The sequence below is a fragment of the Lycium barbarum genome, chromosome 7 (genome assembly GCF_019175385.1).
Source record: "Lycium barbarum isolate Lr01 chromosome 7, ASM1917538v2, whole genome shotgun sequence".
Classification (NCBI taxonomy): Eukaryota; Viridiplantae; Streptophyta; class Magnoliopsida; order Solanales; family Solanaceae; genus Lycium; species Lycium barbarum.
In genome coordinates, this window is record NC_083343.1 from 112456844 (window position 1) to 112528932 (window position 72089).

Here is a 72089-nt window from a genome sequence, read left to right on the forward strand (position 1 = left end):
CCTGCGGGCATGAAACGCAGCCCCCCGAAGAAAGGGGGTCAGTACGAAATATGTACTGAGTATGTAAAGCATGAGGTACAGTAATCCAAATCAGAACTGAAATAAAGAGTATGGAAAGCGGTTACAGAACCAGTATATCAAACCTGTTTTAAAAACAAAAGTAATGCAAGTAAAAATCATGCATAAAGCTCAGGAACGTGGTCGCCACTCCGACGCTGGCGCCACAACACATCATACTCCAGAAGGTTTCAAATCTCCGTACAATCCCCGAACATATCATATCATCATATCATATCACAACATCAGAACATATCATATGCCATATCACATCATAACGCCGTATATAAGCGGTACCCGGCCTTATGGCGAGGAACTCGGGAACCGTAACACATCATACTGTCGAATATACATGGTGCACACGATCACAAAACTGGCCCGCGATCCGGCGAACGATATCATAGTAGTAGGCACGAGCAGAGTAGTGCGGAAACCATATGCATATAAAAATAAATTTCAAAACTCAATGAACAAATATATTTACTGCATCCGAAGGCTGAGAAATCAGTTTCGGGTCAATCGGAGTTATTATACGAAAGTTACAAACTTTTGAAGTACAGAACTTTCTAAAAGCATTTCAGAAGCTCTTTTCGGAATTTTAAGTGACATTCATATTAGGGGAACTTTCAACCATTACTATGGAGCAAATCAAATGGAGCCTTTAAGATCATATGTATGTATCAAAATATATGTATCCAAAACTTTAGCCATATCAAATGTTTTTCGGACATCATTATGGATCACATAATCATACTAGGAAACTTGCGGATAACATTATGGATCAAATCAGATGGGGACTTTAAGACCATATTTTCATATCGAAATATTCATCAAAGGCCTTAGTCTTCTCGTTTTTCTTTCTTTCGAACAACATCTGGAACATAACAAATAGGATCTTTGAACATCATAAAATATGTATCCAGCCATATGGAATAGCTTATGGAGGTCAAAGATGTTAGCCATCCTAGTGGCTCTAAGAATAGGATTTTCTTTAGGAGCATATTTATACGTTATTTGTTCATTCCAAAAAAAAGTCATGCCAAAAGAAAGAAAGGTAGGCTTTACATACCTCAATCGCTCGCTAACCAAATCCCGACTCAAGTCTCGGGCTCTCCAATGTCTACAATAATATTATCAATTACCAAATATTAGCTACAAGTACTTAGAAATCCAATTTTATTTAATACTTGTCTACAAAAATTTCGGCAGCATCTCCCCTGTAAATTTAACGTCCCCGAGAATTTAACTCGGCCAAATTCATCAACAGCCAAACCAACAATATCAACAACCATACTAATAAACATCAAGAATCAATTTAAAGCGCATTCTAACATTAATGACTTTCTTCTCTACATAGCGTAGCATATTCAATTCAACTATGTCTTTTCAAGCCAATATCGCCACTTACATATTCATTTACTAGCTCAAGATTATTCAAACATAATTCAAGGACATTTCAAACAATCCCGCTATCACCATATTCCATTCGAAATCTCCACAAACGCGATAAGGTCACAACGTCATATTTTCTTCTTCCAATTTCATCAATAACAACAACAATTCATACTTTAGCAATTCCATTTCCATAATTACATAAAACTATAATAAAATCTCCTAATTTCCGACAACAACTTACAACCAATTTTCATGCCAATCTTGAACCATTATTCTTCCATTTACATCACAAGGCCACAACACACAAGTTTCATACTAAATAAATTTAATTCATCTTCCCTCACCAAAAGACACCACACGGCCACAACACACACACACATACGGCTCACACACCACACACAACATCTCCATATTTTCATTCAGTTCTACTCACTATAACATATATAAATCTCCCATAATATGTAAAAGAATAGGAATTCTTACCTCTTTCTTCAATTTTCCACTTGCCAAAAAAAGTACTTTCTTGCCTCAAAAATTATACCACGTTGAAGAGGGTCTTGAACTTAGTAGGAATACTAAAAAATTATGATTTTAGGATCAAATATTGGTGGGCTAATTTTTTTTCCTTTTCTCCTTGTGTTGGCCGAATGGCCTTTTCTTTTTGTGCTCTCAACTCTCTTTCTCTTGAACATTCTAGAGTGAAGACAAATAATGGCCCCTTTTACCTATTTATAACTTAGATTAAATTCTTTAAATGGGCCTTGGGCCACTCACCCTTTGGCCGGCCACCTATTGGCATTTTCAAGCCCAATGAATTATTTTTTTCTCTCTTCTTTTATTTCAAGCTCATTATTTCATGACAAATTTTTGTAACTCATGAAAACTGTTTTCCAAATTTCCAACTTTGCCCTTAGCCTTCCTCAATATCCCGCATCAATATATTTCAAGAACAACATATATATAAAATAAGATCAAAATATTTCTTCATCTCTCACTAGTCACAATTATTTCACATTATTCAAATGTGCGAAATTACGGGATATAACAGTGCACCACCGTCCATTCTTGAAATCGGGCAAGCAACCAAAGAACCTTCTCCAGGTACTTCAACATGCGCTCCTCTTTGGCTTCGAACACTCCGTGAACTTGATTTAACACCAGTGGGGAGCCACATTTTGCCTCAATAACTTCCACACTGAGTCCCTAGGCTAGCTCGAGACCTGCAATCAAAACTTTATACTCTGCTTCATTGTTAGTTAGAGGCACGCTATTGATTTCTTGCCTTAAAACATCTTATGTGGGGGTACGGAGTGCCACACCTAGCCCCATGCCTTTTATATTAGACGCCCCATACATGTACAGTGTCCAAACTCTGGATGCAGCCCCTTGAACTAAAAAGCTTCCTTCTGAGCTTGGGGGGCCACACCCGGACTAAAATCCACCACAAAGTTCGCCAGGACTTAGGACTTGATCGTAGTACGGGGCATGTGCTCAATATCAAACTCTATTAATTCAGTCGCCCACTTGCTCTTCAGCTATGGATTTGGTAGCATCCGAATCGTTCGGTGGCTAGAAATACCTTAGGACCCCGTAGAAGTGATCTTCAACCTCCTCGGGCCTCATATAGTTCTTGCTTTCTACCGGTGTTTGTTTATCTGCATCCGATACGGGACCTGGGTCCTGTAATTGCTATAGGACAGGTTTTGTTGAGACTTTCCACTGCTACGGGCTCTTTTATGGACAATATTTTCCTTTAAGCTGGTTGTTCCCCTCAAATCTGCTTGATCCCATCCGGAGTAGGAAATTTGAGCAATAGATGAAGCGTTAAGGAGACAACTTTCATATCATCGAGCCAGGGCCTCTCGAAAATAACGTTGTACTGCATATCACCTCCAATCACATAGAACTTCGTCAATTTTGTGACTCACTACTAAAAAACAGCAAAAAATCGACGGACAAAAAACCGACGAACTGCATCGGTTTGAAAAATTGACTCACTGTGTCGGTTTTTTGCATTTCTAATTTTTTAATTATTTTAATTAGAAAACTGACGGACGACATCGGTTTTTTTTTTGCAGAATTTTGAAAAAAATATTTTCGCCAAAAAAAACTGACGTCCCACGTCGGTTTTATTAAAAAAATATTAATAATTAATATAAAACCGACGGACAACGTCGGTTTTATTTTTAAAAATATTTTAAATAATTTGCAATTCATTTTGTTTTTTAAAAAAATAATAAACAATTTTTTTTAAGAAACCGACGAACAGGGTCGGTTCTTTTTTTTTTTGGGTCAAAATCTGGTCACCAGACGGACAGGGTCGGTTGTGTCCATCGATTTCTTTTTAACAAAATGGGCAGACGGGTTCATTTCCCATTTTCTCTCCTCTTCCCAAACAAAACTCCCCATTCCCTAAAACCCTACCCGCCGCCCCCCTCCCCTCCGCCCAGCCCCGCCACCTAGCCCTGCCGCCTGCGCAGCCCGCCCCCTCCTACCCCAGACCTGTTTTTAACTTAATAAATTGAGATTAGTTTCTTTTAAATTAGGGCTTTTAAATTCTTTCAATTTTAGTTTTATTTGTAGATTTTAGGCCTAATGTTAGTCTATTTAGCTTTGTTAAACATCATTTACAATGTTATTAATGTTGAATTTGTGAAAAACTGTAAACTTTATTTGACTAGTTTACTTGTCTTTTTTTTTTTTTTTTTTTTTTTTGCTTGAGATTGTGCTATATTTTATGTTATTTGTCAATGTATTTGTGTTAGCTTAGTTATCATTGTTTGTAATATTATTGATGTTGAATATGTGCAAAAATGTATACTTTAATTATTTGACTAGATTTTTTTTTATTTTTTTTTGTTGGATTATGCTTTTTGTTAGAATCCATAAGTTATTAGAATTGTTATTGATCATTCCAAATTAGAATTGATTGAGATTGTGTTTTTCAAAGATAGAATTGTTAAGTTATAGTATTTCTATAACCTTAATACTAAAATGTAGACTTTATTTCTTTAGATTTACTTTTCAATTTTTAGAATTGGTTGAGATTGTACTTTTCAAAGTTAGAATTATTAAGTTATAATATTTCTATAACCTCAAAACTAAAATGTAGATTTTATTTGACTAGATTTAATTTTCAATTTTTAGAATTAAAGTTAGAATTCATAAGTTATTAAAGTTAGAATTGTTATTGAGAATTCAAAGTTAGAATTGGATGGGATTGTGTTTTTCAAAGTTATATTAAAGTTAGAATTCATAAGTTATTAAAGTTAGAATTTTTATTGAGAATTCAAAGTTAGACTTGGTAGGTATTGTGCTTTCTTAAATTATTGATATTCAATTTGTGAAAAAATGTAAACTTTATTTGTCTAGTTTACTTTTCATATATATATATATGTATTTGCCTGCGATTGTGCTATTTTTTATCTTCACTGTCAATGTATTTGTGTTAGCTTAGTTAGAATTGGTTGGGATTGTGCTTTCTCAAGTTATGTTAAAGTTAGAATCCATAAATTATTAAAGTTAGAATTGTTATTGAGAATTCAAAGTTAGAAGTGGTTGGGATTGTGTTTTCTTAAGTTATATTTAAGTTAGAATTCTTAAGTTATAATATATTTCTATAACCTCAATAATTTGTGAGTATATTTTTGTAGATGGATCATATGTGGATGTATAATATGAATAATAGTAATCGTGTGGGTGTACATGATGAATTTGTTGAAGGTGTTGATGGGTTTATCACACATGCAATGTCAATTCACCCTTTTCAAAATGAAGGGGTGATTAGGTGTCCTTGTAATCATTGTCGATGTATGCAGTGTTTGAAACCGGAAGCGGTTAGGGTTCATTTATATAGTCGTGGGTTTAAGCAGAAATATTATGTTTGGACTGATCATGGAGAGACTGATGGGGTCAATGGTATATTTTATAATATGGTTGTTGGTGAAAGTAGTGTGTCGCAGGAATATAGTCATGTCCAATATGATAGAGTTAATGATGTGGTTTGTTGACACCCGATTTTGTCCCGTCTTTCCCCAAAATATCTATTTACGCTTCTCGTATTTTCAGCAACTTATGAAATAATTATTTATATTTTACTATAATTATTAACTTTTATTAGATTTTACCGGCGTTTCATTGTTCTATTACAATCACTAGCGGTCATTATTTGTATTACCATTATCACTATTATCCTTATTATTATTATTATTATTATTATTATTACCGGTATTATGATAATCCGCATTTTTATCATGTCAGCATTTTTACCATCTTATGCGCAGGCGTGGCATTTTATTCGCGCACAATTAAATAATGACTTTATTTACTGTTGATTTTTAAAATATTTCGCACGACCATTACGATGTCATATAACTTTATTATCTGAGCGCTAATTATTACATATTTTATATTAGGTAATATTTTAGTCCGTATTAATTCAGTCCATAATTAAATCCTAAGACTATCTGGGATAATGCCTAATTCGTGAAACCAACCCACATTCTAATTCACTAGTCAACCTACATTTTTATTCATCAGCCCCATTTTAATACCCAGCCCACATCTTTCAGCCCATTACTCCTTTTAATCTGACCCAGTCCATTTTTGAACTGACCCGGTCCAGCCCAGTGACCCGACCCGGGTCAGTAAGCAAAAGAGCCCCTAGGGTTCCTTCACCCTCACTCCGCCGCACCTCACCCCGTCTCTCTCTCTCTCCTCCTCCTCTCTCTCTCTCTCCCTCTCTCTTTCCCCTTCCTCCCATTTCCAGCCAAAATCCACCATACCTTTAACGATGGACAGTTTTGACCTCCTCTTTCCCGTGTAAAACTCGTCTATTTGCGAAATCCAACAGACCCATCATTTCCCGTTCAACACAAATAGCAAATCGCAGAGCGTCTTTTGTTTCTACAGGCCATGCGTGGCCATTTGAGGAAAAGATATTAATGCTCTGTACTCCCTCGTCAGTGTTTTCAACCGTTAACTAGTTGAGGCTTTTGTTGGTTTCCTCTCTCCCCTGCTTCGATCTGAAAACTTTTTAATGGTTTTCGTCGATTTGTGAGGTAAGTTTTGTTCTCTTATCAGCTGCTTTTCGTCTTGCAAGTACCCGTTTTTAATGGTTTTTGTCCCTTCTTCCTCAGTTTCCTGATTGATGACAGAAAAAGGGGACTCTCCAACATTCAGATTGAGCAGAAATTTGACTGGATTTGAATTTCTTGTTTTCAAATCCCGCCCAATTTTTAAAACCCTAGCAAACCCTAGATTTCCCCCTATAAATAATCCTATCAGGAGTCGTTGAAAGACAAGCTTGAGCAGCCATCAAATCCCTAGAAAATACAAGTCCTTAATCGCTCAAATTCCTCTTATAAAATACTAGCTTTTAATTTTATTGATAAGGTCTCAAAACACTAAATCTGTTCTGTTTTCTGCCTTGAGTATTTGTTCTGATCCGAGCGGACACGAACTCGGAGAATTCAAAGGGTTTCGAGGTATATCGGAAGCTCGAGCCTCACTTCGCTGCACCCGATGAAGGTCAGCATAATTCCCCTTTCTCTCTTTATTTTTTCTGCATTTTTTCCTCTCTTTTTTTTCTCTTGGTTTGTTATGTGTTAGTTTAGTTTACTGTTTGTGTTTATGTGTTAGTTCATTTAATTAAATGATGTTTTCCGTCTTAGTTTGTTTAATAGTTGAACCTGCTTAGTATATTAAGTTATAGCTAGGCTTATTGGTTCCTATATGTCACAATCAGTTCTGTTGTTAGTTAAATATATCTTGTGTGCTATCATGGCTTAATCCATTCTAGTTAAGCATAACTTCGTTATTAATCTAACATGTTTAGTCAAGCATGCCCTTAGGCTTATTTTAGTTAGTTGATACTGTACTCTGAGTCCTAGGATGTATGCAGAGGGGTTAAAGGACTTCCAAAAGATGTATCTTATGGCATAGGTAAACCTGTTTGGTGATTTGTGAAGTTTCGATGGATGCTTAGGGTCCTATACTGATAATATTGTTAGCAGCATGCCCTGTGATCATATTCATGACAAACTTGAGCCTGTTTTGTACCCTTAAGGACATTGTGTAAATTGAAGGGACATAGCATGATACCTTTTGCTTGACTTATGTGAAATAATCTGATGTATATGGTTCCCATGCTCATGATGAGAATACTTTGTATGTTGCTTGCTTATTCTGGATTCAAATGGGCAAAAATCTAGTTGAGGATGTTTAGTTTGAAACTGATGAACATGTTGATGAGATTTTCTTGTATATTCATGTTTAAAATTGTTCATGGTTGGGTATTGACCTGTTTGTCTGAGGGGGTGTCATTGTTCTTAACAAAATAAGAGTTTTGAAAGTTTAAGTGTTTGCATAGCCTTAGTAAGCATAAAAGGGAAAGCTATGTATGTTTAGCTGTTAAAATGGAACTTGGAAAGTTTAAATGCAAGGCTAATAAAATCTGAACCAAAGTAGTAAAATGTGATATGAGTATGATTCTTCTTTGTTCCCTGATGTCCAGTTCAGATTTCCTCTCCTTTCATCTTTGGTTTCAGTTCTGTTCCATGAGAAAAAAAATGATTAATATGCTCAGATTGGTTCATAGGCTGCATATTTACTCAACTCGTTTAGCATGGTCCTTTGGTGATTAGTAGCAGTCCAATATGGTTGTACACTCAGATTCAGTTGGGGTTTAGATAAATATGTAGGAATTTAACTCTCGAACTATAATGTTCAATGCTATTGTCAACCTATACTTTATTTTCGGTTTGTTTGAGGGTCTAGTTGACCTCTGATTTTCTTAGACTGTCCATCATTTGACGATTCCTTAATGGTATTAGTCCAAGCAGTGTTCGAATAGGGTTTGAGTTCATCACCTAGATCCTCCATTTGTTAGGATTGAACTTAAGCGGCATAGAACTATCCAATATAGTTTTGGGCATGGTTTCATTTATATTTGACCAAAAACTGTAGCGTATTGAGTTGAAGTGCCTCAGCCGTGATCTTTTAATGAACATTTTCTGTTTGCTTTCAACTGATTCGAACTTAGTATGGAATATGTCTCGACTTAATAAGGGATAATATGCTAATATGAGTATCTACAAGTCTGTGATATGTGATATTTCTCCTCTTTAAAAATACTGGTAATGATTGTTGAGGTTGTCTTTTATGATAAAAATGGTCCAGGACTAGCCTTTGAATATGTTGTCACGTCTGCTGATAAATATATACTCACGTCTCCCTGCTAATGCCATATTTTGTGTTGTATGATATCTGATAGTACTTATACCATCAGTCATTTCCACATTAGAAAAGTAGTATGATATTAAAGTAATACTCAAATACACATAGCACATATACAAGTCACTGATTTGTTTGTTTAAGTTTACATTGCATATGTTTAACATTGTTGATTGTATGCTAATCTTTCTTTCATTTCTTTGCATGAACCTCGCATACGAGTCCGAGGGACTCGTTCCTCTTCCGCATTCGATATTGGGCTGAAAGCCCAACGTAAAATTATCGAGTCATTCCGTGTCAACCAATCCGTAGCAAAAAAAAAAAAAAAGTTCCTGGGCCGAGCCCAACAGCAGCAGCCACATATGAAATTTACTGGGCCAAAAGCCCAATAGCAAACAGAATGCAGCAGCAGTCCAAAATGGGCTGAGCCCATTTAATTTATTTTATGCCTCTATTTTATATCTTGTGCAGTTAATTTGTATTATTTGACTAATCCTTTACTTTGTTTGTTTTTCTTAGCTTAGTTGAATTATAGGGAATTAGTATGATAGGCTTTAGAATGATGGGTAGTTGCTCTAAGGAAATTAACAGTTAATTCCGCAAGTTACATTTTCTTCTATTTATGATAAAATTATTTACAGCATCTATAATATTTTTTTATTATAATTGATTTTTTTAAAATAGTATGAACACATATTTTGAGTTAAAGGAATCATAATTTATTCTTACTATCTTAGAAAATAAAAAATAAAAAAGCATTAATATGCAAATATAAACTCAAACATATTTTATAAATAATTCTTCAAGTTTTAAGTCAATTACAATATTTTAAAATATAGTTAATAAAAAATAAAGAAAACTCACATTATTTATTTTTGTATTTTTTGTTCATATTCCTAAAATGCAAAAGCAATTAATACCTCGCCACTTGAATTATCTCAAATATTTATTAAAACGCTGTATAAATTCACTTTCTTCTACCTATATATTTTATGCAAATCTTATTTTAAATAACATTTTTTTAGTTGCTTTAGTAATATTTATAAGTTTTATTTTAAATGGCATTTGAAGTGTCCTTTTATGCAAGAATATGATATTTGGTACAAGCTTTATTCTAAATTGCGTTTTTTTTAGCCTTAGCAATATTTATAAGTATTATTTTAAATAGCACTATTATACTCTTTCTTTAACAACTTTATAAATCTTGTTTTAAAATAGCTTTTAAAGTCTTCTTTTATTATATTTTTCGTAAATCTTATTTTGACCAACATTATTTTTCCTTTAAAACTTTAGCAATATTTGTAAGCCATTTTTTAACCTTAATTAATTAACCTGAATTTAGCTGGTAAACCGTAGTTAACGGATTCTAGAGGATGCCTAACACCTTCCCTTTAGGATAATTAGAACCCTTACCTAGAATTGAAAATTGAGCAGACCATTAACGGAGGTTTAGTTTAACTTTACCTTAGTTAATAAATTAGGTGTCCTAATTCACCGTTAAACTAATTAGGTGGCGACTCCTTAAAAAATACCAAAATAGGAATCTCCAATATGTTGTACTCTAATCTAACCCGTTTAAATGGGGTATAACATGGTTAATGATGCTTTTGGCGTACAGTCTGGGTTTGAACCTGAGCAAAATTTTAAGGAACCTTCTAATGAAGAAGCAATGCGCTTCTATCAAGAATTAGAAGAGGCTAGTCGTCCACTTTGGCTAGGGAGTCAGCATTCTAAGTTGTATGTTGCAGTTAGAATGATTAACATCAAATCAGATTGGACTGTTGCTGAAGCTGCTATGGACTCAATGATTAAGCTTGTAGGGGAACTAGTTAGTCTGGAATTCGACATATCTAAGAGTTACTATGAAGCAAAGAGATTGATTTCCAAATTAGGATTGTCATATGATAGAATTCATTGTTGTCCAAACGGTTGTATGTTGTTCTATGAGCAAGATGCTGATTTAAATGAATGTAAAATATGTGGAAATGCGCGTTATAAGCGGACACCTAGTGGGAAGATAGTTCCAATTAAGGCGATGCATTATTTAGCTATTATACCTAGGTTAAAGAGGTTGTTTGCATCGCCGAGTTCTGCTTCTCACATGAGATCGTATTGGATGTGTTTAGATAGTGTTTGGTGTGTTTTATTATTACTTAGGGTGATTTTATGTGTTGTAGCTTTTTTAGAATTGATTTGGAGCATTTTAATGCTAGTTTTAAGCAGCTTTTCGTACGGGTTTTTGTGCAAGTGTGGCCGCAGAAAATGTAGCAATTGCATGCAGGAAATTTTCCAGAAAACCGACTCAGTCCGTTGGTTTTCTGGGAATTAATTCTTAAAATTTTTTAGAAAACCAACGCACTGTGTCGATTTTTTATTTAAAATAAAAAACATTAAATAAACTGCGTCGGTTTTTTCATAAAATTTATATTGTTTTTATTTAAGATAAAAAAATTAGAAATTAAAAAAACCGACTCAGTCCGTCGATTTTTTTAAATTTTTTTAAATTATTGGATAAAACCCGACTGACCACGTAAGCGACGCAGTCTGTCGCAAAAAACCAACGTGGTCCGTCGATTTTCAAAAAGTGAGGCTACGTAAATCGACGGACCATAAAGGGTCGGTTTCCCGTCGGTTTCATTGAAAAAACCGACACGGTCCATCAGTTTTCGTTGTCGGTTTTTGCCAATTTTTTAGTAGTGACTCTACCGGCTTCTACGGGCAGATCAATCTCGCCCTTGGTGGTCTCGCTGGACATATTGAACCCGGAGAGCGTCTTTACAGCCGGTATCATTTCTCATTTCTTCCACCACCTTCCAATGGAGGATATTAGTTGAACTCCTCGGATCTATCATGAACCGTTTGACTTGACAGTTACCAATAAGTACAATGATGACCAAAGCGTCATTGTGCGGTAGGGTGACGTGTGACGCGTCTTCATTGGAGAAAGTAATCATATCCTCATCTGGAAGTTCCCGAGTTCTTTTTTCTCATGTTACCGAAATCTTCATTTTTCTAGATCCAGTGAAGTTGGTTTCGACGATCATAGATCCGTAGAGATCATATTAATGACGTGTGAGGGAGAATTGGCCACATCATTCTCTTCAGTGGGATTGGCTCTGCCGTAAATATTCCTCCCGCTTTCGCTCAGGTACTCCCAGAGATGCCCCCTGGCGAGCATATTAGCTACCTCCGCCCGGAGGTGTCTACTGTTACACCTCGGAAAAAAATTTCGTTCATGCACAGTGAATTGACTAACAAAGGGCATGATGCATACGATGTTTTGATAAGTAAGAAATAATATTTAATGATTCTGAATGAGATTTTAAGGACATTTGAGGTAGGAGACGAAAGTTGTTAAGGAAAGCAAGGTATATGTTGTGTATCAGGCAAGAAATACCAGTATCGAATTAATGATGTCTTAATGACATTTTAGAGAAGAATTATAATGTCCCTTATATTGGTAATGAAGTGTCAGGTAAGTTTCAAGAAGGACCCATAAGGCAAATATGGACATAGGCCATCCAAAAGGGCGAGTTAAGGAAAACATTTTCGGATGATCTGGTTTGGAGGGGCCAAAATGCTATTATAAAGTTGGAATTTGGGAAAACACCAAGAATTAAAGTTGTATATAATTGAAAGAGCTTTCCAACCATAGGTTGTAGGCCCTCACAGCATATCAGGATCAAAGGTTATGGCCATTCTACGACAGACAGTTCGGGGGCAGAATATCACATTTTGGCGCACTTTGCGGCGCAACATGCGGCTCGCAAGTACGACATGCGGCTACGCAGTTCAACCGCAAAGTGTGCCAGTGAGAGTTGGTCAGCTGGCAAGCTTTGCGACCCAAGATGCGTCCCGCATAGCATGCTTTGCGTTTTGCAAAGTGTGCCGCATGTTGTGTCGGTCCAGAATTTTCTGGACCACTTTAAATATACCCAACTCGTCCAAAATCATATTTTTTTCATCATTTTTGGCCAAGAAAACCTCTAGAACCTTCTATAACACTCATCCACAAGAAAACTCAAGGGAAATCCATGATCAATAACACCAAATCCATGAACCCAAGTGTATGAAACCTAACCCAAGTGCATCTAATTCAAGAAAACCCAAAAGAGAGGAGATAGGGTTTTGGTGAGGGGAAACTCCACTCAAGGCTTTTTCAAACATCATCCAAGGTAAGTTTCATGACCATTACATATTGTTTGAGGTATTGGAAGGTTAAGGTACCCGACTTGTAGAGAAGCATAGCAAATGGGTCATTCAAGAGTGAATAGTGTCAAGTTTGGATGGTAGTTGAATTGAATCATGAATGTTAGGGTGTTGTGAGTATAAATACGTTATAAATTACTTGTAGACCATGAGATAAGTGTGATACGTGGGAAAATACGATAGCGAACCTATAACCATAAATGTGAAGAAATTGGAGAGAAATGGTGGATTTTGCCTAAAGTATATAAATGATGATTGTTGCTTGCGATATTGTGAGTTGTGTTGTAGATGTTGGGAGTTGATATAAAATACGGGAAAAGTAGTATAAACAACGGAAGTGCTGCCCAATTTTCTCTAGAATTAGTAGCGCGTTCTTATGGTTGATTGACTAATGTTAGTACGAATCCTCTTTTGAAGGTAGAGACGCGACATTGAAGAAGGATAAGCGAACGCTAGATTGCTTAAACGAGAAAGGTATGTGAGGCTTAACTCTTCTTCCAAAAAGGCATGAATCCTTCAAGTTTTCCAAAATCCCTCTATAAGAGGAAGCTTATGAGTTCTTCTATATATTGAATCACCTATGAGCATGATAATGATGATAATGAGCTAGAGTATAGAGATTCGGGAAATTGTGACACGATGTTCCTACGATGCTAATGATGTTATTATTGCTAACATTCTCCTTATGCTTTATTTCCTTCAAGGCGAGGCAAGATACTCATAAAGGTCCATAATACACTCGGGGGTTCACGACCTTACGTCACCCCGACATAGTGTGGTTGTCTTAAAGTCTAATGTATGCTCCTAATGCTCATGTATGCTATGATGATAAGATAATGAATAGTGATAACATGATGTTATGGCATGAGATGTATAATAATGACGCGTTATGATTGATGTTGTGATGATAAGATTTCCACCACGCCTATATGGCCGGGCATGTTACCGCTAATGCGGGCTGCGTATGATTCCACCGTGCCTATATGGCCGGGCATGTCACCGCTAATGCGGGCTGCTATGTTTACACCGCGCCTAGAGGGCCAGGCACGATCACCACTAGTGGGCGGCATATGTGGGTTACCCGAACGCGGGTGATGATACGGATTATGATGTGATAATGTATATGATGATGCACGCGATGATGTATGAGATGAGATAACATGTATATTATGAATGTATAAAATGTGACATAAGTAAGTAATACATTTGCCTATGACACTTGTGCAGGTTATGTCCTCGTCTCATGACGCATGATCCTTCCATTATGTTTGTTTATTTCATTCCTGCCTTACATACTCAGTACAATATTAGTACTGACGTCCTTTTTCTTTGGACACTGTGTTCATGCCCACAGGTAGACAGGGAGGAGATCTTGCTCCGGATTCCTAGAGGCCGCTAGCTGACTGAAGGCACTCCATTGTCCCGGAGGTGCCTATGATGATTATTTTGTGTAAAATTGTAGATGTCATCTCTTAGAGGCTCGTAGATACTCGACGTGGGTCGTACAGTTTCATGGCATGGTCATTATGTGTATATGTATACATATATATATACTATATGGTATTTTGCTAGCCTAAGGGCTTATATGTATGAAGGCATTTTGTTTCTAAATGAAAACGGGTTTTATTATAAATTGAGCATGAATCGGGTAAATGATTGTTAAATAAGCCTAAGAAGTAATAGAACGAGCGGTGCTCGGTGGTTAGCCCCGGGTACCCGTCATGGCCCCTAGCCGGGTCGTGACATCTACAATCGATGGTTTTATGCCCAGGAGTTCTACTGAACTTGTACCAAACCGTCTCATCTCTCGTGCTAGGGTCAGATCGCAACAGCCTAGGAGGGCGTGACGACAGATGGGTTTTCAACACATCCACCATTTGGGATTCACTAATAGTGAAGCTATAAGCCGCGAGTTTGGGGTACTCTGTCCCCTTCAGAGGAAGCCCGACCTAGTTGTTCTTGAGCTGCAGTCCCCGACCGTTTTTCCCAAAGTTATCTTTCTTGTTTCCATCGGGTTTTTCCAACGATCGATAGCCGAACCCATCACTGGTATTTTCTGGTTGCGTATAAAGTTGAAGGAAATTCTTCGAAGAGTTCCAATCTGGTCTGAAACCTCTGTCCACCTTTGGGGGGGGGGGATATGTAGAGGGAGCCCCTAGCAAGTCATCTTTACTCGAACCTTGGACTCGTACCGGTTATGCACGTCCTCCAACCTAGTAGCTTGAAACTCCAGGAGGCTTTCCTTGAGCCTTCGGGAAGCATCTGAACTTAAAGGGTTCAATCCCTTGGTAAAAGGCTCTGCTACCCACTCGTCCGGTAAGGAAGGTAGCAATATGCGTTAATTCTGGAACCGAGTGACGAAATCCCTGAGACGCTCCGATTCTCCATGAGCTATGCTGAAGAGTTCTGCCTTTCTGGTTTTTACCTCCCTTGCACGGGCATGAGCTTTGATGAAAGTATCAGCCAGCATGGCAAACAACATGATCAAATGTTTCGGAAGCTGGGAGTACCACGTCAATGACCCTCGAGCGAGAGTCTTGCCGAATGTTTTAATCAGTACCGACTCGATCTTTTTCTCTTGCAAATCAGTCCCTTTGACTGCCATAGTGTAGGTCGTAAGGTGCTCGTGCGGGTCTGTGGTCACGTCATATTTGGGAATATCGTGCATTTTGAACCGCTTCAGGATCAGTTCTGGAGCTGATTCTGGTGTGTACGCCCGTTGACTGTACTTTTTGGAGTTAAGTCTTTCTATGAACGGGGGTGCCCCGAGAATTTGACTAAGGCATCGTTGAAACTCCTTTGCATGCTTCTTGGCCACCTTAGCCGTTTGGTCCATCTTTCCGGTGATCTCTCTCATGAACCACTTGACTTCAGCTTGGAAGGGATCATCAGGCATAGATTCGCTTCTGGATACGTCTCCATTCCTTCCCATAGTTTGCCTGCTTCCTTCAATGGCGTTCACATTGGCAGCAGTTATTGGTTTCCTCCATAGGTTCATCGGTAGGAACGCTATCCGTTCTAGTGTTGAGATTATGCTCTCCTTCTGTTGTTTCATTATCCACGTTCGGTGGTTGCAAGCCAGTTGTAAGGGGTTGTCCATCTAGCCCCAGTGGGATATGGTCCTATTGGTTTGCAACTTTCGTGTTGTCATTAGATCCTATCATACCTAAAATGGATACTTAGGCAAATAAGAAACTTAAGAAAGATTAGTAAAACAAACAATGATCACAGTGACAACCACAACTATCTCGGCCCCACGATGGGCGCCAAACTGTTTACCTGTAAAACGATTCAGTTGAATTTATAGATATGGTCAGGGACACGTAGATCAAAGTGACCAATAAGATTATGATGCTTATAATGAGATAATGTAAATATAAGTAAATAAAGAAAGTAGTAAGGAAAAGCCTGGGCAACAGGTGACAATTCCGGACTTAGATTTCTTTGTTCCGGTCAGGTCATGGCATCGGAGCTTAGTAAGTATGACAATAAAATTAAAGTTTATGCAAAGAATAAGTATGAGAACTGAGTATATTAGCTTGTATCTCGTCCTTACAATGAGAATGACAATCTGAATATGGTTTCTTAAAGAGAAATGAAAATCCACTTTTTGATAGAATAATTGATATTGCACATAATTTTTCATGTGTTGGAACCTGCTGTTTGTCAGTTTTAACAATTCCTTTGAACATTTATGTTTCATAGCTAAGCTTCATGAACTTCCTTTTCCCTTGTCCTTTGGCCCATTTCGGGGACGCAACTGTACCCTTAATTTGTCTGTGACAAAAGTCTTAATGATATTACTTTTTCAAAAATGAGTTTTCTTCTAATTATATTAATTATTTTGCAAAAAAGTGTACATGCCAGCCTCATTATGAAAATAAAATAAATACCATTTTCGAGAAGAAATTAACTTTGCGGATTAAAGAACACTTGTATAATACCCGAAACCTATTTAAGAAGCCTGGCTGGCTGTGGGATGATGTGTGGGATAAATATTTGGCCTATTGGGACACTCATGAATTTAAGAAGAAGAGTGAAAAAGAAAAGAAAGGCCGGAGCTTCTCAAAAGGGTGGCTTGTTGCACACCGGAGGTTCCATGAATTTCGCGGGCCACCGACGAAGACTGGTAATTTAGCCAATTAATTTTCCTTATTTTAAATTATCTAAATACGATTAAACTTATATCCAACACTTATTTTTAAATTTTGCAGCAAAAGTTAAATGGGGGAGAGGTTGTCCCTCTTTTTGAGGTCTTCGAGGAGACACATGAGAAGAAGAAGGAGGAGGAGGACAGTACAGGAGAAAGTTGGGTTGAGCCACGTGCTAAGAAGAGATATGTAAGATCTTGAACTTAATATGAAATTAAATTTTGAGCGTGTAAGAAGTGACATGAGCATTAGGCTACTACTCGACCCATAAACACTTAACCACTAAGAAATGATTACAACATTTAGACTGTTTTCAGGAATGGAAATGCACAATTATATGCACCTATTCTGGAAAGAAGAACTTAAATTCACCTCATCTTTTTAACCCCTCCTGCTAAATTTAACATATTCAAAAGATCAATCCTTTAACAAAACCAAACAGGTACAACTATTCTGCCTGTCTTAACTAAGTGATATTAACTAATCACTTCGTGTTAGTATCTATCATTTCAAGAGAAAAGCTGAGGTAAGCACACTCAGAGAGTTTAGCAGAAACAACAACAATCCCTAATTCAGAATCCATTACAACACATTGATGTGTAATCAATTATCCTAACTACATTTCTTTGTTAATTTCCTGAGGAAGTCAAATCTGTTGGGCTATCAAATGGCTGCTACTTATTTATTTATCTACTGATATATAATTTGAAAATGCATGTTGCTTATTTTAGATCTTCTACTTGATATTTCTTTTGTCAAACATTAGAAACCACGTTTAATTTCTTCAGCCTTCATGCCTTTAGTGTAAGTAACATAAGAAAATGTATTTATATAATGATTATTATTCTTATTTCAGGAAGGATTTCAAAAAAGTTTGGAACATTGGCGTCAGACCCAGCCTGCTTCAGAGGATGGTACCGCAATTCGACCATCGCCCGTGGATATGACTTCAATATGGACACAGGTGGCAGGTGGTCTAAGCAAAGGTAGAGTCTACGGGCTTGGAGTTCTGTGTTCCTCATCTAGTCCTTCGCCATTGTTATCCAATGCTTCTACTATCCAATGCTTCTACTTCACAAAATACGGAAGAAATGGAAGCGATGCAAAGGCAAATTGCGGAGCGGAAGCAAAAGTGTGAAACTTTTGATGCTAAGCTTGCTAAAATTGAGAAGTTTATGAGGAAGCACATGTCTGATGATGAGGAAGAGACCGAATCCGATGACAGTTAGATTATAGTTGCTGGTTATTGTTTTTGATCGTGACTTTAGACTTTAAGTTTCTCGTGGTTGTTTGTTTGGGATGTTTATACTATTTCGAATTTGACGTTTGTTTAGGATGTTTCTAATGTTTAGACTATTTCTTCATGTTTGATTGGTTGCTTTAACTGTTATAGTTGTTTGGTTGAATTCTTAGTTTCTATAGTATTGTGTTTGCAAGCAGGTGCAACTAATAAAATAGCGATTTGCTGTAAAGAAAAAAAAAGGGAAATTCCGACTACAGTAGCCAAAAAATTCAAAAATTATTTTGCAGATAATTAAAATTTACGACTACTGTAGTTAGAAGTTTCATAATAATATTTTAAAAAATTTAAATATCCCAAATACAATAGTCGGAACGTTAATACAATAAATATTTAATAATTTAAATATTCTGAATACCGTAGTCGGAATATATACAATTATTAAATAATTATTTTATTAATGTTCCGACTACTGTAGTCGGGATATTTAAATTTTTGTGGTCGTCCCTAATTTTACATTGACCGACTACTATAGTCGAAATATTTCCCACTACAATAGTCGGAAAACATTTCCGACCATCCATTTTCCGACGACATGGAAACGGTTGGTAGGGCGTCGGAAATCCTTTTATACCGACTATATTCCGACTACAACAGCTGTCGGAAAATCATGATTTTCTAGTAGTGTTGCATAGCCTTATCAATTGAATTGCAATAAACGCAAGCCATGTTCGAGTGACCCAATTCTCTTCATCTCTCTTTAAGTGCAAAGTCGAAAGTCAAAACAAATCCCGTTACCCCACTCAAAATTCGCTAAAAACCGTTAACCCCACTCCAAAAGGAATTGAGAGGGGAAAAAAGGAGAAGAAGAATGAAAACAAGTCTGATTAGTACTTTAGATTTTGTGTCTAATAAATCAATGCCAAATAAAATGAAATAGCAAGTATATTAAACAATGGTCTCTCATTGGATGCGTACGATTTTTAAAGGAGAAACAGGAAAATGACCACTGTTGAACCGACAATTAAGCTTTCACGTAAGCAGGATAAATACTTATCAGTACCGAATATTTGTACCTAACTGAACAATCTACCTTAATAATCAACAAATCAAAGTAAGCATGCATATTACTTAATTAAAATTAGATGTATATGCAAGACTATGTCTTTAGTCTTACAAACATTAACTTAAGAGGAACACCGTATGCAAATAAAAGTTTACCCTTTAACCAATGTTTCATAATTAATTAAATTTCATCCCCTTTTTATGCGGGAACATCATTTAATTTGGACAATAATACCCTTAAACTAAGTACGACAACCTTAAAATTTCGCGTAAATTGAAACAGAAGGACTTTAGGAAATGTTCGTGGAGTGAGAATGAACACGAGGCAACTTCAAGAAATCTTACATGTAGTTTAAGTTCACTTTTATAAGTTCGAACTTTAGACTTTTTAATTGTATAAATTTGAATTTCAACTTACCGAAAAAATATTTATAGGTATCTTTTCACTCATGATACCTATTATAAAATTTAATATATCATTATTTGACTCATACTATTTATTTTAAAATATTATCATTATTTCATTTATATCTATTTCGAATTCCATGAAAAATTTCTGGAATTTGAACCTTTCTAAGTTTATACCCCATTCATTGTCCTTAAATTTGAATAGTTGTAAGTTCAAACTCCATGAATTGCTTCAATAACTTTAGAAGAATTTCATACTCTATGAACTTTTCGAACCGCAGAATATTATGTTTGGAGCTTTATTTGTCAAAGGTTGGAACTCCAGCACCATATATTGATATCGTGGCCTTATTTCAATTTGACGTGAAGAATAGAATGCCTTTCAATAACATAAGGGAAGGGGGCAAGAATAAGTTTCCATTCAGCCTTTTTGTGTTTTATATAGGAATATTTTTGTCCAAATATCACTTAACCTTAAAACGTACTCCCTCCGGATCAAAAAGAGTGTCCACTTAATTTTTATTCTTGGGTCAAAAAGAGTGTCCACTTATTAAATCAAGAAAGATTAATCTTATTTTTCCAGATTTGCCCATATTAAGTGCTATGTGATCAAATTCGAATACCTATTCAATTAGTGGCAGTTTAGTCAAATTATATATTTTTGTGTAGAAGTTAGTATTTTCTTAACGGGTATTTAAATGGCTAAGTGTACACCTATTTTGATCCAGAGGGAGTAATTACTTTCTAATAACTTTTGAAATGGCCGGTGACTAATTTAGTTGACATTCAAAAATGGGTCATCATTCCACCTAATTTTTCTCAAATTTTGAAGGATTTATCTTGAATTATTTTAACCCATTATATTAAGATTTTGCGTGAGATGATTAAATTAATCTACCTGGTGTATGAACCAAGCTTTGGTAAATTCATTTTCGTAATCATTTCTTCCTACCTATTTTATGGATTTCTCTTTCTAACATTAACTCATAGAACTTATTTGTGCATCTCTCATTTCAGTCCATCAAATGATCAAACCACTAATTTATCTTCATACCTACTCCTTAAATGGTTAAGCTTCCTTTACTCCAAGACCACTTTTATTGCGCTGCTCTTTTTCTCATTTAGATCCAATTAATTTTCAGTGTTCTAAAACAAAACAACAAAAAGAAAGTATAATATTGCAAAAGGTTAGTCCATGTGTAAATTCTAAAACTACCTAGGTTACACTTAAGTGTTAAAAAAAACACCTGTCAATACCCACTTCAGTAATTTGTAGATCCACTCTTCAGTGCTCTTCTAAAACAAACAAAAAATAGCAAAACAAGTCTTTGGTTCATGTGTAAATTTTTTAAATGAGTTACATGTATGGTAGTGTGTTAAAGAATATTCCAGTGCCTTACTGATTGTGTAAGAATTTTCAAAAAGAATTATATTACCTTGAGCTACTTAATTCACTGTCTTAAGATATTGGATTAAAATGCTACTGCAAGGAATATATTCAGTAATCTTGCCAGATTAATGTAAAAAACAAGTTTATCTTCTATTCCCCGGCTCCGCTCCACCCCGACAAGGAATATATATATATTCTCCTCCGTCCCAAAATATTTGTCACGTTTGAGAGTTAAACTAGTTGAACTTTGATCAACATATTTTTTTATAATATTGATATGAGAAAAAGTGTAATTTATAGTAGTATTTTTCGTGTAGTTTTAAAATATTTTAATTTTAAAACTTTAAATTAATCTAATATAATTTAACTTTAAATATTAATCAAATTGACTCTCGAAAAAAGAAACATGTCATATTTTGAAATGAGGAATATATACCGTACTTGGATAGTTGTAATAACCAAATTTTGGAAAAGCACAAATAAATATTCGACCATTGGTGGTCCTTTCTTTTTTCATATTAACTAGGTGAAACTCATATTAAGTTGGTTTGAAATGCAAATGTAGCCAAAAACATGCATGGGTAATAATGATTACATCCAGTTGATAGTTGTGAAAAGCCAAACATAAAGGGTAAATGTTTTTTTTTTTTTATTTTCTTTTTCCCCCATGGCAGGCCAAATCACTTCTATATAAGAAAGGTTATCACACGGAAATCCATGATTTCAAAAAGATGGGTTCACTATTGATTTTAAGATAAAATAAATTTTTTATAGTGATATCAACTTAGCGAGCAAAACGTTAAAGGTTGCTTAGAAACTTTTTTTAAAAAAAGACGTAAAAGTGTATTTAGTAGGGTTCAATCTCGCAATCTTAAGGGATTAAACACAACACTTAATCAGTGCTACACTCGATCTAATTTGGCAATGTGTTCCTTCAGTTAGTATTAGATATATTTTAAAGATTATACACATAATATATCGAGTTTAATCGGCTATCGATGAATTCACATGACCCATTTTTTATACATAGATTCGCTCCTGAGAAGGTGGATTACGCCAACCTTCAGTATGTAACCGAAGCTAAGATTTATGTCCTCTTTGTGTTATTATCATTTTGATATATACTGATTGAAATCATGCTTAATTCCGTGGTGTAAGGGTGAATGATTAAATTAAAAAAAAAAAAAAAAAAAAAAGAGTACGTCTAGTTGATAGTTGTAAAAAGCCAGACATAAAGGAGAAATGTTTTTTTTTTTTTTTCCTATTTTCTTTTTTCCCAACAGCAGGCCAAATCACCGACGCAATGGACCAATACACATAACTACGTGTTCTCTGTAGACGTGCTTTATGAGTATGTATAAACATTAGGATGGTGACACCTCTCTTTTCTCTCACACATTAAAGACACATAATTCCTGTGAAAGATATACAGAGAGTTAATCATATGATTTAAAGTGTGATTTAATCTGCATAACCAATATTTATCATTTTTTTAATTATAAAAACATTGTATTTATGAAATGTAAAAAGATCAACAGCTTCCCTTTTCTCTGCCATTATCTTTAGCTACCCCTCCGTCCATTTCTACTTATTTATCCAAAAAAAAAAATAGGTGTTCACTTTTATTTATCGGGCTTAAAGAATTAAGAGATGATTTATTAATATTTATTTTATTATAAATTATTGAGTGAAAATTTCAAGAAATTAATAATGACTACATAATTTTTTAAGTATATTTGGTTGATTTTAATTAATTTATAATAATTAGATTTAGCATAGTAAAGTTGTCACTGTTATTAAGGACTTGCCAAGTCAGAATAACTAAACACGAACGGAAAGAGTAATAAATTCAGGACCGTTCTTGATAGCGGCAATTGCAAAGCCCCAATGCATGCTTCTTAAATCCTAAACTGTATTTTACATTTTTTTTTAAAAAGAATATATTCTCTCTTTGCAGATCTAAACAAAAATTTCTGAAATGCCTCATAAAATCATTCCCAAAGTAACAAAACTAGCCGACATTTTTGCTTAAAAATATCCCCTCACATTAACCATCTCCACTCTTCACTCTTCACTCCAATAGCATTGTAATCTGGTAAAAAACTTTCTCCATTTCTTCTTCTTCTTCATTTTCTTTTTCGGGTTGAAAAAATGACAATGAAACTCACCCACAAAGATAAAGATTCAGAAAAAATCATCCACTTTTCTATTATTGCCTTGCCTAAGCTTATGGTATGGTTCATACTTTTCATATCTGCCACTTATGTTGTTTACACTCTTAAGCTCCTTTCTTCCCCTACACCTTGTAATGACGATACTTTCTTGACCCGCAGTAAAAATATTTTACCTGTTACAAATACCTCAGTTCTTGATAGTAAAACAAGATTTTTACTACAAGAGAAGGAAGTGAAAAAAACTGGATTAGAGCATGTAGTTTTTGGAATTGCAGCTTCAGCTAAGCTGTGGAACAAGAGGAAAGAATATATTAAGCTATGGTGGAAACCAGAGAAAAAAATGAGAGGGATTGTTTGGTTGGATAATTCAGTGAAAATGGAGAAAAATGAAAGTAGATCATTGCCGGAACTGAGAATTTCAGGTTGTTATATATATTAAGATATATAAGTATTACTACTATTTAGTAGGCGTTTGGCCATAAAAACCAAATATTATTCACTTTATTTGGAATCGTTAGAGTTGTGTTTGGTTTTAGTTTTTGCAAAAGATATTTGATTGTTTGAGTGTATTGAAACTAAAAAAATTAAAAATAGGGTTTTAGGCGTTTTTCAAATTTAAAGTTATATTTGGACTTTTCACCGCCAAATGCTGATTTTCAAGTAAAGCGAAAAATTTCCGAAAAAAATGATCAATTCTCATGGCCAAATGGGTACTTATTTATTCACTATGCCTATTTAATTTGTTATTATTAAATAATACTTATATATTTTAATATGTATATCACAGGTAACACTTCACATTTTGCCTACAAAAACAGGCAGGGACATCGGTCAGCGATACGAATATCGAGGATAATTTCGGAGACATTGAGGTTAGGCATGGAAAATGTGAGGTGGTTTGTAATGGGAGATGATGATACTGTTTTTGTAACAGATAATTTGTTGAGGGTTTTGAATAAGTATGATCATAATCAGTATTATTATATTGGGAGTTTGAGTGAGAGTCACTTACAGAATATTTATTTTTCTTATAGTATGGCATATGGGGGTGGTGGTTTTGCTATTAGTTATCCCTTAGCTAAGGCTCTTGATAAAATGCAAGATAGGTGTATTCAAAGGTATCCAGGACTTTATGGTTCTGATGATAGAATGCAAGCTTGTATGGCGGAATTGGGTGTCCCACTCACCAAAGAACTCGGTTTTCACCAGGTTAGTTTGCATTTTATGTTAATTTTACCTTTCTTTTCAGTGCTATGATTATGTAGAAATGGTTTTCAATGTGGCAGCAACTATTTAGGGCTATGTTGTTTCTTGATTTTGGCGTGCTTATTCTGAAAAGTTTAGTAATTTAGCCTACTTCTGTTAAATTATGTGGCTGTTTCTGCAAAATAATGGGTTAAATTTCTCTTGTGCCAGAAGGGTAATCCTTAAAGCATGGAAACTTTAGTTGCTTTCTTTTGAAGTACTAATTGAGCTAAAGCATTTTAAAGATTACTATTTTTTTATGTGAGTTTACACCAAAGAAAGAAAACAGATGACTCTGTTTGATATCAGATTTCAGCGAATTGGTTGTTTTGAAATAATGGTTGTTAGAATATGTCCTTTCTTTTTGGAGTATTCAGGTGAATTGCCCCATAAATAGAAAAATTGTAGCAGTGTTTTATAATGTGGAAATATTGGGATTTGAATTTAGAATAATGTACATCGGAACTGTGATTCCTACGGATACTGAGTGAATCTTTTGATTGCTTTTTTATTAAGGGTGTAACGAGATTCCTATGAACTTCAAAGTCCAAAACGATATTTATGTGTGTCATTGACCTGAGAATCACTCTCACGGCAATAGTTTACTTTGGTGGCATTTGCACATGCTTGTGAAGAAGTGATTGTCAACTATAAGTACTTAAGTAAAAGATTTCAAGTGTTGTTTCTGTCATTAAAGAATTTTACATTCAACCTGACTATTATTTGTTCTTGGTGTACTGGTTCAGTACGATGTGTACGGGAACTTATTTGGACTACTAGCATCACATCCAGTATCACCATTGGTGTCATTACACCATCTTGATGTGGTGGAGCCAATCTTTCCCAATGTCACTCGAGTGCAGGCTTTGAAGCAGCTTACAGTTCCAATGAAACTCGACTCGGCTGGTATTATGCAACAATCCATTTGTTATGACATAGTCAACAGTTGGACTATTTCAGTGTCATGGGGATTTGCAGTTCAAATTTTTCGTGGAGTTCTTTCTCCCCGTGAAATAGAAATGCCATCAAGGACTTTCTTAAATTGGTATAGAAGAGCAGATTATACTGCTTATGCTTTTAACACACGTCCTGTTATGCGCAACCCGTGTCAAAAGCCTTTTGTATTTTACATGTCAAGTGCTAAAATGGATTCTTACAGTAACAAAACTGTGAGTCAATATGCTCGTCATCGAGTCTCTCATCCACTATGCAGATGGAAAATGGCAAACCCTGCTCATGTTGAGAGAATTCAGGTTTATAAGAAGCCTGACCCCCATCTATGGAATAGGGTAAGTCCCACCTTATCGTGCATTTACAGTAATTTTGCATATAGATAACCTAATCTTGGAATGAGCATACCTATTCTTGGGATGATATCTTAATTTGTTTAGGAAAAAAAAGGGGTAAATTCCTGTAAAGGGTTGATTTCTATCAATATATTATTCTGATTTTTGAAAAGGCTAAATACATCGGCAGCGCCTTAAACTTGATAATAAATTTCATGGAGACACTCGAACTATAATTTGTTGCAATTGAGCACTTGAATACATGATAAAAGTGTTCAATCGGAATATGACCTAGTCCAAGTGTCTAAATGAAATTTGCTGACAAGTTTAAGGGGTTATTGATATATTCAACCTTTGAAAATGTGTCTTGTTAGCTTACTGAACATTGTTAAGGCATTGGCATATGGCAAATAGTTAGATACTTTGTTTTATTTAGAGGGAACTTGATTTCTACAAATAATGAATTTATCTATTACTCTTGGACAGTCACCCAGGAGGAATTGTTGCAGAGTCATAAGCTCAAAGAAGAGAAGTATGGTGGTGGATGTAGGTGTCTGTAGGGAAGATGAAGTCAGTGAAGTATGATGATGAATAATTTGTATTGATTGTCGCCTTTATTTCTTCATTTATTGGATTTATGGGATATTTTCCAAGAAAAATTTCTTGGATCTTCCAAGTTCACTTATATGAGCTAATTGTCTGTATACTTTGACATATTCTTAAGTCAGGATCAGTATAGCATAGTATTCTGTAACTTTTAAATTATATTAATGCCTTTCTTGGGTTCCAAAAGTCATTTTTAAAAGATATCTTCAAGTTGCATTTTATTTTCCTTTCCTCCTGCTTGTGGCTCTGCTTTTTCTGGGCAAGTTAATATGAATTGCCACATATTGAAGAATGTGAAGGTTATTTTATAGCGGCACTATCGCTTAGTGGTTAATGAAGTGAGTTGAGAATTATATAAAGGTTTTAAGTTCAAATTCCAACAGAAGCGGACCACGGTTATAAAAAATAAAAATAGGATCAATGGAGCCAGAAACATCATGATTTTTTATATGTCCAAGCAGTGTTTGTCGACAGAGTTATTCCGGACTTGTGTTAATGAAAGATAGTAGGTATTTCGTGAAATTAATTGAGGTGCGTACAAATTGAGCCGAACACTACGGTTTCAAAAAAAAGATTAAACTGTGGTATGTGTAAAAATTGGAATATAAAGGACATACTTAGGTAACAAGTAACTTTTCAACATAGCGTAGGCCACGGACAATGCTAATCTAACAAGCATTTCATGGATAAGAGGTCCAATGTGTCATGCAAGCTAGATGATGTTAAAGATAGTGTTAATATGGAAAGTTTCGTTGAGTAATCAAGTACTTCCAGCTCGGAAATGTTAAAATTAGTCAACAAGCTTTGATGTGCTATTTAGTACTCCAAGTGTTTCTTCTTTTCTTAGTTAAGATTTCCATAAGCATAATAAAGATGTTTAATTGTGTTTGAGTAGAGTCAAAGGGAACTATGAAACTATAATATGTATACTCAACAGTTCTACCAACCTTTCCGGAAGGTGATTTTTACAGATCCAGACTTTATTGTTAGATCTTAGTCAATTATTATTTTTCAATGCTGGTCCCACTCCATACTCCATAAATGTATCTTGAGATAATCACTACCCTTTCTTTTATGTTATTTTTAATTCTTTTATGTTATTATTATGGCAGAATAATGAATACATTGAAGCCCCTAAATTTATTTAGGCATTCAAATTATGACTTGTATGAATTAGGCACATGAATACATGATAAAGTGTTATTATTAGACAATTTCGACTTGTATTTTGAAAATATTTCTATGCATCTTCTCAAGCACCGATTATATAGATAAGTTAAATCGCATAAAATATGTCTCCTTATTTAATTATTCTCATCAGCATCAAGTGAAACATGTCTAAGGTTTTACGACTTTGAAATTAACACGCATAAGTGAAAGGAGATATCTAATAGAACACTTTATCAATTGGAACGAGTCATAATTCCAAGTGTTAGAAATAAAATTTGCTTACAAATTTAAGGTGTGATAAATAATGTAAATATGTAGTCATAGAATATTTTGTAAATCTTCTAATTTAGGTTAGTATATTTTGTATCCTAATAGGACATTATAACTATGGTATATTTATCAATTCCATCAATGAGAATAAGGACGGAACTAATCTCTTTCATGGTATCAGATACTAGGGTTTCCTTTCCTCCTCTTCCGCTACCCTAATTTTTCCGTCGTCCTCTTCCTTCTTTTTTTCTTTTCCGTCCACCTTCTTGCTTTCCTTCAATGGCAGACACCAAGTTTCATCCTGCTATGGCTGTCTCCAACATCAAGAATCACATTCCTATCGTTCTTGAGATGGAAACGGATCATTATTCGGCTTGGGCCGAATTATTCAAGCTTCATGCCCGGTCTGACCGTGTCCTTTCCCATATTCTCCCGACCGGAAAAGAGAAAGCTCCTTCCACCAACGAAGAAAAGGAGTTGTGGTCCACCTTGGATGCCATGGTACTTCAATGGGTGTATGCAACCATCTCCACTGACTTATTGTATACGATCATCGAAGAAGATCTATCGGCAAAGGAGGCCTGGGATCGGCTCCGTAATCTTTTTCAGGACAACAAAAACTCCCGTGCCGTTGCATTGGAACATGATTTCTCTCACGTCAAGTTGCGGGATTTTCCGAACGCTTCGGCGTATTGTCAACGACTCAAGACCTTGGTCGATCAACTCAAGAGCGTGGGGGCTCCGGTGACCGACAACCGCGTCGTTCTTCAAATGGTGGCTGGCCTCACCGAGGCGTACAAGAATGTGGTCACCTACATCCGGCAAAGTAAGCCTCTTCCATCATTCTCCGAAGCTCGGTCAAGTCTGTGCCTTGAGGAAACGGCGTTGGCTGAAATGCATGATGACTCGCCCTCGGCTATGGTGGCTAATTCCCAACGTGAGTTTGATGACTCCACTCCTATGGAAAATTCTGGTCATGCTCACCATCATCGGGGCAAAAATAACCACAAAAATCGTGGCTCTAGCGGCGGGAAAAATAACGGCGGTGGCCGTGGTTCTGGCGGCGGCAGTGCCAACCGTCGCCATGGTGGTCGTGACCGGCAGCAGGTCCCCATGCAGCAGCAGTGGCAGCAGTCCTCTTCACCGTGGCCATGGGGGTGGATGCCGCAATAGGCTCCCCCTTGCCCGTATCCCACCCAGCAATGGGCTCGGCCACAGGAGCAGTGGCAACCGCAGCCACCGTCTTCTGGTGGCAGGTCGATGGCCCAACCTGGAATATTGGACTCGCGACCACAGCAGCAGGCGTATGCAGCAGCAGGCCCAACGACGCCGTGGACTCCGACTGATATTGAATCGGCCATGCACACGATGACGTTGAGCCAACCCGATCCAAATTGGTATATGAATACCGGCGCCACATCCCATATGACATCCACAAAACGTACTCTCTCGTCTTATTTTAATTTGAGCGATCATAATACTGGCATTGTTGTTGGTGATGGTAAGTCAATTCCAATTCGAGGTTGTGGACGTGCTAAATTGCCTCCCCCGAACCCTCCATTATTATTAAATAATGTCCTTCTTGCTCCAAAACTCATAAAGAATTTAATATCGGTTCGTAAATTTACTACTGATAACTCTGTAAGCGTGGAATTTGATCCTTATGGGTTTTCTGTGAAGGATTTCAGGACGGGGATGGCTCTCATGAGATGTAATAGTAGGGGTGCTCTTTATCCATTGTCCACCTTTAAACACCGCATCCATTCACCATCACCTTTTGCTGCCTTGTCTTATACACGTTGGCATGATCGTTTGGGCCACCCGGGAGCTTCTATTGAGACTCATAAAGAAAAGTCTAATGGTGATTTTGAGAGGCATAAAGCCCGTCTTGTAGGTGATGGCAAAACACAGCAGGTTGGCATTGATTGTGGTGAGACTTTCAGTCTGGTCGTAAAGCCAGCTACGATTCGCACTGTCTTAAGTCTAGCTCTCTCTAAGCATTGGCCCATTCATCAGTTGGATGTCAAAAATGAATTTCTTCATGGCGAGCTCAAGGAGACAGTATATATGCATCAGCCAATGGGTTTTCGAGACCCATCTCATCCCGATTATGTGTGCTTGTTGCGCAAGTCCTTATATGGGCTTAAACAAGCACCGAGAGCTTGGTATAAAAGATTTGCTGACTTTGTTTATTCCATTGGTTTTGTTAATAGCAGGTCCGACAACTCATTGTTCATCTACAGCAAAGGGCACGACTTGGCTTACCTTTTACTATATGTGGATGATATTATTCTTACTGCTTCTTCAGATACTCTCCGCTGTTCGATTATGGACCTTCTTGGCTCAGAATTTGCAATGAAGGACCTAGGTCCTTTGAATTATTTTCTTGGCATTGCGGTGACCCGTCACAAGGGTGGTATGTTTCTTTCACAACGAAGTTATGCTACAGAGATTATTGAGCGTGCGGGCATGTCATCGTGTAAGCCTTCTACCACTCCGATTGACACTAAACCGAAGGTCAGTGCCACTTCTGGCGATCTTTGTGAAGATCCCACTCATTTTCGGAGTCTTGCAGGTGCTCTTCAGTATCTAACCTTCACCAAACCGGATATTTCTTATGCCGTGCAGCAGATTTGTCTTCATATGCATGCTCCACGAGATACGCATATGCTTGCTCTTAAACGGATTATTCGGTATATTCAGGGTACTCTTGATCATGGTTTGCATCTCTATCCATCTTCAGTTACTGATTTGGTTTCGTATACTGATGTTGATTGGGGGGGGGGGGGGGGGGGGGATGTCCCGACACACGACGTTCAATGTCGGGTTATTGCGTGTTTTTGGGAGACAATTTGATATCTTGGTCATCCAAACGCCAACCTACTCTTTCCCGCTCCAGTGCGGAAGCAGAATATAGAGGGGTTGCTAATGTTGTCTCTAAATCATGCTGGATACGTAACTTACTCTTGGAGCTACATTGTCCAGTCCCTAAGGCTACTTTGGTTTATTGTGATAATGTCAGTGTTATTTACTTGTCAGGGAATCCAGTCCAGCATCAGCGCACCAAGCACATTGAGATGGATATCCATTTTGTTCGTGAGAAGGTTGCGCGCGGCCACGTACGTGTCCTTCATGTTCCGTCCCGATATCAGTTCGCCGATATTTTCACTAAAGGACTGCCGCAGCTCTTATTTGAGGATTTTCGGGACAGTCTCAGCGTTCGTCAACCTCCCGTTTCGACTGCGGGGGTGTGATAAATAATGTAAATATGTAGTCATAGAATATTTTGTAAATCTTCTAATTTAGGTTAGTATATTTTGTATCCTAATAGGACATTGTAACTATGGTATATTTATCAATTCCATCAATGAGAATAAGGACGGAATGTGCTTTGCCTATTATTACAGCATATTGTTTACTCGTAAAAGATTGTAGTTTATATTTTATGAGAAAGGTGATCTGTTAAATATGATTTGATTTTCATATGCATAAATCATAAATGGAATGTCTCGATCGAAATGAAGTGGTGGGGACGCTGTCCATCTTCCTGACCCATTTATCATTTAGTTGTTGGAAAATTAACTACTCTGCTTACTTTATTATTTATTATAGTAAATCACAGTAATAGGTTTGTGCAGGTTTGAGAGGGTCCCTTATTGTCTTCTTTTGTGCTCCCTCCGTATTTTTAGCTTATATTATCCATTATATTATAAAAAAAATTCACATATTAGAAAAGACATTTTTTTTTCTTGTTTTAGTTTTAACATTAATTACATATTTTTAAATTATTCTCCAAGTCCAATGAGAATATACACCAACTAATATAGTTATTATAATAAAATACATACTTTATTTATTAAATCTTAAGGGGCGTGCAAAATCAAAAGTGGATAAGTAAAAGTGAACGGGAATAGTATTTCCGTCTGTCTAATTTGTGATATACTTTTTTTTTAGTCTGTTCAAAAAAGAATTATGTATTATTATATTTTGAAACAATTTAACTTGAAAACTTTTCTTTTTACCCTTAATGAAATAATTATTTATAAGTTTTAAAAGTTTTCATTTCTTTCTTAAATTCCGTGCAGTCAGAATTATATCACATAAATTGGAACATAGGGAGTAGTAAATTACACTAATGGGTCGTGCAGGTTCTAGAGGATTTTTTTTTTTTTTGGCGGGGTCTGGTTCTGATTTTTGTTTTCTTTCCAATTGTACTGTTTTTGGGCAAATTATTGCAGTTGTCACAGCTGTGGATTTCTGAATTTACATTTTTGTTACTTCCTTATCCGTATTAATTTCTTGACAGTTTGCATTAGTAATGGGGGATGCATTTATTGGCCAGTGGCCGCTGCTGTTTGATCTACAATTAGTGTTGTTATTTCACTCATTTATGTGATTCAATGATTTGTTAGTTGCATAAAGTTTGATACAAGTCAAAATGCGTTAGGTTAAATTAGTGGAAAGAGCGGTGGTTCGTTGTTTGACATAAACAAACTTTGCGAGCGCTTAAATTTATCTATTTTGTTTCTTGTACTGCTATACTGTGGAATGTCCTATTTTATGTACTAATAATTGTAACTGTGGTAGTAAGTACAACAAAATCTAAGTATAACAATTTAAAAAGAAACCGGGGTACTTGGAAGAAAAAAGGCAAATATCAATTACACAGTACCTAGTTTGGATGGACTATGGACTAACGTTGGGATGTTGTTCTCTCCATGCATGTATAGTACTTGTCTATGTTTGATGTTAGAAAATGAACTAGAGTACTTAATAATACGAGTAAAATAGATATGAATTGATAAATCATCTCTTAGTTTTTTAAACTGAATAATAAAAATGAACATCTATTTTTAGTACAATAGAGAAGTAAAAATAGGCGAAGAAAATTAACTTTTATTTGTTCACTATACTATAAATAAGGTAGTACTAAGTTCCTTAAAACAATAATATATTCCCGTCATCAATAGTTCCAATATAATTGTAAAAAAAAAGTTTTTGAAACATAAAGAAGAGGAATAGGAAGAGGCAGCTGAAACTGCTCCCAACCTAATAAGATGGTTACGTCAATGCTTTGATTTTTGTATTATTTCCTTAGTTTTGAGAAAGGATGGACCTTTACTTTTCCAAATACAGAAACCCATATTTGGAGTGAGAAAGAAAAGAAAAAAAAAAAAGCAGAAGCTAATTATGACAAGTGAACGTTCTTCAAAAATATGAGAACTTGTATTGTATTTTTAAAATTTTTTTAACTAAGAAGTGAAAAAAGCAAAAATTGAAAAACTTTTTTCCAACTAGGTATTACAACCACATCATAATTTTCCCTTCTTATTTTATGGACTACTTATACACCAATATAACTCCCACTACTTTTCTTCACTATTTATGTAACCCTTAGTATTATTTTCCACATTCATATTTGTAACTAGCATACCTTCGTAACCTCCTTCATGATCTCAATGGTTTTTGTCATATTGTCGTGTATAAGACAATATATTTGTTGGAAATCTTACGGAAAATACTTCAACACGAACACGTGTAGAGACTTTTCTTCATCACGAACACTTATAAGAACTTCTTTTACACTTGAGGAAAATGCTTGATCACGAACAATTGTAGAGAATTCTTCATAGCTTGAGGCATGCCAATGGCACTGTCCTTAAGGATATTTCACCTGGTATGGGTGTATCCCCCAGGATTCAACAAGCTCTTCTAGTACAAAACTAGGAGCCAGAATATAACAAAGATTTATCTCATAAAAACTCAACAATACATAATGAGAAGAAGTACTTTTTTCACACCTCCAAGATGAACCGATAATGTATGATATATATCAACTTAGAGCTTCTAATATCTGAAGAAAAGACGAATTGCAAAATGGTAAAACCTTTCAGAAAGTGGTATAAACCATAAGATCAAGGGATGTGTCCAGAATAAAAGTCACGTGTTGGACTACTAAATATGCAGAGTCGGGCATTAATGCCATACAAATATTTAAGAATAATAAAGACCATAAAGCAATTTGTCAAATGACCATATTTAATTTATAAGTCGTTTGGCAACGGACAAATGTTTTCCATTATGAAATGCTATCATTAAAGCTAATGAAGTATAATTAAGTCTTTTGTATTAAAGCCAATAAAAATATTAGAAATAGTCCTATTATTTTTGAGATATTAGATAAAAATATTATTTTTCTAACAATCCCCCATATATCTCAAAAATAATAGAAGAAATAAAATAAGAAGTTTTGTTGGGTTTTCACATCTGAGTACAATGCATCGAATCTGGTGTCCCGTAGACTATGAACCAGACCTAGATAAAATAAGATTAAACTTACAGAATAATTAGTGAAGTTTAGAACTTCTATGAACCAAAAATTCTTTTGTAAGTCTAGGGTCTTATTCTATCACATTATACTCGCACAATCTTTGTCGTTTTCGCGGTTTTGCGCTAAGAGGCCATGCGCATGTCCTGGTATTCATGAGTGCTCTAGAAATCCGTCACAATTTCATAGGAGCGGCACCACTCCACACTCATATAGGTCCACCCATCAAGTGTATTCTGCAGAGCAATACACCACCTATAAAGGATATGGTAATGGATTAAGAGTTTATAGCTAAACCTCACTTTGCCTTGCAGATTTGCACTATATTCACACACCATAGGAAGGGACATAGTTTAATAGTGTACTTTTGATCAACTAATGACTTGTTATTACCCATATGAACCTAATTCATGGGATCTCCAATCACATAGGTTGAGCTACCATCATTGTTAATCTTCTCAAATGACAAAAGTCTCATTCCCCTCGATGTTTCTTTTAGTCTTGTGAATCGGCCAAATTCACCTCAGACTTCACACAATTATAAAAATTATCACATCTCACAATAGCGCTATTAAGAAATTATTTTCTCACACAACTAATGTTGTTTGGCAACCACAATATATACATGTTGGTTTTATTCCAACCTCAATACTCACTAAGAAGTATCTTAACCTCATCACTAGCCAACTTCAAACCATAAACTCATATTTCATTATGGTCTACTTGACTTATTTTCATATTAATTATTACACCCCCATAAAGGGTAAACACATACTCACTAGTGGATTTTGAGATCCACTTAGCATCATTGTATCCTCTCTAGTACATCAAATATTAATTCACTATCACACTTATCCATCAGTTGGTTCTTTTCAAAATCATGTACCGAGAAAAGAAATAACACCATAATTTATTTATTTATTTTTTCAAAAACATTTTGAATAACAAGACCAACTGAAATATTATCACTTTCAAAACATTCTCTCAAAATAACTCTAGTAAGATATCATGACCCCCATAATTTCAAAAATTTCAAAATAAGGACTTTCATGCCTCATAACACCGTAACCCCCACATTTTCAAAGTATTTAAAATAGGGGAACAATACTTTCATAACCTCACAAGTAGTATTACTAATTCTCATAAAACATTTCATCTTATAACTAACAAGCTAATAATATAACTCACCCAAATAGCTATACTCACAATATGTCATCATCAATAAATATTTTTAAGAAAAACAATATGAGAAAAATAAGTATCGATATTAAAAGTATTTTTTTAAAAATAGTAAGCACATATAAATCATAATTCCAATACTTATTGTCCACAATTTGGAAACAACCTCATCATCATCAAATAGAGTATTCACTCCAATGATAACACCAATATTTTTCAAAAGTAGTTTTACGAAGTTTTTTTTTTTTTTTAATTGTAAGAACTTGAGTAGTTCTTGAATTACCAACATAAGTAAATCATTTTTCTTCTTCTTCAACTTGAGTGTAGAACTCAAAATTAACTTTACTTGCACAAATATGATTAGTAGTATCAAAGTCATCTAACACCCAATATCTTACATTAGCCACAAAAGATTCGCTCGAGAAATTACCACAATAAATATATCATCCGCTTAATCAAAATTATTTTTAATTAGCGGGATTATCATTCTCCGAATCTTCTCTACATTTATGAACATGATGACATAGTTCGTCACACACAAAATAATAATTATTCCCATCAAAACCTTCTTTATTAGTGTTGCAGAATCTGATCAATACCATATCATTTGACACATGAAGTTGACTTTGTCCAACATCATTCTCATAAAAAAAAAAATATTAGGACCAAAGTAAAATTTCCATATAAATATCTCACATTTGTAGAAAAAGAAATTTGTCATAATTCAACATTTCTTCATCCAAATCATCAAGCAAGATAATTTTAAAGCCTAAATTAAATTTACCAAATCTCTTCAATGTGCAAAGAACACAACTTATACGAACACAGATCTCAAAGATAGGTCTACAAATTCTTGCACCATAATTAATCTATAAAGATAAACATCAATTTCAAGCCAAATTAATCTATAAAGATAAACATCAATTTCAAGTCAACTTTTCAAAAAATTATCACAACATATAGATGCATATTATTATACATATCTTTGCACTCATCTTACCACCTCAAATATAAATTATCCACAAATATTCAAATGGCTTGGACATTATTTAAGAGCTACCTAAAATAATATAACAACAACACAAATTCATCACAAACCCAAAACCAATTCATTGTATTTAGCATTTTGTTGACCCAAATGACTAAGACAAAAAAATATGATTAATTTCAGAGTCTATATTATCCAATATAAAAATGTTCACCAAAAAATCTCAAACTTGTAGAACATCATGATAAACCCACTTATAATTTTTACACTAGAAATTTGCCCTACAACTCAATATTAAATCTTAGAGAAGATAATCACTAAAACTACTATCAAAGCACAACTTAAAAGTTTCAAATAAAAGTATAAATTAATCATATCAAAATCATTACCACTTTAATTTTAGATCATATTTTTTTCCATTATACTATAATTCAAAAACATACCTGAAACTTAGACAGATTGTACTAAGTTATTTTCTTTTAATTCCCCGTAAGAACATAGCATGAGATATCCTTAAGATTGTTGGAAATTTTGCGGAAAATACTTCAACACGAACACGTGTAGGGACTTTTCTTCATCACGAACACTTATATGAACTTCTTTTACACTTGAGGAAAATGCTTAATCACGAACAATTGTAGAGAATTCTTCGTAGCTTGAGGCATGCCAATGGCACTGTCCTTAAAGATATTTCACCCGGTATGGGTGTATCCCCCAGGATTCAACAAGCTCTTCTAGTACAAAACTAAGAGCCAGAATCTAACAAAGATTTATCTCATAAAAACCCAACAATACATAATGAGAAGAAGTACTTTTTTCACACCTCCAAGATGAACCGATAATGTATGATATATATCAACTTAGAGCTTCTAATAGCTGAAGAAAAGACGAATTGCAAAATGGTAAAACCTTTCAGAAAGTGGTATAAACCATAAGATCAAGGGGTGTGTCCAGAATAAAAGTCACGTGTTGGACTACTAAATATGCAGAGTCAGGCATTAATGCCATACAAATATTTAAGAATAATAAAGACCATAAAGCAATTTGTCAAATGACCATATTTAATTTATAAGCCGTTTGGCAACGGACAAATGTTTTCCATTATGAAATGCTACCATTAAGGCTAATAAAGTATAATTAAGTCTTTTGTATTAAAGCCAATAAAAACATTAGAAATAGTCCTATTATTTTTGAGATATTAGATAAAAATATTATTTTTCTAACAATATTTACAACCATCTTATGAAATAGTATAAATAGATGCACGAGAGATTATGTGTGACACACTTACTAAAAAATCATCTCTCCATATATCATCCCTATTTCACGCTCAATATTGTTTTATTTTGCTCACGTTTTACAACATACTTCTGTTTTCTTAGACCACGTATTACTTGCGTTCTCCTACATTTAAAACGACCGACACGATTAATTAGTGGAGTTGATATTACGTCTGGATGGGGTGAGGCTGTAGCTCGTACCATGTACGATCATCTTTCATTTACTATTTTGTCTTCACTTTCTTTTACTCCTTTTACCAACTGACACTTCCACATGACTGGCTTGTCCCATGGGATTTGACCATTTGATTTATCGCACACCTGTAAAACACAATAACTTTGATTTAGGGGTGGGCACTTGGTTTTTCGATTCGGTTATTTCAGTTTTGGTATTTTGAAGGTGGACACCGAACACCCAACTAAACTAATTCGGTTCGGTTCTTTCGGTTTCGATTTTTTGAAGTTTGATTCGGTTCGATTTCGATTTTTTTAATTCGATTTTTTTGATATGCATGACGGATCCTCAAGGTCTGCCCGGTCTTAGCTTAGTCCAGTGGATGAACATGCAAAAAAATAATTGTATGTTATTCCCTTTCCTATGAACATTGAATCATAAACAAAAATTCAATGGTGAGCCAGTAGTCATTTTTATGTTTGGTAGCACCAAACCAGTAGCCAAAACTAGCAGGTAGCACCAAACCAGTAGCCAAAAATTACATAAACCAATAGCCATTTAATATTTTTTGGCTAATATATAAAATTTCGGTTTAAATCGAAAACCCGAAAAATCGAACTCTAAACCCCGAACACCGAACCGAATACCGAAATTTCTGAAAATCGAAACCGAAAATCCAAAAAACTGAACACCGAAAAAACTGAATTAATTCGGTTCGGTCCGTTTTTTCAATTTTCGGTATTTATGCCTATCCCTAACTTGATTGGAAGAATTGCTTACAAGAAAATAATTTCGGCACACAATTGGATAAATATATATTTTCCGTTACAATTTATATGACATAAAACTTAACTTTTTGCGTGAATTAGCCTTCATATGTACTGGTCTTTAATTTTTACTTTACTTCTCATTTAATGAAAATTTATGGGTCAAAGTATCTTTATTCATTGATCTACGAAATCAGAGATTCTGGGTTCGATCCCCAGTAGAGTCAGGAAAAAAAATTTGCAAAAGAAAGTTTCTAATCGGGCAAAGTTACATCGAAACTTTGTCTTGTCCGGCATCAATTTTGTAGAAATGAAATTATTCTGCATGAGTTATGTAGTAACTAATTTGCTTGCGTAAGTTTATAGAAATTTTGTCTTATCCGGCATAAATTCTGTAGAACATAGTTATGCCGGATAACTCAATTCCTACGGAACTTATGCTGAATGAGGAAAAATTTCTATGTAACTTTGGCCTAAAAGACATTTTCTGTACTTTGCCTTGCAAAATTAGGTCATAGATAAGGGTAGACCGATTTTGTTTTTCGATGTCAGGGGTATTTTCAGCCACTTTTTATTACTTAAAGTGCTGAAGAGGAAAAAATTAAAGCCCAACGATTTGAGGGGCAAAAATTAAAGACCACCCCAAGATAGGGGCATTCGTGCGAATTGCCCCCATAAAATTTAAGAAAGAAAAAGACTTTTAAAATTTGTAATCTAAAACAAACCTTAGACATTTGTGTGGCTATAAGTCATTTTACTAAGTGTAAAAAGGAGAATTTTAAAGTTAAATTGCTTCTAATTATAGAAAGATAACATTATTTTTGGGACAAACTACAAAGGAAAGGGTGTAACATAAATTGGGACATAAGGAGCATTTTAATTTATGTAGTACTCCATTTGTTTCAATTTGTTCGTCTGGTTTTGACTTGATATGGACCTCAAAGTAAAGAAGACTTTCAAATCATGTGGTATTAAAATAAATGTATATTATGGAATTTATCAAAATGTCTTTTAACATTCTAATCTTAAACATAATATGTGAAAATTTAGAATTAAAGAGCTGCCAAAAAGGAAAAAGATATTCTTTTTTAAACGGATTAAAAAGAAAAGTAAGATAAATAAATTGAAACGGAGAAAGTACAATTTTATACTGCAACCGAAAATTATTCATACGATATAAAGCAACACGATATTGCTACTAATTTAATATAACAATTATTGGCATTTTTATCTCTTTATAACTTATCAGGGCGTGTTTCAACCATATTTTATATTTAACACAGACGTTAACGACTACAAACTTAATATCAATACTAATAGCATATGTTAAGAAGCTTTTAATTATATATAATTAAGTAGATTTCTCCAATGATCACTCAATTATGTGTCATTATTTAGTGAAACCAGACTTATTTTTATGACTGGAAGTGACAAATCTAATTAGAGTGATTTTGTAAGAGAATACTCAAAAAGTTGAGTGACTTTATTGATACAAAACTTAATTAAGTGACTTTACTAAGTAATTCACACAATTTAGTGATTTTATTGATACAAAATATAATTAAGTGATTTTGCTAAATAACGTCACATAGTTAAGTGATAGGTTTAGAAATTTACTCGTAACCCAACAATGCCTTTTTGATGTACAGTCAAATCCCTCTATAACAACATCATTGGGTTCGAAATTTTATGACTATTATAGAGAGTAGATGCTATACATCTATAATAACATTTGCCATTGAAATAATACGTGGTTGTTATTGGCAAAAAAGATGCATAAAACCTATGTTTTTTTATTTTTAATGTTGTAAAAAATAACAAATTATTTAAAATTTAAATCTCAAAGATATGAATACTTCACTAACTAAGCTTTTAAGGAAGTTAATACAATTTCAATAAATTCATAACTGAATGTATAAAGTTTTAAGCTCTAAGACACACAATTTAAATCTACAGAAATATAGTATATTAAAATATCAAATTAAATATTTTTCCATGAAGCTCTTTTATTTATTTTAATAAAACAATGATATTCATATGTATATTAAATAAAGTTATAGAAGACAATGATATTCTTAGATTATAAATATGTATTCATATGTAATATTTTGGCATGAATATAGTACATGAAAGTATCAAATTAAATATTTGATCAAAATCTATACACTTATTATTGGTAACCATATATATTCTATTTTTTATAAAGATAGTTAACTACTATATTACCCGAAAAAGCAGATAACTGTTATATGGGGGATAAAAGAGCGTACTGTCATAAAGTTGGCTGTTGCCGTTATAAGTAAAATGTTATTATAGAGAAGTAAAATATAATATAAAAGATCGGTTTCAAATTTTTTTAGTTATTATAGAGAGATGCTATTATATGCGAATATCGTTATAGAGAAGTGTGACTCTAGCAGTAAATCTAAAGCAATAGAAGTGACACAAAGTTTAATTCTTCGTCTTATCTTGTTTGTCAGTCGATTTTGTCGATGGATGTAGACGTTCGAGAAACACGTACTGATGAAAACCACAAAAAGTTGAACATAAAAAAGTTGATTGCGATTGTCAGCAATAATAAAATTTTATATTATTCAATTCAATTAATTCGAATACTTCTAAACCGAATAAGTAGATTGTGCATGTTAATCACCAAATTGGAACCTTTTTTATACACCACGTAAAATCGATTTTGATCCCGGTTACACTTCTTACGTGTGGTTGAAATTCTTACACATTAAGTTATGTCGATTCGTCTGGATTTTATAGCTAATTCTGGTGATTTGTCAGGATTTATAGGCATAATTACAGCGATACGTCAAGATTTCACCACAGATTCTAGTGATCCGCCAAGACATATAACAAGACAAGTTTTCCATCAATTTGATATTCACCAGGATGGATTTTGACAAAATTCAAGTGATTCTTAAGGATTTGGGCAGAAATCCTGATGATTATCGTGACAAGGTAAGCTTTGCCCGGTAATTTAAAATCCTACGATTCATCATAATTTGCTATGTAATGCTGATGGTAATTCTATTCTTGCAAAACTTTTCTTGATGGAGTCGAAACTTAAATTATGGCATAAAAAAATCTTACTTGTGCACATCACCAAATTTAGCGGTCAATCTTATTCCTCCTCTGCGAAAAACTTGGGCCAAAGAAAAAGATAATTGGGCCAATTCAATGAAAGACGTTAAACCCAATCAATTTTTTGCACGGATTGTCCTTCTTTTGGGGTGGTCTTTAATTTTTGTCCCTCAAATTGGTGGTCTTTAATTTTTTTCCCTTCACCAAATATCTCAAGGTTCTGGATTCGAACCCCAGCTCAGTAAAAAAAAAAATCGCAAGACAGATGTTTGGATTCGCAAGGTAGAATTTTGAAGGCAAACAAAACTGAAACTATGCTTGAAGCATGCAAAACTCTATCTTAATGTAGAATTTTGCATGCAAAACTCTGCCTTGTGATTTTTAATTTTTTTTTTGACTGAGCGAGGGTTTGAACTCAAAACCAAGAAATTTTTAGCGAAAGAAAAAAATTAAGATCACCAATTTGAGGACAAAAATTAAAGACCAACCCCAGCGAAGGACAATCCTGCAAATTGCCCAAACCCAATTACCAAATCCCCTTTTCTCCCCTTCACAAAAAGGGTCAATTGCGCTTTTGGCCCTATTTTGTGATGCTTCTTAACTCTTTTTCCCCTCATAGCAAATAACTTTCTCTTGAGGCATAAGTTTATATTTTCGTATCATAATATCTCATAAGTTATGTCTTACGCCCTTAAAGAATTTATACCTCGGTAGGCATAAGTTTGATTTGAAAGAGTAATAATTAAAGACCAACTCATTTGAAGCCACATTGTGCAATTTGTCAAATCCATGCACTGAAAATTTTCAAACCGAAGCCTTCTCCTTCTGTCTCTCTCAACGTCTCCCACTTGGAATATCATTGTTTTCACTAACTACTATTTCTTGTTTACTTGCATCAACGTGACCTAGCCCCAAGTGTAACTATATATCTTTTTTTTTGCGCGGAATGCCCTTCTTTTGGGCTGGTCTTTAAATTTTGTCCTTCATTTATGCCTTCTTTATTTTTTGCCCCTGTCGCCTGTTTAATGAAAGTTTTTTGACGAAATTATCCTTACCTAATTAAACCCTTTCCATTTCGTTAATTTCCCTTTTTTTTGCTCCTTCGTTTCTCCTCTGTTTGTGTCTCTCTTATCTGTACGAAAATTTAGGTACGAATTTGGATCTTTTGCTCGTTTCAATATTCGTTGTTGTATTATATTGTTGTTTGTTGAATTGATTTCTTTGTCTTCGTCGTTTTTTGTATTTAATTGATCCTTTTTTATTTTGAACTATTTTCTAACGTGTTTTGTTAAAGTTTTTGTATGATTTTTTGAACGTTAGTTTCGTTTTCAATGTTATATCTTGGGTTTTTTGATGTCGTATTATGTTTTTGTGGATTTTGATATGTGTTTTGGTTTTCTTTGTGTTGAATCTTTGAATTTTTGCCTGTGAATAGCTGTTTTAGGTTGTTGGTATTGTTTTTGTTTAATAATCTGGTTTTTATGAAGAATGTGTTTGTCTGAGGCAACATATGCCTGTTCTGGCAGAATTTTTGTTTTTTGAAACTGAAGTTATGCCTATTCTGGCATAATTTCATGAATTAAGTTAGTTTGTATGTGTTTTGATTTTTTGGTGTTTTTGTTAATAATGTTGGTTTTTATGAAAGTTTATGTGTTTTCCTGATTATAGGTTTTTGTGTGTTGTACATGTTAGGCTAACTTCATGAATGAAGATATTTTGTATGTTTTTTGGTTTTCAATGTGTTGAATCTGTTTATTTTTGCCTGTGAACGCTAGTTTAAGTTTTTTGATGTTGTTTTTGTTTAATAATCTGGTTTTCATGAAGATTGTGTTTGTCTGAGGCAATATATGCCTGGTCCGACAGAGTTCTTATTTTTTGAAACTGAAGTTATGCCTGTTCCGACATAACTTCATGAATTAATTTGATTTGTATGTGTCTTGAGTTTTTGGTGTTGTTTTGTTAATAATGTTGATTTTTTATGCAATCTTATGTGTTTTTCTGAGCATAGTTTTTTGTTTTCTGAAACTGAAGTTATGATATTCCGGCATAACTTTATTAATCAAGTTCTTTCTTCTATGATGCAGGTGATATTTCTGTTTGTGTACCAGTCTAGAAACTGATTTTGTATTATGGTATATGTTAATTGTTTTGATCCTCAGTTTTGATTTATTCTTATGTAAATTCGAGGTTTATGTTGACATTAATTTTTATTTTATAGGAAGAATATAGCTTGGTTAAGTTTGAACATTGGGTTGAAGGATGGGGTATGTGGAGTGGTGATTTTCATTTTAAGGGTTTGATTATGTCCTTTTTGAGTGTCTCTCAATTGGACTTGTTGAAAAAGGGTGTTTTTGGATAGTTTATGGAGTTGGGTGGTGTTCACCTGAGTGATAATATTTTCCATTTCTTGATCTTATCCCAACTTTTATCTAGTACTGATAGTGCGTTAAAGTTTAAGATATTTGATCGCGAGTATGTATTTGATTTCGAGTCTTTCCATCTTATTACTGGTTTGGATTCTTGTGTTGGCCATTTTAGTGTTGTGTTTAGCAGACCAAATAGATTGTTGAAACTCTATTTCCCAAATTAGGATAGAATAAGGTTGTGTGATCTCGAGAGTTTCTTACAGATTAAGTCAAGTAATCGTACTGGTGGTTTTTGGGCAAGATCTAGTGATCCTGTTAGACTTGTTGAGGTCTATATAATGGAGAGGGTTTTGTTGGGTTGTAATGAGAAATGCGTTGTTAAAAGTCATCTAATGAAGATAATTGATGATCACAGTCTTCAAGTGTCTTATCCTTGGAGTACTCTTACTTTTAATTGGTTGGTACGGTCAATTCATGGTTGTGTGAAGATTTTCAAGACCACGCTATCTACACGTTATATGATTAGTGGTTTTGCTTACGCTTTAAATGTGTGGTTGTTGGAGGTTTTACCTATCTTCTGAGTGTTTTCAAGTTTTCATGGTCCGAAGTTTCCTCGTATGTTGTCTTGGGGTCTTTCAAAGCAATTGATTATAAAGTTATTACCGAGAATTTCTTCCATACTGAAAAAGTATGTTTTCCTTTGTGTTGGTGTTTCTTTTTCTTGATTTTTTTCTGTTGTTATTTTGTTGTGTTATTGTATATGTCATGTGTTTGTATTGTGTTATAGAGATTCAAGAAATTTATTATCCATGCTGCTGTTGTTGGTACGGAACAAGAGATGCTGGATTATCCAGTTGCACTTAAATTTCCTGATGATTTAGGCTCTTTTTCTTCCAGTGCGGTTTTGCCATCTCAACTTACTTATCAGATAGTTGATGTAAGCGGTACATTTCCTTTTGTGTTTTTGGTTATTTAACAGAATTCTGAGTTAGAGCCCTTCCGGTAGACTATTTTAGTAGTTAACACTTTTTGTAGTCTTTTCTGTTTTGGTTATGGAAATGAAAGTTCATTCCCCTTTCGGCATACTTTTTGTTTTTGCAAACTTAAAATCTGCCCCATCCGACATACATTTCTCTTTTCATACTTCAGTTCTGCCCCTTACGACATACTGTTCTCATTTTCAGATTTCAGTTCTGCCTATCCCGGCATACTTGTTGAACAACAATTTAATGCGATCAAAAGTAATGTGTTGTTTTATGTATCTAGTATATAGGGTGTTTTGTCTAGTGTGAAGAAGCAACTGGATGATGAACGATCTACAATTATTAATCAAGTAAAGGTATGCCTTTGTTTTTTTGGAGTTTGATAATATGATATGTATACTTTGCATGTTGCATTTGTTGTTTTTGTTAATTCTCATTTTCTTTTTTTTATTTCCTTTTTTGTAGTCTTTGGATAGCCATTTCGAAGAATTGGATAAAACATTTGCTGGTGCGATTAATGCTGTTGATAGCTTAGTTCGTGTACACGATGAAACCAAGTCATGTGTAGCAGCTTCTGAAAGTGCTAAAAGAACTTGTTTAGAAAGTAGACTTGACAGCTTGGAAAGTAGATTTGCTTCTGTGATCTATTGTATTGAAATTTTAGTTCGATTACATCATGAAAACAAATCATGTGAAGCTTGCGCATCTGGTAAAAGACAACCTGTATGCAGTGAATGATGAGGTGAAGTTAGATGCACATCTTCGAAAAGATTTGCAGGAATGTCTGGAGAATATGCTTTGTAAAACAAGGTCTACGAGAAATAAGACCTCTCCCATGCTCGATATGCTTTGTGATGCTGCTGTTTCTTCATCAAGTCAATTATCTCATAAAACTCAAACTCTTTATAAGTTTGAAATGGAATTTGTGAAACAAAATGAAGAGCGCGCAAAAGAAGAAGCACTTAAAGAAATTGCTGCAATTAATGATGCTTTTGGACGCATAGATTATGTGTTTTCTTCTAACGAAGCATCACAAAATGTAAATGAAGTAGCAGTTGTTGTTGAAGATTGTAGAAAACGTCTGAGATGCGAAGATGGAAATAAAGAATATGGTGGTTATCCAAATTAGAAATTGTTTGCGGCGAGGGGTACTCCAGTTGAGAAACAGTTGAGTTCTGGGACTGATATATATTGTACTGCAGAAGAGTTAGGAAAGTGAATTGATATTTTTGTTATTTTTTTGTGTTGACAATGCTGTAAACAAATTTGTGTTTTTATTTAAGGCAAGTTTTATGTTATTATGTTTCCCCCTTTTTCGAATGATGTATATGTATATTAGTTTTTCATTTTTATACATATAATGAAGTTGCACTTTCTCAAACTTACTCTACTGTAGTCTGCCTTAACCGGCAGAGTTTGGGTTTTGAGTTTTATCCGCGTATAGAAGTGCATGCATGTGATTCAAGTTATGCGTCAAAACCTCAGTTACTATTGCCACTCTACCTACGCCCCTCTCGTTTTAAAACTGTACACACCACCAACTTCACCTTTTTGTGTATTGTTTTATTTTTCTTATGAAAAAAGAAATTTTGTCTCCTCCGGCATACTTTTTCCCTTTTGTGAACAGAAGTTCTGCCCCTTCCGGCATACTTCTAAATTAGGAGTAACTGTTTTTTCTAAAAATAAAAAAGATAATGAAAGAGTGACTCTTGCTCCAAATTTCTCGAATGGGTGCTACGGTTACTTCCAATTCAAAATGTATTAATTGTTTTGTTTAAAAAAAAACTGAAAAACTGTCTATATTTTTGTCAATAGTTGCAACAGTTACTCCAATTCAAATTTCAGTAACTGTTTTTTATTAAAAAAAAAACTGCAAAACTACTTGTATCCTCATGCCATTGAAATCCAATCGGTTTAACAGTTATTCTAATTTAAAATGGACTAATTTGAACTTCTATATAAAGCAACACAACTTGAAAATTTTATGCCCACCACGGCAAACTTGTATTTTATCACACATACATTATGCCTCCTTCGGCATAAGTTTGCGCATGTGGGTAAGCACGTGGGAAGTTTTTAAAATATTTTTTGCAATATATATTTACCCGATCTTCATTTATTTTACTTTTTATTTTCATTTGTTCATTTTGAAACTGAAGAAGGCAGTTCATTTGTGACGTTTCCTGTATCACCTTTATCACTTTTTAGATTGTTTTCTCTTTGTGAGGTTCGAATTACATCTGTCAGTTATCAGTTACTATGTTATTACTTATGGCTAAGTTATTTCCTTCAATTGTTTGTGTCTGTATTTTATTTTAATAGGGTTTTCTGTTTTTTTTTTCTTCTTTTATTTTTTTCGTAATGCATTGTGTTAATCTTGTTTTTGGTAATGTTTTTATTTGTTTTTTTCTTTTATTTTTATTTTTTTCTTGATTGAATTTTATATGTTGTTCATGTCACTGTGCTAAATCATGAGACGTCAATTTGGACAAGTTGCTAACTATTATATTCCTCCGGAAGACTGGACAGACACACACATTAGTGCTGTATGGAGAGGGGACGAAAACTTTGTTAGATTTGTTGAGAAATTTCTTATAAAAGAACAGTTGGTAATTTTGAAGAAGCGCCCTTTTGGGAAATTTATGGAGTTGCATAATTTAAAAATGTCGGGTATCTTGGTGAATTTTATGTTATTGTCGGAAGTTCGTTGTTCTGAACCCAATGAAATGCATTTTAACATACAAGATAAACTTGTGAGATTTACAGACCAATCATTTAAGAGAGTCATTGGGTTATCAATTACTGAACCTCTTAGGTCTTTCTATGTTAAATATAACAAAGCTAATGGCAGTCGTCTTTTGAGAAGATATTTTGCTGTTGTAGATGGTAAAAAGAATTTGAAAATGAGAGATTTGAAGAATGTGATGAGTTCTGAAAATGTTGATTTTGAAGATGACATTGATGCGGTGATACTAGTATAGGTATATATTCTGGGTCGTGGATTATTGGGGGGTAGGCTTGATAAGAAGGTATTGTGGGAGCATATTGTATATATAGAGGACAGTGAATTATTTGAGCAGTTTAATTGGGGTCTTTGTGTTTTGCTGAACTCATGAGGTCTTTCAAATCTATATATAAGCAAGGGATAACCAGACATACCATTGATTATGGTGTTGTTGGTTTTTTTCATGGCTTTATTGTTTGGGTTTGGTCTAGGTTCAATGACTATCGCAGACAATATGTTGATGTTGTTGGCGATTGTCGTGAACCTCTGATGTTGTCGTATGTCAGTAATGGAAAATCTCCACAATTCAGTGATGTGAAGAAATTTCTTATAGCTGAAGATTGCATGAGAAAGGTAATGGAATTTATTGCCCTTTACTTTTTGTGTCAACTTTTAACGTGGTTTTCTTTTTCTATTTCTTTTAGGTTTTGATGTAGTTATTATTTATTGTTGTATGGATTTTATCTCAATAGCGAGGTAAAGAGGAGGTTGATGAATCTCCGGACAATTCAAGTGTTGATGGAAGTGAATCTGAAGATGCCAATTTAATGGCAAAACCCCTCAAAGCTCTTCTCTAGAGCGTTGCATTAAGGTATTTCTCATGGTTCCTCTCTGTTTTCCACTGAAAGTTTTTTTTTCTTGAGTTTAACACTTTTATGTATTTTTTTTTCACAGTTCCTGAAATTTTTTTGTGATGTTAAATTGGATAAGATTTTGAATAATCAACAAGAGGATAAGGATTGGATGAATAGGCAGATTTTTGCTCTGCAAAAAGCAGGGTTAAATTTTGAACCCCAAATTGGTGCTGATGCTGAAAATGTTCGTCGACATGTTGATTCTCCTCATCATGTTGAAAAGGGTAGAGGCAAGAGCACAAGATCTGTTCGTAAAGGTCCCGCTGTTAAAAAGAAAACTAAACAAGCCAGGTCTCGTAAAAATGTTGAGCAATCTTCCGTTGGGCAACGAAGAAGATCGTTGTTGTCTTATGTTGGTGAAGATATTGCTAATATTGAAGAGTCATTTGGCCCAGTTAGTGGTGATGCTGGAACTGCCACGGGAGATGAGGGGGCCAACTCGTTTGGTGTTGATTTATCTAATGTTAAGGCTGAAGGTAATCAAGAAATTCAGACGGAGGATGTGCAAGGCATTTCTACTAAAAGAACCCTTGATGAGACAGAGTTGGGAGGCAAAATCCGATTTTACAAGAGAAGAAAATTACACAAAACGTTTGGAAGTTCCTCACCAGTTTTACAAAATGCAGATGCTTCTCTTAATCCATGTTCGGATGGTCCTCAATCTACAAATGTGGCAGCTGATAAGGACATGGAATTTGAAGATGTTTTTGGAGAAGGCCAAGCAAATGTGACAGATCCTATGGAGTCGGATTTTGAACATGTTCAATCTCCAATTAGAGATGAAACGACAAAAGAGGATGCTACGGTGGTGTCTGATCATCTCGAACAAGATTTATCTCCTGCCAGAGATGATATGATAGAAGAGGATGATACATTGGCATTGGAAGATGCGCCTGAATCAAGTTATGTGCCAGCTCCTAACGAAAAGAGATTTGAACGAACTGAATCTCATGTTAGAGATGATACAATAGAAGAGGATGATTCATTAGCGTCACCTCATTATGATGAATCCATTATACCTCTAGTCAAAGGAAATGCAACTGACAATGTTGAGGCTGAATTTCCTTCGGTAAACTTACAGTATACTTTGTTCTTTTCTAAACCTAAGTTTCCCAGTACACTTTTCTGGTAGTTAACACTTTGTGTGCTCTTTTTTGTTTTGCTTATGCAAATGATGGTTATGCCCCTCCTGGCATACTGATAATGTCCAAATCCACTCCTCAAAGAGAATGTGTAAACGGTCGTCGCAATATAATTACCCAAGTATGAGTCGCGGTCGAATCCACAGGGAACAATATACAAGCGATTTAAACAAGTAAGAAATTATCACCAATTAAGCTAAGCCAAACACTTTCTCAATATTTGATTTTTGTTTTAACAACTAACAAAGATAAAACTAACTAGAAAGCGGGTAAAATGATCAATGGCCACAAGTATGGATACAAAGGAAATTACGCTCAAGTAACGATTCAATGTATTTTACGATTATACAACTATGAGTGAGTTTATGTTAATAGATAATGATTTCTAAAATCTTATCAAAAGTCTCACGACCAAATCAACGAATTTCACTCTAAGCTTTCTCCAGCCTTAAGAGTGTGATATTAAGCACAATCAATATAATCTCAAGTAACTTTCCTATCTCTAGCTCAAGTTATTAGATGGGTTTAAAGCCCTAAATTCTTGTTAATTAATCTTTCCCAATCTCAATCTTCCTTTCTCGAGCTCAAATCGAAGTAAATAGGCGGGTCTTAGGGTTAGCTAATCCTTTAAGAAACATTAAAGGACAAGATTAATTAAAACAACAGTAACTCACTTCATTAGCAGTAAAAATCATTCAATACATAAGAAAACAAGGCATTCATCCAACACTTTAATCATAGGATATTTCCATAAACAAGATTCAAGTGAAGAAAATAAATACTACACACTTAGATATTCATTACAAAGCAAGAAATTAAAGAAATGGAGAAAAGTTTAAGAAAATTCTCAACCCAGTCTTCAATCCTCAAGTGTGGTGTAAAACCCTAGCTCCCAAACTTGTGTAGAAAATGTCCAAAGATGATGATATTTTCTTCAAGTATTTCTTTTAAGGTTTCCAAAAATTTCCCAATAAAAAGTGACGAAAATAGGCCCCAACTTTTCAAATTTCAGATTTACAAAACTGGCCACTTTTTGCACTTCTAACCAATTTTTCCATTTTCTTCATTTTAGCTCCTTTTTGACTTGTTTTTACTTGGTTTCTTCCAATGCTCTTTTGAAACATATAAAACCTGTAAAATGAAAGTAAACGACATTAAATGCACTATTTCTCAATCAAAGCATAACAAAAATCTAAGATTAAAGAAGAAATAAGTTGGTTAATACGAACTTATCACATACTTTCCTCTTTTTATTGCAAACCCATGTTCTGCCTCCTCCGGCATACTCTCCCCTTTTGCAATGTTATATTCCGCCCACACCGACATACTTTACTTTTTCAAACTTAAGTCTTGCCCCTTCCGGCATACTTTTCTCTTTTTTAAACATAAGGTTTGCCCCTTCCGTCATATTGTTCAAAACTTGTTGATAACTTTTCCTTGTTGTAAACCTAACTTCTGCCTCTTTTGGCATAATTTGCAATCTTTTACCACTTGCAGAACTTGTTAATTTTTTATTTTATTTTTTTGCTTCAATGATGGATGTTGTGTTTTTTAATTTGTTAATTTATGTAGGTTGTTGTGGAGAAACAATTGGGCGATGAACAGTTTTCAAACGTCAATCATGAAGAAACCAATGTATCTCCACCTAAAGGAGATATGCCTGAGTATCTTGAGCAAAAAACACCTAAAAATCTTGAGCATACAACACCTGAAACACCTAAAGCTCAAGTTTTTAACGAGGGTGATGAACGCGCTATTGTTCCTCATATTGGTGCTATGCTCGAGCCTATTAAAACGGTTGAGCCTTTGAGGAGTGAACCTGCCAATACATACCCGATTCAAGTCAATACTCAGAGAGAGTCTGTTGTTTTTTATGGAAAGGCTGATAACTCTCAAGGAATTGAGGACAATTTTCGTTATGTGTCCTTTGAAGATATTGTAAATATCGCTTCTTCCATTGTCAAAGAGATTTTTGTTATTCAAACCCCTGCTGTTGCTGAAGAAGAACCTGTTGTTGAAATCGTGGAAGTGCTATCTTCCATGAAGACAAGGCGCCAGAGGAAAAGGAAAGCAGTGAGTGACACCCCGGCGCCCGGCTGGATGCTATATTCTACCGGTAATGATCTTCCTTTTAGGTCACGGAAGCATAAAAGTGACTGGAGTGAACAGTACATAAGGATGTGTCCATTCCATTACGTCAAAAGCAAAATTGCCTCGAAGTTTTAGAGAAAATTTATCAATCCTCAAAATCTTCCCCCAAATAGATTTCAACCTACTGGGTAAGTTTTTTGTTGTGTGTGCGCTTTCTTGCATTTTTCTGGCAGATTTTGGTTTATGTTTTTTTCTTTTTCAGTCTTTTAAGTACAATCTCTGTATTTTTGTAATTTTTATTCCCTTCTTTTTTAATCAGGGAAAAAGACGGAGTATTATAGCCTAGAAAGTTGAATCAACTCAGTGAAGTTTATAAATTGGGTGATTTTGAGGCAAAATATAGGATGTTTTATCTAGAGTTGTACCATGGTGTCTATGCGCTTGAGGACGAGGTTTGTGATTGTCTTTTACCTTTTCTTTTCTTATTTTCTGTTAGTTATTGCTTTTTTTTTCTTTACCACTGAATCGCTATTTTTTTTTGCTTAACACAACAAATAGATGTGATGCTATATTATCTGCAGAAGAAGATATCTGCCAGCCGCCAATGCTGCTAAGTACACAACCTTAGATACGATGCTTGATCAGCTCATGCAGTTTGACATCGATAGATACTATCAAGACCCGGTTAATTACCACTGGTTTGGTGGTCCAAGTGATGATGCATTTTTGCTCAATAATATTGTGTATGGGAAAAGAAGCAAATGTGGTATATCATGGGAGAATGTTGATAGGGTATTAATCCCTACTCACCCAGGCGATGATGATCCTGAAGCAATTTCTCACTATATACTTGTTGTTTCATCATTGATGAGCATAGATTGGAAGTTTAAAACTCACTTAAGCATAATGATGATTGTTTGGTTCACATTGTTGAGGCCTACTGTGGTATGATCCCTAAGTTGTTGGGGATCAATTATTTTCAATTATTCAAGACATCATACAATGACTTCAGAAATCTGATATATACCTGGGCTGACTGTCCAAAGCAAGGATCGTATGTTTCATTCTTATATTTTTAGCTTTTTTCGTTGTTTTTTGTTGATTTTTTTAAAACTTTTTGGTTGTTCTAAAACAACTCTCTTTTGTGACTTTCAGAGATTACAATTGTGGTCATTTTTTGATCAAGTATGCTGATATGCTGATCAGTGGTCAAAATCCTGCTGATTGGGATGACCCTGGTTTGATGGACTACATGAAAGAGTGGTTAATTAATTTGATTTGTCGTGGAAAAAAGAAGCTGAAAAAGGGCTATGACATGCCACCAGGCACATCACAAAGTGATTATCATGAGAATAATGATATGGAGTGTGTGTACGAGAAGGAAAAGAGAGCGAGTCCTGCGAAGAAAGAAAAAAAAAAGTTTGTTTTTGTTCTTTTTGTGCTATGTAAATCTTCTCTCTTGAATACTATTTTTTTTTGCGCCCCTCTGTGTTTTTGTAAATGTTATAAGATTGTATAGTTTGTTTGTGTTATAAAATTTCAACTTTAAGTCCCTTGTAATTTGATGGTGTTCATTTTTAAACTCAACTTCTCTGTTCATATTGATTATTAAAATTACAGTTTGCCTCTTACAACGTACTTTGTTCTTTATCAACTGAATTTCTTCCCCCTCCGGCAGACCTTTTGCAAGTTGTATTTTTTTTTTTTTTGTTTTGGTTATGAAGATGAGAAAGCTATTATTTTTTTGATAACCCAAGTTATGCCCTTTCCGTCACAACTTTATGGTGGTTGTGTAATAGAAGTTTGCCGGGGTCGGCATACTTTGTAATTTTGTAAACAGAAGTTCTGCCCATTCCGACAAACTTTAAGTTCAGCAAACTTGACACAACCAGCAACAAAGACAAATACTTTCAACTTTTCTGACTAGTCAAAATGCATTTATTGGGGATTAGTTGTGGCGCCAACTTTTTGATTAGTCAAACACATTTATTAACATCAATTAAATATATTTGACTATACTTATGACTTTACACTATAAATTAGACCATCTTTACATTCACTAACATTCTATCTTTGTCTTAGACAATTGTTGCTGCATAACAATTGATGTGAATTTTGAGAAAAGGTTGAGTAGGTTATACGTGCAGATTGATGATTTTGTATGTGTAAAAGTTATCATGAAACTTTTTTGTTTTCATCTACTTTTTTATTCCATTCATCTTTAATTTTAGTAATAATTTGTGTGTTTATTTCTTTGCAGATCCTTCCCAATGACATCTCACATAGTCTTCCCAACTGTGAATGTGAAGCTATTGTGCTTTATGATCAACATGCCTAGAGGATGACTTACAGAATTGGTGCATATAGGCGCCTTTGTCAAGGGTGTGGAAAGACTTTGCTGATTCCAATGGGCTGCGGGAAGGAGATACTTTATGTTTTAGGATTGTTGAGTGCAACACTGACATAGGGCTTATTTTTAAGAAGAAGTAGGAAATTATAGTTATAGATTAGATCTCCTCATATTGGTTGTATAATTGTTTGTTACTATGAATGAATTTTTATTTTAATCTTTGCTACTTTGTTTTTTCAAATTTTCTACGAGTGAATGTTTTCTACTATCCTTGTTGTTTCTAGCATTTTAAATTTTTTTATAAACAACAAAGCACAAAAGTCTGCCCCTTATGGCATATTTATTTATTTTGTAAACGGCAGTCCTACCTGTTCCAGCATAAATGTAAAACGTGAAACAACAGAGAGAAAGAATATTGTTATGCTCGAAGGCATAAATTTATTAAACTTACTAGGATGTAGTCTTTGAGATACCAATTTTGTTTTGCCCTTTTTCTCGGCAAAAACTATTATACCTTCCACAGGAGGCACAAATTATAAAACTGGATTATTAAAGTTGATGATTTTTTTTTCCTCAATATTTTATGGTAGAGAACTATTTTTTTAGATTTCATGTAGTGCCATTTCTCTCTTGCTATTATATAGTGTTTTATTATTAGCAACAAGAAGATAACAACTTAATAAAAGAAAATAATAAAAGAAAGAATGGACGAAAGAATAACTGTGTGATAAGATTCTTGAGGTCTCAGTCTTAGTAATACCAAAGTTTTTCCATTTCTTTCAGGCAGAGTGTGCATTATGCGTCAAAAATCATAAGATAAATTCCTATAAACCATGTATAATAGTGTGATGTTATCATGACAATTTTCCTTTCCTGTATCTTCTTGCATATGGATTGAGAGCTGGACTGTGGTTACAGGTTGCCCTAGTGTGTCCAAAGAACTTGCATCTACCACATCTGTATGTGTACTTTGTTGATTCTCCTCTTGGACGATATCTTTTTGTTGGTTTTTTTCTTCTAGGTCTTATTTTAGCATCTGGCGGCGTTATTTTAATATCCATGATGTTTTGTGGAATAATCCATGAGTCTTCATTTCCAACTGATAGTATTTCATCTTTGTATGTCTCTTGCTAGGCTCGTTTCTTGAACCAGTCTATACAGTATGTATATTTTGGCAAACTTCTTTTGTCTATAACTGTCATGGCATGTGTGCACGGTAACTCGTCAGTTTGGAACTCCAAGCATCCACAAGTCATATTCTTCAGGTCTACATTGTATTGATATCATTTATCTTTCACAACATATTTGACGGGAGTTATGTTTTCTACCTGTTGAAATTGGCAATATAAATGAGTGATATTTTTGTGGCAATTTTCAGATTATGTGAGAGTTTTTCAAAGTATTGCCTCTTCCGGCATACGATCAGTGTAGTGAAAAACTAAGCTTTTCCCCTTCCGGCAGAAGTAAGCACAAAAACAGAGTCATAGTTACGCCCTTTCTAGCATACTTCCAGTCTAGTGAAAATAAAACTCTGCCCCTTCCGGTAGAACTAAGTATAAAAATAGGGTCATACTTGTGCCTTTGTCCAGCATAACTTTTATGTTTGGTTAAATGTACTTACTTTCATTGTGAAGCCTCTATTTATCTTTTCAAGCAGAACATTTTCAGCCCAACATGTGAGGTCATGGGATGGTCCTGTTGCATCCAATCTTCTCTGGTAAAACAAATTTTGCAGCTTGTTTTGGATGTGATCAATACATGCCATTATCGGAAACTCCCTTGCTTTCCTCAACACATAATTCATTGTCTCTACATTGTTTGTTGTGAGCATGTTGTAACTCTTGTTTGTGTGAAATGAACGCACCCATATTTCCGGTGGTTCTTCTTCTATGTATTCTGCATCTTTTGGGTTGATTTGTTGTATTTGTGACATATAGGTATGAAACTCTGCCTGTTTGTAGGTAGTTGCAGCATTGTAGAACAATGATAGGATCGCTTCGGATGGGAAATATTTCTACAAGTTCTTCTCTATGTGGTAGATGCATATTCCATGCTAGGTATCTAGATACAGTTTTTTGATTGCAGTTGCAATTGATGCGTGGCAATCAGAAAGAATAGATAGGTCTTTGCGCGTGCCAAACACTTTTTTCCCGTGTCTGAATAACCACCTGTAGAATTCATTATTCTCAGAGTCTGCAATTCCAAATGCGAGAGGGAATATGTTGTTGTTGCCATCCTTTACTATTGCTATCATGAGGACACCACGATATTTTGATTTCAAGAACGTTCCATCCACCATCATTACTGGTCTGCAGTGTTTCCAACCCTCAATCGATGCTCTATAAGCGAAAAAAGCATCCTTAAACTTATTGTCAGCGGTCCATTTGATGTTAGCAACTCTTCCAGGATTTCTTAATTTCATCATGTGAAAATATTGTGGTAGAAGTCTGTAGTTATTTTCTGGGCTTCCTCTTATGAAACCATAAAAGTGTTGGAGGGAACACAATGCTTTGTGGTAACTAATGTGAAACCCAAATCTGCTTCTCATTTCATCAATCACAAATTTGGGTGTTATCTCTTGTAGTGTATAGCGTACTAGGTCTGTAATGTACTCTGCTATGACTTTTGATATTGCATTCCTCATGTCAAAGGTGATGCAATTTATTGAACAACTGTGTCTCTTTTCAAAGTTAACTATTTTGAAAAGTTCTGATCCTTTGAACCTTGAACTGTGGAAACGCCAAATGCAGTTTGAGTCAACACATCTGATGTAATACAGTTGTGTGCATGAATTTTCTACCTTGTACTGTTGATGACGTGTAATCGCAATGTTATTCATGCACTTTTTCGCAGCATCTTTGACTTTGAATAAAATACCGATTTCTATTTGATCAATGGATGCACTAGGTGTCAAAATTTGTATTTCATTTTGTATCCTCTTCCTCTTTGGTGTCTTTCTTTTGTTGGATGGTTGCATTTGTGTTTCTTCAACTGTCACGCTCGGAGTAAGTGATACAATATTCATTGAAGGTGGATGGTGAGAAGGGTGTTGGTCATTGTTTACAAGTTGTTCAATTTTTGGTGGTTGCCATTGTGGTTTCTCAGGTGTCTGGTTGGGAGTTACTATCTCACTCTGCTCATGTGGAATCCCAAGGTTCTGTCCAATAGGGCTGTGTTGTTCGTCATCCAAGCCAACTTCAGACATGTCTTCTTTATAAGCAATGCAGAGTTGTCTATCAATTTCTTCTATGGTTTTCCCTTCTGTTATTTGCACAGAGACATTATGATGTTCTTGTAATGGGTTGTGCTCCGCATCAGTTATATTAAACTCTACTATGAAACGGGAATTTCTGAAGTTCTCATTGTTGTTGAGCAGGTACAAGAAAATGTAAATATCAATGTCGTTTGTCACACGCATCCCTTTGGATGTTTTCTCACTGGTGTCAAACCATATGGTGGCCTCTTTGTGCTGAGTATCTTGTGTATGCCCGTCAAATATCTATTGAGTGAATTGTTGAAAAGTTACACCATCGTCGACAAGTATTAGCTTGGTTTCATGATTGCCATAATTGTAGGCGGCGTCCCATTTGCCGTTGAAGGCTATGTAAATGCAGCTTGGTGCCATTTTTTGTTAAACTTCCAGCATAAATAGAGATGCATTTGAGAAAAAATCAAAAGGCAATGTATTTAAATTGTTCTTTTTGAAAATTTAAGTTCTACCCTTCCCATCAGACTTTGTATGTAAAGTCATAAAGTATGCCTCAAACGGCTTACTCTACCATTTTGTAAACAGAAGTTCTGCCCCTCCCGACATACTTCAAAAACGGAGTAACTATTTTTGCAAAAAACAAAAATGATAACGAAAAACTGACTCTTGTTCCAAATAATTCAAATAGGTGCAACAGTTATTTCCAATCCAAAATGTATTAATTGTTTTGTTTTAAAAAAAAAAAAGATAAAGAGGAAACTGAAAAATTGTCTGTGTTTTTCTCAATAATTGCGTTACGCTAATTCAAAATGCAGTAACTGTTTTTTTTTTTTTTTTTTTTAAAAAAAATAAACTGAAAAACCTCGTCTATCCTCATCCAATTGAAATCAAATCTCTACAATAGATATTCCAATTTAAAATAGACTAATTTATACTTCTATATAAATCAACACAACTTTTGGAAGAAGAAAAAAAAAACACTTTACATTCTGAAAACCAGATATATTCGCATCCAAAATGAACCAAAATCAACATATTGTACATGCTAATGGTGGCCACGGGCAAGCACATGAACATGCCCATCTTCATAACCAAATCCATCGTAATATTGCAAATCTGCAAATTACTCATGAAATTGCTGATATCAAAAGAGACATAGATTTTCTGAGGGATCTTTACGATGCTCTAAGTAGAGAAAATGATGATCTACGAAGAGAACTACGATTTGTAAGGCAGAGGCTATTCCAGCACACTGGTCAAATTGACGATGGGGCAATTTGGAATGGTGTACACATGAACTTAGAACTGATTATGGTAGTTTGATACTTATGAAGTTAGGATTTTATGTTTTGTGGACATATATATTTAAATGTATATTAATGAAGTTTAAGTTTCTCTAGTTTTGTAGAAGTTTACTTTATTGACTTCTAACCAAAACTTTTGCCTTCTCCGACATACTTTTTCGGAATTTTGTAAAGAAATTTACCTGTAATGGCATAATCTACTCTTTTGTAAATTGAACTTTTGCCTCCTCCGGCATAAGTACTTTTTGTTTTGCTTATGATAATGAACTTTGCCTCTAACGGCATACTTTACTCTTTAATAAATTGAATTTTTGCCTCGTCCGGCATACTTGTTCAAAAGTTGTTCAGAGTTTGACTTAATTCAAGTTTAAATGGATGAGCATTGCCTGATTTAAATTGAATTTACTATAATTACAACTTGAAGTTAATGAGCATTGTATACTAATTTAAGGAACGTATAAACTAATTAAAATCAGAACAAAGCAATAAATCTGATCAATTCTATTTGCTGAGTAAATTTATCATGCGCAATGTTCAATCTCAAATGTATATCAGTTGTTTCCTAATAATCAGGTCATAGAAGATGATTGTTTTTTTTCAAATATTAAATTGAGTTGAATTACGATATATACCTTTATTGATGTTGTGACAACAAAATCAATGGAAAAATCTGGCTTGAAACAACTATTTGAACAATTTGGTAAATTGGGAACGAAGGTTGGGTTAACGATATGAAAGAAGGATTCAAACAAAGGTAGGTTTCTCTTAGGCTTTTATATGTAACGGTTAGGGGTAGTAAAGTCTTTTTATTATGTTGCTTTTGCTCGGAAGGACAATAGTTAAAGGATCACCATTTTGAGGGGCAAAATATAAAGACCAGCCCAAAAGAGGGACATTCACGCCAATTGCCCACTATATATCCAGAAATATTCTATTTACAAAAATAAAGGTGCATACCATGAAGTTGTTAAATTCCAGATTTAAATATATATCCGAGTTATATATTGTTTGATGGGTATGGGTCTCACTCAACAAATATCTTAGAGATCACTAAGCATAAGTTTCTTGCCTTTAATTTACAAATAGCTAGAATTGTGCGAATAAATAATTAAAATTAGGAAGGAAGGAAAGACAATTCTACCATATATTCCTGTTCGAAAGAGAAATTGATCTTGATAGAAATTATCATTTACAGGGTTTATTTTCGAAATTAACCCTAGTCTTATGTACAAATCTCAAGTCTCAATATATAAATTTATAATAGGCCACGCTGCACTTTTCAGTTTTCATCAACCATGCATCGCAATTCTATTTTATAAATTAAAGTTCCTTAAAAAGTGGTTGTAATAAGAATTCATATCTAATCATGTAAGCAGAAACGTAACAGTATAAAGTCATGTACTATCATTCCATATATTGGATACTCCATTTTCTTACTACTTGACCTAAGTTAACAAATGAACTTAAAATAACTCCTTTTTTTTTCTCTCCTTATTTTGGAGAGGGAGGATGAAATTTAATTTAAGACTCACATATTGACAGTAATTGTAAATGACTTTTTTCTTATTAGACCATAGAGAGTAAACCCGTCAACCGGTTCGGTTTAACCTGTTAAAACTGGTAACCGGATCGGTAAAACCGGAACCGGTAGAACCGGTTAACCGTTTAATTATTACCGGTCCGGTTCCGATTTTTTTGAAACCGGAACCGGTTAAACCGGTGAAATAATTTTTTTTTTTTTAAATTATATCCGTTGGGCGTTGGGCCTTTGTCCGTTAATGGACCGTTGGCAACGGTCCATTTGCAAAAATGGCCGTTGCCAAACGGTCATAAAATTAATTTTTGGCCCCCCAACCCCCCAAACTTTTTTTTTTAACACTTTAACCCATCCCCCACCCCTATATAAACCCTTCTTCATTTTCATTTTAATTCACACCAATTCACTCTTCTCTTTCTCTCAAATCTCAATCTCTCAATTATAGTTACTTTGCAATAATTAGCCACTTTATATTTCTCTCAAATAAATATTACAAAGTCTTATTATAGTTTCAACTTTCAATTATTAATTTTGCAATTATAATATTGTTGGTGGAGTTGGTGATTTTGCAACAATCCGAAGTAGCTTTGGTGGATTTGCAATTCTAACCGCCTTCACTTTGTTGGAAATTAATCCGGCAATTTGGTACCTTCGTTCCAACTCTATCTTTATTTTTCGCAATTTAATTCTAGAAATTTATTTTTCGCAATTTAATTTACGCAATTTAATTTGTTGTAATTTATTTTCTTGTGATTTATTTGATTGTGATTTAAATTAATTCTATTTAATAATGTCAAAGAGATTAAGACGTGGTGCCGGTAGTAGTAGTGGTATTGTTAGGGGTGGGCTTAATGAGGAAACATTTGTGGAAGAAACACCTAATTTAGGTATTGATGTTGGTGGAAATAACCCACTTTTAGGTCATGAGGCAATGCAACAACATTTTACCGACACTTATAATGAAGATGATGATGATGATGAAACACAACCCCCCGAAAATCCCATAGGAGATACATGTCTTGCACAATCACATACACAAGACAAACCGCCTAGAACTCGTAAGCCAACAGCTAAAGTTTGGAAATTTATGACTAAGAATAGGGAAAGTCAATCAGCTACATGTACCCTATGTGGACAAGTATTTAGTTTTAAGCAAGGAACTGATAAGGATGGTGGAACGGATACACTAAATGGTCATATGAGAACCAAACATATGGATGTTTGGGGAGAGCAAACGGGTTCAAATGTGGGGGGTATTCAAATGACGATAGACCCACGAACCAGTAGAAATTTTAAGTATGACAAGAAAAAAGAGCGTGTAGAAATAGCTAAAATGGTAGCTTATGATTGTTTACCATTTTCCTTTCCCTCGGGTTTGGGGTTTGTTACTTACATTCAACGTTGTTATAATCCGTTATTTGAGGGTATTCGTAGAAGTACTTGTAGAGCCGATGTTATAGATTTGTTTAAAAAATATAGATTTTATTTGCGCCATGTATTTAATTCTTTAAATTGTAATGTTTGTCTTACCGCTGATTTGGGTCTTAGTCTTAACAAGTTAGATTTTTTGCTATTACATGTCATTGAGTTGATGGCAACTGGGTTATGCAAAAAAGAATTATAGCTTTTTTATATGATGAAGGAAAAGGTCGTCACGATGAAATTTTTTTAGCGGATTCAATGTCTACTATTATGAGATTTTTTAACATTTATAGAAAAACACTTTGTATTGCTTTAGATAATGCTTCTAATAATACAAAGGCGATAGGTCTTATAAAAAGAGAACTAAACCCTCCGCTAAGAAATATTTTTCATGTAAGATGTAATTGTCACATTTTAAACTTAATTGTTAAAGATGGTCTTGTGCATTTTGAAGATTCTGTTCAAAAAGTTAGAGATGCGGTTGCGTTTCTTTTTTGTAATGCTAATAGGGGAAGAATTAGAGATTTTAAGAATGCTTGTGTGGAAAATAACCTTAGACCTAGGAAAATTCAAGTAGAAATTGAGACTAGGTGGAACTACACTTACATTATGTTACAACAAGCATATGAGTATAGGATTCCCATATAACAAGTTCACAACAAATATAATACTGATAGTGATGATTGGTTAAATTTTTCGCATTGGGAAGATGTTAAAGAATGTGTTGAACTCTTAGAATTTTTTTATAATGCAACTCTTGCTTTTTCTAAACAATTCTATCCCACGGTAACCGGAATTTTAGCCTACATAGCGGAAATAGCTAGAGTTTTACAAGAGTATAAATATAAACCCGGTTATCAAGTGGCTATTTTTGAAATGATAATCAAATTTAAGAAGTATTTTTTTCCCATCCCAACTTTATTTATATTGGGTTCTCTTTTAAATCCTTGTTTAAAAGTGTCTTATACTAAAAATTTGGTTAGTCAAATTTATACATTTTTAGAAATTGAAGAGGGAGTTCAACCATCTTTAACTGAAGCCGAACTCGCTATTGATGATGAGTTTAGAAAAGTTTTTACTCATTATTCTAGTTTGGAAGAACGTGCTACACCCGTTGCTCCACGCCCTACTACTTCTCAGAGTAGCAAAAAGGGCTTGTCGGGTTTAAAAGTTTTACATTCACAGCCAACTTCTTCTTGTACTGCAAACTTTGATGAATATAACTTTTATTTGATGCAGCCAAATGTGGATATCAAGGAACTGGATGACTTGGACGTCTTAGCATGGTGGAAGAAGTACAAGGCAAGTTATCCGGTACTTTCAAGAATGGCTCGAGATATCCTTACGGTTCAAGTATCAACCGTGGCTTCGGAGAGCGCATTTAGCCAAGGAAGACAGCAAATTGGAGACCATAGACATTCATTATCCGGCTTTAGCTTGCAAGTACTAGTGTGCATTCGCGATTGGATAAGATCGGAGCGACGCAACCAAAACTTAGAAGCGGAGGAAGGCGAAGAGGAAGAAATTGAAGATTTGATAGCTAGTGGACCGGATCAAATGGAAGACTTTGAAGATATTTCCATGACCGAATATGATATGGGGGAAATTAACGAAATGATTCAAAATTGGTGATTTTATTATTCTACTATTTCTGTACAACTCATGTATTATTTGCAAGTTGTAGAATGAATAAAATATATGGTTTATTGAGCTTTCTTCTATTTACTTGTGTTCATATTAAAAATAAAAACGAGAAAGTTATATACTTGAAAAATAACTAAAATATATTAAGAATATACTTATAATGTATAGTATACTATAAGTATACCTTAAACATATATATATATATATATATATATATATATATATATATATATATATAAGTATATATAGTATATAACTTAAACATATCTCTCTCTATATATATAAGTTATATAACCTATGTATATTGATATATATACGTATATTCTTATTATATTTTAGGTATATGTAGTATAACACTATAACTTAAGCACATAACTTAATATATATATGTATACACGTATATTCTGTATTGCTGACTTGCTGTTAGCCTGTTAATCAGTAAATATTTAAACTTTACTTATAAACTTGTATAACATATGTAAATATACCTACAATATACTAATAAATACTATAATATATATATATATATATATATAATAGAAAAAATAATAAAAAAAGTTTTGGAGACTTTGAACCGGACCGGTTCCGGTTTGAGGTTTCAAACCGGTAAACCGGAACCGGTTAAACGGTTTCGATTTTTTAACCGGAAACTGGCCGGTTCCCTAACCGGTTACCGGTCCGGTTCCGGTTAAACCGCTTAACGGGTTTAATAGAGAGGTGAGTCATGCATCTCTAGTGACACAATCATCTGCTAAAGATGGGAGAATTAATATATAATGGCAATCATAAGTTCCAAAATCCATGAAAATAAGTCCATTCATATGTGGGCCATTGTGTCTTGGCCTTGCGAGACATGGTTTGAGGGAAGAGGTTTCCTTGGCCTTTCCTTCTCTCTTTTTTTTTTTTTTGGCAAGTTTGATCAGTCGGAAAAAAAACAATTATATATGCTAGCCAAATATATAAAAAACACATACACTTTTTATATTAAAAATGTATATATTTCGTATTTATACATTATTATACAAAAAATATATATTTGCTGGCAATTATTTTGGTGAACGATTATTTATGTCAAATTGTCTTCTTTTTGGAGGGTTGGAGGATGTGGGGGTGGGACAGAATTTGTACACAGCGTCATGGTCGCCAGAGCGGAGCTACATGTTATAAAGAGATTCAATTGAATCTTTTTAATCCGAAAATTATACCGTGAGAATAGAATAAAAACAAAAAGAATGCGTACTGCACGAACCCACACAAATGTATGGACTTGAATCTTCTTGATAAAAAGAAAACCTATATTAAAGTGACAAACGTATTTCAAAATTTCCAAGTAGTGATGGTCTTGTATTTTGTTTTTTTGTTGGAATTCATCAGAGTAATAGATGAAGAGACAAAATATCATGACACAATAGTAGATACCGCGACTTAAGTAGTACAAAAAATAAAAAGTTGAACCAAACTAGTACAAAAAAAAAAAAAAGAACACAAGTAGTATTCACGCACGAATTTCGTGCGTGAAAGGACCAAACTGCAAAAATTCAGTTTTGGCCTTTCACGCACGAATTTTGTGCGTGAATGGGTCATCCAAAAAAAAAAGAAGAGTACTACTTTCACGCACGAATTTTGTGCGTTAATGGTGCGGTTTTTTTTTTTTTTTTTTGCGTTACCTTTCCAATCACGTTTTTTTTCATACTTTGGGCAAATATTAGTCATATTTTAAAATCCCAAAATATCAATATTTTATATAAAACTTAATATCTTTTTTTGCGTACAATAATGTCGGCTTATTACATCAAGTCCACCTAAACAATTGGATCGTCGTTTTAGGGGTTCTAAAGTGCCCCGAAGCAAGTTTTGAAACTTGTAATATTTATAGGGTTTTGATTTAAGTGTTTTATTATATTTGAATGTACAAATTTAAATATTTGATTTAATAATAATTCATCCAATACGAGAGGTCTATACTAATTAAAAAATAATTCATTCCATTTAATTACAATACTAATTCAAAGCAATACAATAATAAATTACAATAAAAATACAATCTTCAAGTTCTAGAGGATCTATTACTTCGAGACGTGCTTGTACTACCACGGCCTTGTTGCCCACATGAACGCTTGTCATGGCTATATTGCTTACATATAGAGCACTTGCGAGAGTAAGTTCTTTCACTAACATCCATTTGATTGGGTCTACGACTCCGTGAGTTAATGCCCAATTTTCTAATGTAATCCTTGTTAGCAACCATCGAAAACGGCTCGTTTGGCCAATAAGCTTCATTACCAAGTGGGTGGAATTGGCCGGAATATGCTCTAAGGTAACTGTGGACCTTGTATTCCCCCGCCACATAATTTGTTACCGTTTTTCTCATTCTCTCGAAGCACTTGACAGCATGAGAACACGGCATGTGGTACGTTTGCCACTTACCACAAGTGCATGTTCTTGTTGCCTCATAAACGGTATGCACGTTTCCACCCTTACTGTTGTAATAACCCGTCCTAACTTCATACACATGTTGAATTGGGTCATACTCGGTCATTTGGTGACGCTCACATTTTTTCCTATAATGCTCCATAGTTTTGAAGGGCTTTGGCATCCATGTCCCGTCGTCGGCTAATATCGCTCTGGCCTGCCTTGTCCTAACAACAAATCGCTCCACCACCTGCTTGAAAGTCATTCTCACCATTGCGGTGACAGGTAGTCCTCGAGCAGATTTCAGCAAGCCGTTGAAAGACTCCGAGCTGTTTGTTGTGAGCATGCCCCATCTTTTTCCTCCATCAGCATGAAGCGTCCATTTTTCAACATCGAGCTTCATCAACCAAACGTATGTGGGTTCACTCACTAACCTGATCAGATCCATTTTTGCAGCCCATTTTCGTTGTTGATGCTCCATCGCAGCCCCCCACATCAATTTGTTTAGAGTGCCATTGTGAAACGTTGATTGCAAATTTGCCTTCAAGGGCCTTAAACAATAGCGATGGTAAACAAAGGGAGGCTGCCACCCCGGTAAATTATCCATATTGTGCAATATGCCTTTATGACGATCAGACAGCACGCATATGCCGGTACGATCCTTAATAACATGAGTTTTCAAATGGGTCAAAAAGATCCCCCATGTGTCGTTGCTCTCGTTAGCGGCAATTGCGAAAGCAAGAGGAAATATTGACCCATTGGCATCCATTCCTATTGCAATTAGGAGCTTGATGTCGTAGGCACCATATACATGCGTACCATTTATGGATATCACTGGTCGGCAGTGAGCAAAACCATCAATGCATGGTTTGAATGTCCAAAATACGAAGTTGAAGATTTTACCCTCTATAAGTCGCCACTCTACAACAGTACCATGATTAAAATGTTGTAGAGCTGCCATATACCTTGGCAGCGATCGAAAAGAAGTATGCCAATTTCCAAAGACCATCTCAAAAGCGCGTCTACGCCCGAGAAATCCCTTTCTGTTGCTTATAGTTTTTCTATATACGGCTTGAACGTTTCGAATACAATCTTTGATGGGGAACCTGCACAAGTTTAAACAAACAACATTTAGTAATGATCTGTCAATTGATATAAGACATATAATGTACTAGGTAGGATAAGTTACCTTGGCGTTTCGGAAATGTCTTTAAGTAACACTTGAGCAATCATGTTTGTATCTAAATTATAATGATCTGCTCGATTTTCTTCCATATCACAAGTGTGTCTTTCGCGGAATTTTGTGATAGCCCACATACCATCAGGCTTAACAATTCCCCGAAGCAACCACTCACAGCCTTGATACCGTCGTTTACAAACTAGCCTCCATATCTTTGAGGTTGATAGATGAACCTTAAACTCCCTCATGTCCTTAAAACAATAAATTTTGACAGCCCGTTGCAAAGCTTTTTTGGATGCGAACAACATTCCCTTTGCAAGGTAGCATCGATCTTTGTTGAGATCCTTAGGTTCAATCCAGGTTTTTAAGCGACTATCATAATCTTCTCTTGTGAAGACAAATGCATCATCACGACCCTGCAGGCTATCAAGATAAGGGATATTGTTAGAATGCCACTGAATTGGGCTTTCAGAAGTTGGTTTTTCAGCCATCGATGGTGGTATGTGGTGGTGTATTGGTTCTTGTTGGTTTTGGCTTTGAGGAATACTGTTGGTCATACTAACTTGAACATCGTCATCGTCTTCATCATCGGTTAGCTCTGCATTATTAGCTATTTCATCATCATCACTTGATGATGACTCATAATAATTAGGAAAATCTTCATTATTAAGTGCATTCATCCTCCTACATGAAAAATAACATATTTTAAATACCAACTTTATACATATATATAGATAAATTAATATCAAGGTGATGAACTTACTGTTGTTCATAAGCACTGTCATGGTGTGGAGAATGATCAACTCCACCGAACTGAGAGGATTGACCAACATCCATATTTGGTACCACTGGTGAGTTTTGAGAATAGTTCCTATAAAGATTTGAAAACTGGTTATTACCAATTCATACAACAAACATATGCTACTACACGTAATAATAATATAAAAAAACTCATATTTACCAATTTTCATTGTAAGCTTGATTAAATTGCTGGGTTAGATTTTCCAGCGGCACTTGACCACTCAAAATGTCTCCATAGGAATTAAAGTCCCCATATGTGTTACCATGAATAGGCTGGACTTGAGGGATTTCTTCCCGAGGTATCTTTTCAACATACATCTCAAGAACATTAATGAATACTAAATCACGATATTCTTCCGGCGATCCCAAATAATCACTCAAAGATTCATCATCGTTGATATTGTGCATGCCATAACGCACTACACCGTTTGATATTGTTTGTGGATATCTGCCAGTTATTGAGATTCCAAACTCAGTGGGTGTAGTTTTCATTCTTTCGTGCATGTACATGACTAGTGTTTCATAATCTAAATTTGTTGGAAATTTAACATGGGCTTTTGGTTTGGTACTATAACGAATGGAGTAATTGCCCTCGACGATATCTCCATCCCAAAATAGTGAAACCTTAACACGTGAAGCATTTGAGACATTTTTTCAATGAAGCTTGATTTTTTTTTTTTGTGACTTGTAAGACTTAGACTTATGCAATTGATGAGTTTTTCACTCGTCAAGCCTTCAAGTTAAATAGATTCCTGAAATCGTCATGCGTGGTGTGTTGTCAAATCAATACTTATAGTGCGCATTAAAATGGTGCGCAATACAAAACGGTCAAATATTGCAACAACGTATTGTCAAATCAAGCCTTTATGTGTCATAGATTCCTGAAATGTTGTCAAATCAATACTTATAGCGCGCAATACAAAACGGTCAAATATTGCAGCAACGTATTGTCAAATCAAGCCTTTATGTGTCATAGATTCCTGAAATGTTGTCAAATCAATACTTATAGTGCGCATTAAAATGGTGCGAATACAAAATGGTCAAATATTGCAGCAACGTATTGTCAAATCAAGCCTTTATGTGTCATAGATTCCTGAAATGTTGTCAAATCAATACTTATAGTGCACATTAAATGGTGCGCAATGCAAAACGGTCAAATATTGCAGCAACGTATTGTCAATTCAAGCCTTTATGTGTCATAGATTCCTGAAATGTTAGGGTGTATGTGGCAACTTGGTGCACTTTCACGCACAAATTTTGTGCGTGAAAGTGAAAAAATATATTTTCCACTATCACGCACAAATTTTAGGATTTATGTGAGTTGGTGCACTTTCACGTACAAAATCTGTGCGTGAAAGGGTAAAATATATTTTTTCACTTTCACGCACAAAATTTGTGCGTCAAAGGGGAAAATATGCTTTCATTAGGCACGCACGAAATCTGTGCGTGAACGGGTAAAATACATTTTCCCACTTTCACGCACAGAATTTGTGCGTGAAAGGGGAAAATGTGATTTCATTAGGTACGCACAAAATATGTGCGTGAAAAGGTAAAATACATTTTTCAACTTTCACGCACAGATTTTAGGGTTTCTGTGGTAGTTGCTGCACTTTCAATTTACGATGTGAAACAATAATAAAGACTAAATAAACAAAAAAAAAAATGTTATTTACGATAAATTTTACAATACTAATGTATATACACTATCGAGGATGGGTCCCACATGTAGTATGCCAGAGACTATCCCTAGGCCTAAGGCTCATACCACCCCCACTGCCCTCGTCATCGTCTCCATCGCCTTTTTTCCTCTTAATAACCGGGCGCTCCAAGTCATGATCATCATCTCTTTGCCTGGCACGTGCTCCCTTGACTAGAACGTGCTTCTTCTTGGGATCTGGTCCCGCTGGCACACTCAGAACCTCAGGCTGAGTTAGGTCTGGTATCTCGAACTCTACCTCGTCGGGAGTCGCCACCTCAGGCGCCGAAGGATGAACCTGAAAAGTATATAATAATTAGTACCATTTATTATTTATATTGAATACATTAACGTTATTTATTTAATAGAACCTGTGTGTCAACGGGCGCCTGAGTAGGCTCCTGAGATGGGTGTGGTGGTGAATATGAGGTAGTCTCCTGGATGGGTCGCTCTTGTGGACCCACAGGCGTAGAACAATGAACCTGAAATAATATATAAATAATTTAGATTTGATTTATTCTAAAACGGAACTGAAATAAAAAATAATTAATAAATTATTTCCACTTTATTGTAAAAGTCAAACCTGTGTGTCGACGGCCTCCATAGATGCCTGCTGAGAGGGCTCCTGAGCGGCCGCTGGAGCAGGAGATGCAGATGGTGCCATATCAAACACGAAGTCCTCGAAGATGGAGTCGTCGAACTGCAAATGTAGGCCACCCTGTAGATCACGAACAGGCCGCTCACCCTGTGGATCACGAACTGGTGGATCTGAAAGTGAAGGCCAGGGCACATAACCTGGAAAAAGGTCCGGCGTATACAGAGGTGTCTGTGAAGTCGACGGTCGGGAATGAGAAGTCGATGGGATATCTATCGACGGAGCCTCATCACCTCTGCCAGCCCTAGCACCTCTGCGACGGCCACCAGCTCCTCGGCGACCACGGCTACCTGCTGCCCCAGGTGGGGCACGGGGAACACGTTCATGGAGACGCTCAAAGTCATGTGCCTGTCTCATACCAGTCTCGGCAAGCTCAATCATCCGTGCTGTGTACTCCGCCGTCTTGGGGGACTCTGTACGGGCAGTGCTCTCATAGCGCATCGTCTGAACGGTCCGTACCTGCATATGTTTGTCAATATTAACAATTGAATAAATTTGTAAAGTAGTACATAAGACGATGGTTTAAGTTTAAGACTAATAAAACTTACCAGCGCCTCGTACGCTCCTGCGAGAGCTACATATCCCAGGCCATCTGGACGACGCCTAGAGGGGTTGTCAATAATGATGCGAGTGATCCGCATGTACCACTCCATGTACACATGGATGGGAGTGTCATGTCCGACCACCGCTAGGCTCGCCATCCTCACATCCCAACTCTGGACCTGCTGCTGCATATGGAGTCGCCATGCATCATCGACGCCCGCACGCTCGTCCCTCGCATACTGGTCATGCTCCCAAACCGTAGCCACGGGTATATTTTGTACATACCCAAACTGCCGTAACACGCGGTCGGGCGCGTGATACTCAACGACATCCATATGTCTCAATGGACACCGCGACATCCACATGTGCTGACCAGCCCTACAAAACGCCGGCAGCTCATCCAAAATATGATCATACGGCGTCCATATAAAACCCTGTAAAAAGAATTGAACTAGTTAACAACAAAATACTAAAATAGTAGTTATGTGGTCTAGCGTGTGAATCCAAAATATGAACATACCGTCTGCGCCGTCATGCGGTCTAGCTGATCCCTAAACGGGAGAAGGCTGTGGTGCGTCTCCACACGTCGGCGTACGCCTCGCGACCATCTCCGCGCGTATGGCATCGAGACAGTAAGATAGTCAGCGGGAGGGTCAGCTGGTATAGGCTGAAAAGGTCTCAACCTAGCCACACCCATATCTAATATAGTCAATTAAAAAAAAATATCAATCGTCGTTTTAAATAAATATATTTTGTGTATAGTTACACACACTTAAATATATTACCTGAAGAAGCGAGCAAAATGCAGGGACCTCTATCCTCGTGCCCATAGAATATCGGCATAATCCTCGATACATGTAGGCCAGCACAGCAGCGCCCCAACTATAACATCCTATCTCGGCGAGATCGTCGATATACCGAAGATACCTCAAGCTCATATGCGAACCCGAAGTGTTCGGGAATAGGATGGCCCCTAATATGATGAGTAGGTATAGACGCGCACGTCGATCAACATCAGCCTGAGGCGTGTCCTCTCCAATCGTATGCTGCATGTCTGTGAGGCGCAAGTGAGCGTAAAGGGCCGACAACAAAAGCCGACTCTGGCCGGAAATATGACCATCCAGAGCCGCGAAACCGGTGAGCCTAATCGACTCACCCCGGTAAGGCGGCAGCACAGGAGGCTCCTCAATATACAATGGGCGTCCATCAACCTGTAGCCCATAAATGACCTCTACATCCTGAAGGGTAATGGTAGCCTCACCGGTGCGGAGATGAAATGTGTGCGTCTCCGGTCACCACCTCTCAATCAATGCCGTCACTAGCGACCTATCGTGCTGTACCCGACCAACTTCGACGCACCGGTAGATACCGCCCCGACGTAGTATATCCAGTACACGAGGATGTGGTGGG

The 72089-nt window shown here is 35.3% G+C and overlaps 2 protein-coding genes across 2 annotated transcripts; both read left to right on the forward strand.

Annotated features, from left to right (window-relative positions):
- The first annotated feature begins 16812 nt into the window (after positions 1 to 16812).
- On the forward strand, positions 16813 to 18451 carry LOC132602443 (uncharacterized). Its single transcript, XM_060315292.1, has 3 exons — positions 16813 to 17023; positions 17109 to 17234; positions 17902 to 18451. Exons 1-3 carry the CDS (start codon positions 16874 to 16876, stop codon positions 18181 to 18183), a joined length of 558 nt encoding a protein of 185 aa, XP_060171275.1. The 5' UTR covers positions 16813 to 16873; the 3' UTR covers positions 18184 to 18451.
- Positions 18452 to 23013: 4562 nt separating this feature from the next.
- LOC132603829 (uncharacterized) lies at positions 23014 to 26662 on the forward strand. The gene is made up of 4 exons (XM_060317109.1): positions 23014 to 23744; positions 24110 to 24531; positions 25314 to 25856; positions 26340 to 26662. The coding sequence occupies exons 1-4, from the start codon at positions 23300 to 23302 to the stop codon at positions 26436 to 26438; spliced, it is 1509 nt and encodes a 502-aa protein (XP_060173092.1). The 5' UTR covers positions 23014 to 23299; the 3' UTR covers positions 26439 to 26662.
- The last annotated feature ends 45427 nt before the right edge of the window (positions 26663 to 72089 follow it).

Excerpts from the sequence above, each read along its gene's own strand:
- LOC132602443 (XM_060315292.1), top strand. The coding sequence starts at position 16,874 with ATGATGTGTGGGATAAATATTTGGCCTATTGGGACACTCATGAATTTA. Across the intron at positions 17,024-17,108 it reads CGGGCCACCGACGAAGACTG|CAAAAGTTAAATGGGGGAGA; the intron begins GTAATTTAGCCA and ends TAAATTTTGCAG. Across the intron at positions 17,235-17,901 it reads CACGTGCTAAGAAGAGATAT|GAAGGATTTCAAAAAAGTTT; the intron begins GTAAGATCTTGA and ends TTCTTATTTCAG.
- LOC132603829 (XM_060317109.1), top strand. The coding sequence starts at position 23,300 with ATGACAATGAAACTCACCCACAAAGATAAAGATTCAGAAAAAATCATC. Across the intron at positions 23,745-24,109 it reads GCCGGAACTGAGAATTTCAG|GTAACACTTCACATTTTGCC; the intron begins GTTGTTATATAT and ends TGTATATCACAG. Across the intron at positions 25,857-26,339 it reads ACCCCCATCTATGGAATAGG|TCACCCAGGAGGAATTGTTG; the intron begins GTAAGTCCCACC and ends ACTCTTGGACAG.